Source organism: Stegostoma tigrinum, chromosome 14 (assembly GCF_030684315.1).
Source record: "Stegostoma tigrinum isolate sSteTig4 chromosome 14, sSteTig4.hap1, whole genome shotgun sequence".
NCBI classification, from domain to species: Eukaryota; Metazoa; Chordata; class Chondrichthyes; order Orectolobiformes; family Stegostomatidae; genus Stegostoma; species Stegostoma tigrinum.
The window spans coordinates 18488393-18560481 of NC_081367.1; the positions used below are offsets into that span (position 1 = coordinate 18488393).

At 40.3% G+C, this 72089-nt stretch overlaps 1 protein-coding gene across 1 annotated transcript; it reads right to left on the reverse strand.

The window, feature by feature from the left end:
- Window positions 1-551: 551 nt before the first annotated feature.
- Window positions 552-44391, reverse strand: LOC125457718 (opsin-3-like). Its single transcript, XM_048542293.2, has 4 exons — window positions 43944-44391; window positions 28647-28975; window positions 6117-6347; window positions 552-1151 (listed from the first exon to the last, which is right to left on the reverse strand). The coding sequence occupies exons 1-4, from the start codon at window positions 44389-44391 to the stop codon at window positions 900-902; spliced, it is 1260 nt and encodes a 419-aa protein (XP_048398250.2). The 3' UTR covers window positions 552-899.
- Between the last annotated feature and the right edge of the window lie 27698 nt (window positions 44392-72089).

Sequence of the window (72089 nt, forward strand, 5' to 3'; positions counted from 1 at the left end):
GTGTGCAAGGGGTGCTGATCTCTTGGTGGATTTCCAGTGAGTGGCATGATGCCTAATAAGGTGGGATCAGATGTGAGGGATGCTATGAGATGCAGCAATAGTTAATATGGTGCTTTTGATGAGATTATTGAATGAAATTGTGTCACAATTTCTCGTGGTGAGAATCCCTCTGAAAAACTCCATGTAAGTTTCAGCCCATTGCCACCCAGAACTGCAGAGTTTTAAAGATTGATTACTTATAAATAAGAATGAAAGCCTAAAGCAGATGGAAAATTGCATGACTCCCACACAAAGTGAGTTTGGATTATTTGCCTTTGTTTCGGCTTTTGACATTGTTTTTCGAACTAATGTCATCTGTGTTTTCAACGTACAATATCAAGCCCATGTTCCAATATTAATACAAATCATTATCACAAATGTCAGTCTTTTGTTGTTTTGCCTAACATTTTTTTAACAGACATGTTTTGGAAATATGTGAACGCAGAGCATTTTTCTCACATAGATCTGTAGTTTGACTCTTTTAAAAAAAAGTTATCCAATTTTCCCTTTAGATAATGCCAATTTTATAACTCCATGGTCTCCATTACTTTTTAAAATACCAGCACAATAAATTAAGTTTGGATTGAGCAACTTTTGAAACAAACAAAGTGAATTTACTGTTTAAGCTGGAATCGGAGAGTCAGCCAAGGTTCCGATCCTCAATATCCAGAAGCTTCCTTGGGTCCATAATGTTTCTTTATATATATTTTAATTATCATAGACAGTGTCTATTTCATTTTTATTGTTTTAGAGGCTGTTTATCTGCCACTGTCTGGGATTCCATTAATTTTCAAGGGAAACTTGGTCCTTACAAAACAATGTTAAACACCGTGGAATTGCCTTCAGATGCCTCCATTTGATCAGTCATTATAGCGTACCACTAGAGATACTGGTGGCTTTGAAAATTCACTTAAAGCATTGTTGCCTGTATCTTCTTTCATGCTATATGGGTTTTTATTGACAGATGTGCGCTGAGCAACCGAAGCCCTTCTGAAGCTGGTGTTCTTCTTTTGGATATTGCCACTATTCTTTGTAGTCTTTGACATACTTTTTGTGCTTATACGAATATGTGAATACTGACAGGTCAGCAGTGCTTTGAAACATCTGTAAAACTAGACAGATTCAAATTAATAAACTGAGCATCGAAAGGAACCTTCAGTCGTTAGTAAAATTTATTACTTTAGTCATGAGTGACTAAACTAAATCGTGTGGTCATCATGGCAGTCAAATAGGGAAATACCACTAGTACAAACTAAAAGATTAGTAAATGCATAATTTAAACCTTTAATGTAATGGTAGGACCCTACCATTTACAGAGGGCCAGAGGGATCTGGGTGTGCCTGCCTACAGTTCTTGGAAGACAACTGGATAAGATGATTAAGGTGGAATATATGATGCAAATTACTTGAGGCTGTGAATATAAGAAAATAGAGATTTTGCTGGAGATGTATAAAATGTTAGTTTGGTCTCTGTAGGAGTTGTGTGTGCAGTTCTGATTGCTAAACTACAGGAACGATGTGTTTGCTTTGGAGGGTTTGCAGAAAAGATTCATCAAATATTGCCTAGACTCAGAGTTTCAGCTATAAAGAGACATTAGATAGGCTGGGTTGTTTTGTTCTTCCTGAAAGCAGAGAACACTGAGGGTGGGGGGGTTCTTGAATAAGGTGTAAAAAGTTCAGGAAGGCATAGATAAGGCAGATGGGATGAAACATTTTCTCCACTATGGAGCTTGGAAGTGGCCAGACAAAAACATTCAAACTTAAGATTTTGACGGACTAGAAGATAAATATTTTTGAACAAAGTCTAAGCCCATACTTTTATGGGAGAACTTTATTTTCATTAGCTCGGGGTGGGGGGGGGGGGGGGGGGGTGGGGGGGTGGGGGTGGGGGCAGGGTGCGGTGTAGCATCAATATTTAGGGACCCTTAGGGTCTAGGCCTGAAACATCAGCCTTCCTGCTCCTCTGATGCTGTTTGGCCAATTGTGACATCAATCAGTATGTAATGAAGATTTAGTATCAATAATGTCATCTTGGTGCCCTATACTCTATCTAATTTCTTAATCGAAAATGGTATTAGTGATATTTAAAAGGGCCACCAAATACTTTTAGATGAATTTCCGGTGTTTTTCTATTCATTTTTAAAATGATTCTAAAAGAATTTCATTTTCAGAATTTATTTAAAGTTGTTATCTCTATTAGAATTCACACACATTCTATTCAAACTGTTTGCGCGTTGACAATAACTGTAATAGTGTGCATTGCCCCTCAGCTTGTATATCTCAGAATAAGCAGAGACAACAAACAGAGCCCAAGAAAGTCAGAAGAGGAGAGGGAGAGTGGGATCTACATCCACCTGAGACAAGCAGGAATCAGTTCTCCAACCTGAACCTGTGGGGAATATTGTATCACACGTTGCCACTTCACCAAGGATGTCTTCACTAAAATGTATTACCTGTTCCAGCAACAATTCCAAGCAGAATGAAGATAATATTACCAGTAGCTGTGTAGGTGACCATTGCTCACATCTCAAAGGATTGAGGCATCCCTTCAGATTTTAATAGAATGAGGGAACAGTAATTGATATTCATTTAGGGTAATTTGGTTGTATAAATATGGGAAGCTAATAAGCAATATTATAGTAATCCATGTCGTAATGGGTTTATGGAGTGTGGCTAATGAAAATAAAGCTCTCCCATAAAAGTATGGACTTGGACTTTGTTCAAAAATATTTATCTTCTAGTCCATCAAAATCATAAGTTTGAACGTTTTTGTCTGGCCACTTGCAAGCTACAACAAATGATATTTGTAACATGAGCAGATGCTGCTGGGCCTGCTGTGTTCATCCAGCCTCACATTTCATTATCTTGGATTTTCCAGCATCTGCAGTTCCCATTATCACTGATATTTGTAACATGCTCTAGTTTGCCATCTGCTCTTGGATGAAACAGCTCATTGAAGCTCTGTATTTGAGGAGAGCTGGGTGCATTGCATTTCCTACCAATAGAAAGAAGCATCCAGCTTTCAGAGATTACAGACCTGCCTTATTACAAATTGTGCACAAACTCCTTCAATCTTCTCAAACTATTGAACTCTACAAAACCTAGAGCAACTTTTATTGATATATCAAGAAGGCTTGATGTGGATTTACCATTGACAAAAGGCTAAATTGGACAAGGCAGATAAAGGTAGGCTAGTGGTGTTCTATGGTAAGTGAGTGTATTCCTGACTTTTCAAAATCTGTCTACCATCTACAAGGCATGTGTTAAGAATGTGATGAAATATTCACTACTGCTTGGATGAGTGCAGCTCTGATAAAACTCCAAATTCATGACCGTCTAGGACAAAGCAACCTGCTTGATTGATACCTCACTAACGATTCAATATTCACTGCCTTCACAGTTGACGTGCAGTGGCATTTACAAGATTCTCTGCAAACTATCCACCAAGGCTCCTTAGGCTATACTTTCCGAACCCATGACCTCTAACACCCAGAGGGACAAGAGCAACATTGTAAAGGGAGCCTGTAAATACCCTTCAAAGCCAAAAGCTATCCGAAGTTGCAACTGTATTGCCTTTCTTCTACTGTTGATTGGTTTAAAATCCTACAACTCCTTCCTTTTTAATATAATTGTGTGGATGCTCCTACCCCCAAGTACTTCGATTCAAGAAGGCAGCTCACCATCACCAGCTTGGGGGAATTGGTGATGGATGATAAATATTGGCCGAATCAGCAGTGCCAAAATCCTATGAGCGACTTAAAGAATGACAGTACTATTCTTTAATATTTGGGCATAAGGTGAAAAAGGATCCATTGGTCAATATATAACTACATTAACACAGCTTGCAGAATCCACAAATTTGTGTGACTAAAAGACTATTTAATTCTAGCTGGGTTCGAATAAGAGATCCCACACAGATGGAAAAATCCCATGAGAGGAAAATCTTATTCTCAGGAAAGTGGGGAAGGGTTGATGCTGAAAATTGACATCAAGAGGATCGGAGTATTCATAGCAGAACCCACTAGGCCTTGCATTATGCTAATAGACATGCCAGGCCTAAAAGGTGGAAAGATCAATGGAGAAAGGCCAGGATACAAACATTGTGGAGGACATCATTCAAAGAAATTAAAGGTGTTTGTAGCTCGTATTCTCACTGCAGCAAGCCAAATCATCAGGTTGGTTCAGTCAAGTCAATCGGTGATAAATGATTTATCTAGTCAATAAAAGGTGACAAATAATTAAAAGAGTAGATAGATAGGAGAGAGAGAATTATTTTCTTCTGGTAGGAAAGACAAGGGGTCATAACATATTGGATGATGTCAAGAAATATACCTGCACACACAGTGATCACACAATGATTTGGCTCACTACATCAAACCCCTCGACCCAACCCTAATTTGTTTTCTCCTGTTCCTATGACCAATATATACTCAATATTTATTACATTAGTATAAGTGAGTGAGCACACAGAAATCCATATTTCTGCCTCTGCTTTTCAACTTGCCATATCCCAATGAGCATCACTGCCGGAATCTACCACTCTCTTTGGAGACACTCCTCTATAAGTAAGCCAATAACATTTAAAAAGAAATTATGGGATGTGGATGCCATTGGCTAGGCCAGTATTTATCTTTAGTTGCTGATTGGCCAGAGGGATGTTAAGTCTTAACCATGATGCTGTGGGCTAGAGTCATGTGTAGGCCAGACCAGTTAAGGATAACTGATTTCCTTCCCTAAAGGGCGCTTAGTGAACTGACCTCAAGAATATTTCATTCATATGAAAACAAAATTTAATTTTCTACCATGCAAAAACAATTAATATTTTTACTTTTAATATTATGCAGATTTACCCTAGTGAATAACTTCACTGGTTGTTGTAGTACTGGGCTAAATGACACTGTGTATTAAATTGGCACTGTTGCTCCTTCTTCAAATTGTCAATGATTTACATTTTGAATTAAGCTGTCCTCTTGATTCTCTTGCATACCTAAATGTCTGGAATTATAATGTATTTTAATAGCCCTGAAGCTGTTGAGCATAATGGTAGTGCAGCTTTAAATATAAGGAAATAAATAAAATGATCAAATCTATTCTAAAACATGAATACTTACTGGCACTGGCACAGCATTGGTAATTAAAACCAACTTTGAGAGAGGCAATTTTGTAGCTGGGCTGCAGGGGAACAAACTCCACCAGCAATTGGCTGGCTCCCTGCCTTTGCCCCACTAACAAAAAATCCAAACTATTTAAAAAAAACCTTAACAACTTGCATTATCATGGCACCTTTTAATTAGTAAAACAGTCCAGAGAACTTCAGAAGAGCATTATCTAACAAAATTTGACATCAAGCGACCCAACATGAGGACAATGGATTGATGTTTGGATGAAGAGTTGGGTTTTAAGGTGGATCTTTAAAGGAAAAAAGGTAAATTGAGAGGTGAGGGACTTAGGAAGGGAAAACCAGAGTTTAGGGTCATGGCAACTGTGGAATGACTGCCAATGGTGGAGTGATTGAAATCTGAGAAGTAGAAGAGGCCAGAGTTAAGGAGCAACTTGTCCAACATTTGTAGATCTGAATGATGTGAGAAAGGGAAGTCAAAGTCGTAGATTTAAAAACAAGAATGAGAATGCTAAATAATTAGTTAATATAGCTCAGTAAGTAAAGGGATGATGGGTGGATTGTGGCCTGACTTAAAATACAAGCAACAGAGTTTGGAAGATTTAAGTTTATGCAGGGTGGACAATGGGAAGTGAGCCAGAATGTGTTTTTGGAGTAGTCCAGTCCAGAGGCTTAAAAACACAGTATGGATGTAGTAAAAGGTCAGATTTTTGTCTGCCAATCACAAGTTGAAGCTTACGCTTCCAGTGAACATTGGACATCTGCAGATTCTACACATTCCTATCCCCATTACAAAAACTGAGCATTATGCGTACAGTCTGGGTATAGGTCCATGGTTTGAGGGTCCATGGTTCATTCTGCCATTATGTTAATGAATACAGTTTTGGCAACTGGAATGCATGAAGTTGGTGAAGTTTCCCCTGACCAGAAGGAAGTGATAACCCTTAAAAGCATCTTACCTGTTTGTTCAGGAATACATAGATAATGGGGTTATAGACAGTACTGCTCTTAGCAAGGATTGATGGGATGATGCTGGCAGCTGGAGAGACCAGACCAGGATGTCCAAAAGTAGCCACGAGTGCTACAACTCCATAAGGTAGCCAGCAGAGCAGGAAACAGGCCACCATTGAAGTCACCATGAGCAGAACCTTGTGTTCTCTTGCACGCCCTGTGGAATTGCTTACTCTTACCTATTAAGACAAAATATAGGTGAAAGACAACAAAAGGAAACATAGATTTGGCTTGCATCAGAACTATTTAAAATCATACTGGAGTTTGCCATTGGAGAGAGAATGATTTAATAATCCAACTGGTATAATGTGTAATCAATCCTGCAACAAAGATTTGGAAAAGATCTTTTTTTTCTATTTTAAACTATCAGGCCACATCACTTTTTTTTTGTTGTGGAGGAAGGATTCAAATTGCAGCCAAAATGTTATAGGATTTGAAGATGCAACGTTGACACAACCAAAGATCTCCAACTCCAGATTAGCAAAGAATTAGTAATTTTTGAACACAAGTCATTTGCTTACATGTAGGCGGACTTGAGCAGCTGCCTAAATTCCTGTCATAGCTTCAAAGAAAAATTGCTGGACAACTTTGAAAATGATCTGAATGGTAAAAGACTTCATAGAATCTGCTGCTAAAGGTCTCCAATTTTTTGGATAAGTGGGAATGGACATGAAGAGCAATATCTGGATTAGATATAAACGGCCTGAGAACATAACAGAATGTGCGCTGGGATGGACTGCTAACACACATGTACAGAGACTGACAAGATAACATGCAACCTGCATGACATTTCAGGGGATAGCCACAATTGTGCTTTTAATAGACATGCATTTTACTAGAGGCACCTAATGTTGAACCGTGGCTAGTCATTGGCGGCACGTGACTCAGTGATTAGTACTGCAGCCTCACAACACCAGGTACCCAAGTTCAATTTCAGCCTCAGGTGACTGTCTTTGCACATTCTCCCTGTGTCTGCATGGGTTTCCTCTGGTTGCTCCGGTTTCCTCCCACAGTCCAAAGATGTGCAGGCTAGGTGGATCGGCCATGCTAAATTGCCCGTAGTGTTCAGGGGTGTGTGGGTTATAGGGGGATCGGTCTGGGTGGGATGGTCCAAGGGACAGCGTGGACTTGTTGGGCCAAAGGGCCTGTTTCCACACTGTAGGGAATCTAGTCTAATCTTATTGGGTACGCAGCTGGAACAGAAGTACATAGATATGAAGTCCTCTACTGGTCCAGTTGGGAAGAAGAATTTCTAACCGATTTAGTACAGACCAAATTGATCAATCCTGTACCTTTTTGCTGAGTTAGTTGAGCTCCATGCTTTGTGCTACACATGGCTTTAAATTAAATTTAGCGTATAACATAATAGCATGGTTGGAAGGCAGATAAATGGACAGGAAAAAGTCAAAATAAAATGGGTATTTAAAATGGAAGGCTGTAACTAGTAGACCGCCATAGGAGGCCTTGGACAACGTGACTAAGAATATTATGTCTAAGATTGCTGATGATTTAAAGCTAAGTGACAACGTGAGTGATGAGATATGGCCAGACTGTAGCCTGATCAAAGCAGGTTAATTAGTTGGCCACAAGGTGGCAGATGGCCTATAATGCAGAAAAATTCTTCTTGCTCCAGAACTTCCAATTCCCTGGCCCCCAACACCTCATCTTCACCATGGACGTCCAGTCCCTATACACCTGCATTCCGCATGCAGATGGCCTCAAGGCCCCCCGCTTCTTCCTGTCCCGCAGGCCCAACCAGTCCCCCTCCACCGACACCCTCATCCGCCTAGCCGAACTCGTCCTCACCCTCAACAACTTCTCTTTTGACTCCTCCCACTTCCTACAGACTAAGGGGGTGGCCATGGGCACCCGCATGGGCCCCAGCTATGCCTGCCTCTTTGTAGGTTACGTGGAACAGTCCCTCTTCCGCACCTACACAGGCCCCAAACCCCACCTCTTCCTCCGGTACATTGATGACTGTATCGGCGGAGCTCGAACAGTTCATCCACTTCACCAACACCTTCCACCCCAACCTTCAGTTCACCTGGGCCATCTCCAGCACATCCCTCACCTTCCTGGACCTCTCAGTCTCCATCTCAGGCAACCAGCTTGTAACTGATGTCCATTTCAAGCCCACCGACTCCCACAGCTACCTAGAATACACCTCCTCCCACCCACCCTCCTGCAAAAATTCCATCCCCTATTCCCAATTCCTCAGCTGCATCTGCTCCCACGGTAAGACATTCCACTCCCGCACATCCCAGATGTCCAAGTTCTTCAAGGACCGCAACTTCCCCCCCACAGTGATCGAGAACGCCCTTGACCGCGTCTCCCGCATTTCCTGCAACACATCCCTCACACCCCGCCCCCGCCACAACTGCCCAAAGAGGATCCCCCTCGTTCTCACACACCACCCTACCAACCTCCGGATACAACGCATCATCCTCCGACACTTCCGCCATTTACAATCCGACCCCACCACCCAAGACATTTTTCCATCCCCACCCCTGTCTGCTTTCCGGAGAGACCACTCTATCCATGACTCCCTTGTTCGCTCCACACTGCCCTCCAACCCCACCACACCCGGCACCTTCCCCTGCAACCGCAGGAAATGCTACACTTGCCCCCACACCTCCTCCCTCACCCCTATCCCAGGCCCCAAGATGACTTTCCACATTAAGCAGAGGTTCACCTGCACATCTGCCAATGTGGTATACTGCATCCACTGTACCCGGTGTGGCTTCCTCTACATTGGGGAAACCAAGCGGAGACTTGGAGACCGCTTTGCAGAACACCTCCGCTCAGTTCGCAACAAACAACTGCACCTCCCAGTCGCAAACCATTTCCACTCCCCCTCCCATTCTTTAGATGACATGTCCATTATGGGCCTCCTGCAGTGCCACAATGATGCCACCCGAAGGTTGCAGGAACAGCAACTCATATTCAGCCTGGGAACACTGCAGCTTAATGGTATCAATGTGGACTTCACCAGTTTCAAAATCTCCCCTTCCCCAGCTGCATCCCAAAACCAGCCCAGTTCATCCCCCCCCCCCACTGCACCACACAACCAGCCCAGCTCTTCCCCCCCATCCACCGCATCCCAAAACCAGTCCAACCTGTCTCTGCCTCCCTAACCGGCTCTTCCTCTCACCCATCCCTTCCTCCCACCCCAAGCCGCACCCCTTTCTACGTACTAACCTCATCCCACTTCCTTGACCTGTCCGTCTTCCCTGGACTGACCTATCCCCTCCCTACCTCCCCACCTACACTCTCTCCACCTATCTTCTTTTCTCTCCATCTTCGGTCTGCCTCCCCCTCTCTCCCTATTTATTCCAGAACCCTCACCCCATCCCCCTCTCTGATGAAGGGTCTAGGCCCGAAACATCAGCTTTTGTGCTCCTGAGATGCTGCTTGGCCTGCTGTGTTCATCCAGCCTCACATTCTATTATCTTAAAATTCTTCTTGCGTTCCTTTAAGAAATACTACATTGGTTAAGCTAGCACTCATTGCCAGCCCTGGTTAAGAATTAAAGAGCAGAATATTTTCTAAATATTTGAAAGATAGTTGCTGTACAAGTTTAGCAAGTACTTATGAATAATCAACATTTTTAACCTTTTATCGCAAGAGGGAGGTCTTGTGGTGGAGGAGTAATTTCCCTGTCTCTCTGCCATGAACACCAGGTACAAATCCCACTTCAGGCCTTGATGGTCAACCAAAGTACACGTATGATATGGCCAAATTAGTTGAGTATCAATTTGTAAATCTTCTCCACACGCACCAGTGGTAAGTAATGAGAGATTCCTGGGCAGCCATATGAAGGAAAGTAATTTGATCCACTAGGCTACAACAGGACTGCTTTTAAAAAAGTTACTGGTGTCATAGCAACTCCAAACTCCTTAGGGCCAGTTGACTGGAGGGCTAGTATTGATAACCCTGTGCTACTGGTAAATTTGGCTGTGTTTTTTTGTGAACTATCTCCTTGCCCTAGCTACAGTGAAGGGTATGAAACTGGGGACTGGACCAGCCTCTAGGCAGAGAACTGAAGCAGAGAATAGCAAGGGGAATGGAGTACAAGAATGAGAAATTCTTGTTACAATTGTTCAGGAATTTGGTGAGATCACACCTAAAATACTGTGCGTAATTTTCAACTCCACATTGAAGGAAGGGCGCATTTCCAACAGAAGGGATTGAACAAAAGTTCACTAGATCATTCCTGGGACAAGAAGGCTGTGTTTTGATGAAAGACTGAGAAAATAAGGACTATTTTTCTCTCATTTAAAAGTTTGAGAGGTGATCTCATTGGAACAAAAAATTCTAATAGGCTTGAAACGATGAGCGCTAAGCGCTGGTCTCCTCAGGAAATTTAGAACACATAGGTGCAACCACAGAATAAGGATTATTTAGGACTGAGGAGTATTAACTTCTCTACCTGGGCAGTGAAATTTCTTTGAAGTTCTATGCCTCAGTTTGGAGCATGGATGTTGCACTGTTGAGCATAACTAAAGCTGAGATAAGCAGACATTTGATCTCTCAGAATTGCGGAATGTTGAAAGTAGGTATGATAAAGTGGAGTTGAGTACCGTGTTGAATGGCAAAGCAGAATGGCATCAAATGATGTATTCTTTCACCTATTTCTTGCATTCTTATGTAAAACAAGAACAGAAACTCTTAATATTGTTTATGCTAAATTAAACAACAGCCTTACTTCACCAATCATCTTTGTGAAGTAGTTGAGTAAATAATTTTTAGATCTTGACACTACTGATGATTCAGAATTGCTGCTGGATTTAAAACAGCAGGATTCTTTCAGCTCCTGCCAGCCTGTGAAAGAATAGGCATATCCCAGGTAGTTTCTGATGAAGGGTCTAGGCCCGAAACATCAACTTTTGTGCTCCTAAGATGCTGCTTGTCCTGCTGTGCTCATCCAGCTCCACACTTTGTTATCTTCCAGGTAGTTATTGAGTTATACTGGCCTGCTGTTCAAACAATCATACTCATAACTGTTTCGCTGAATTTGATTCATCAGCACTTCACTTGATAACTTACTGGTTTAAGATGCTATTAACTCAAAATTTTCCACCCAATCTTTACAGTTGTCTGAAGAAATCTATTTTTTCCTTTTTTTAACTTGCCACTAACAAAGATGGCGTGGGTGCTATGGCAATTTGTTGGTTAATTACCTGAGATAAGTCACTTGGCAGCTTGTTGCATGCATTTCTCATAAACATTCTTCTGGCATGCCTTTGAACTAGAATCATTTTTAAAATGCTTTTATGGTTCACGGCTGTCAGGAAATAGGTTTGTATTAACAAGCTTGAAAATGCTGAAAAGATATTCATTGAATTTAAAAAAAACACGAAGTGACTTCCCAGGCCAATATTGAGAGCATCCAGAGTAAGGAAACGGCATTGAAAAAGTGACATGACAATTTTTTTGAAATCCATAAGCCAAAAATAACTAGCATTTATATAACTTAACTGGCACCTACATGCTAAACAAAATGTTTTTTATGTGATGGCACCAGGGAATTCGAAGAGATTCATGAATGTCTTTCAGGGAAGGGAATGAACTGTGTGTGTCTAATCCAGCAATATTTTAATTTTGAAGTTAACATTTCTGTGTCTCTGCCTGTGTGACATCATCCTTTCCAACTGCTGCCCTCAAACACTCTGCAGTCTGTGTTCCACGATTATATATTCTTAGGTACTTCAGATTTGTCTTTGTTCAACCAGTGCCTTCAACTATTTTAGCCCTAAGCAATCCCCTTCATGACTCACTCTCATTTTAAGATGCTACTTAAACTGACCCCTTTTGATCCCTCCACTGATGTGCATTGGTCATTCTCTAGTTAAATATTTGTACAATGAATTTGTTCAATAAACTGCTGTATTAATTTAATGTTATTGCGTTATTCATTTTCACAATCAAAAATGGTGGTTTCACAGTGGTAGCTCACACTTACTATTTGACGTGTAAGGGAGCTCATGCTTTTGGAAGGATTTTGGGAAGCTTCAAAGGTCGGTCTCTACACTAATCTAATGGAATTGAAAAGAAATTGCTGTAGTGGAAAAATTCAACAGACATTGATCTATGTATCATTTACGCTGCCAAGCATGAAATTCAATCTCCACTAAGCAGCTGCCTTTCACAGCATATCAGTTAATTGAATACATGTATCCTAGATCAAGAATATTTAATTCAAATGTATATAACAAAGTAGCTGACATGTTCTGCTGTCTATTTAGATGCACGACAGCATTCAACACCAAGCATTGACTTCTAATTTGCTGAGAGATCATTGTGTCCATTCAATCCTGGCACCAACTTTAAGCAGGATATGAAACGTTTAGGAGAAGGTACAGCACTGAAAGTTTCCAGAGATCAATGCTTACAGCTATATGGATAGACTGGATAGAGTGGAGACCTTCTCAGTGCGCAGGTGGTTAAGAGGAGATTTAAGGATCATGAAATGTTTAGACCCAGCAAATGAAGAGAAACCTTCTATTATCTGAAGGGTTAATACCCAAAGGGTACAAACTTAAGATGATCAACAAAAGAACCTGAGGTGACAGGAGGAAAAATCATTTGAACAAACAATTGGTTAGGATTTGGAATACAGTAGAGGAGATTCCCAAAAGGGAATTGTATAAACATGTGAAAATAATATACTGGGAAATGGGTGGAGTAGGGCAATGGACCAAACTGAATTGTCCTTCTGAAAAGCAAATGCAACGTGATGGATTGAAATGGGAAACTCCTCTGTGCCACACTGACAGTGACATGTCAGTACTGTTGGTCTTGTACTGCATGTTTTACAACTCTCTTTATCAACTTCTCTGCCTCTCCACCCTGTCCTCCGCTTTCAAGACACCTCCCTTTAAAAAAAAATCCACCTCTTTGACAAAGTTTTGGTCAAACCCCCTCATTTGGATTTAGCATCTTTTTTTGATTATGTCTTCAATGAGGCTGTTTGTGTACCGTTTCTGTGGTACATTATGGTAAAAATGATGATGTTATTGTTTTGGTACTGCTTGTATTGCTACTAGTTAACCATGATCATAAACTCACAGGCAATTAAAAATCCAGGAGCCTCTATGATGGGTAAGCAGTGAAAATCACAATCCAGGATTTTATTGATGTGACATCAGTTTTTTAAAAAAAATTCAATTTTTTTTGCACTCCTTTTGAAAAGAACAATAACAATACAGGCAATGAAAAGCTTCAAACTCTTCAATATCTTGCTCCAGTTATAACAATTTCTCCAACATTTTGGAAGGAGTTTTCCTATGTCACAGCTTTTGGTATAAATCCTTTCTTCCCTCATTAATGCGTTTACCCACTTAATTCAACTAGCTATACAAGGGCAACTTACTAGATTTATCATAAATTAACAAACAGTGAGAGTTTTGTGGTTTGAGCGGGTAGTGTGTAGGAAATAAACTTATCTGGTAAAACTTAATTCTTGGTGGGTCTTTAAGCACAAACATTGAAGTCTAAGTATGACTCCAAATATTTAATTTTTATTGCTTTGTTTCCACATGCTTTAACAATTGAAAGTACCATTTGGTGTTCTACTCTTTATCATAGGACATTTACTTAAAGATATTTGTCACTCAGATAAGGTCTTTGGACATCCGCTGTGCAAAGGAAGCAATAATGCTGCACTAAAGTGAAATATGACATGAAAAATTTAGCTGGTACTCAAGAAAAGAATGGGAGATAAGTATTTGATTTGAAAGTGTCTCCTGTAGATATGAATACTTGTCGGTGTGTAGAGTGATTGGATCAGATTAAATTTTGCTCACATTAATGGAATGTTACACAGGCTGTTCAGGCACATTCCAAAATATTATCTTATTAAAGCTTTCTTTTCATCTCCAATTACAACTAAAATTATTCACTGAAAGATGACTCATTCTAAGGATTTTACACACCAACAGCCCCTTTCAGAAGTCAACTTTAAATGTACTGACATATCCCAGCTGATCAATCCAGGATGCATGTTGGTTCACATATGCTCTCAATAAGACAAATGAAGTGAAAGTTATGAGAAATCAAACTTAATAAGAATCAGTCATGTTTTCAACTCATAGAGCAGGGCTGTCTAACCTTTCTTCATGGAGGGCCACACTTCAATTTCTTTCTCATTTTAGGGCACTGATGAGCAAATTTCTGAAGGATAAAGTTTGCCGTAGCAATAGGGATGTATTTTGAGAAGAAAGGAAACAAATCCAAAACCGTTAGTTGATTATTTAAATATGTGATTAATAAAAATGATCTTTCAAAACAGCCAAGCAGCACAGCTAAAAAACATTTTATTTTTTGCCCCTTTTTCAATTAGGCAGTAGATCTACACATTGAAAATAACTAGGTCTCAAATCCTGACATCGGGGAACAGGGCAGGCAAGTTAAGGGATTGGATTTAATTAACGCTGAGTTTGGTTTGCCTCTGTCAGAGCATGGTTTCTGAGCTGGTGGGTGGGGAGGAGGAAGCATGTGGAAAGGGAGGAGGAGGAAGACTGGCTGGATTCATAGGTAACTCAGTCACCCATCCTTCGTGCATCAACCACCCATTTTGAATCACACACCTCTCCTAGGCACTCGCTCCCTTCGTCACTTGTGCGTGCAAACACACACATTCTCCATCCCTCCCTCCCTCCCATTCACTCACTTGGTCACCAACCCAACCAACCATTTACTCGCCTGGCCACCCATCATTCAGTCACTCAGTACTGCCAGCAGTTATTCAGGTATCCACCCTCATCACTCTCAGTCACTTTTACATTCTCTGATCCTGTCACTGTCTCACCCATCAAGTCTTCAAAGCACCCTCCACTCCTCCCTCAACCCCGTCACTCTCACAATCACTTGTTGTGGCACAGGTTTTGCTGATTTATGGCTCTGAGGAGCAGCACAGGTGACTTTGAAGCGAGCGTGTTCCCTGGAAATGCCAATTAGCCAACTGGAGCATCTTGACCAAATGGTTGATCAGGGATGTGACAAGACCAACCAGTGAAAGTGATGGAAAGAGGGTCCCAATCCGAAATGTCAGTTTTCCTGCTCCTCTGATGCTGCCTGGCCTGCTGTGCTTCTCCAGCTCTGCACTGTGTTATTTCAGAGTGATGGAAACCTGTTCACTGCCAAAGCTTTTTGGGGAAAAGCGTATGTTTTTGGGATGTTTTAAAAAAGACTCTGTCCAACCACTGACTCCCATCACCCCACAGAATGTCCTGAATGTCATCCTGACAGTCTGAACCATAATCCGCTCACCTGCCCACTCCAAAAGGCATGACTCTTATTTCCCTTTCTCCGAGATGATGTCTCAATGAAAACCTCACATTGCCTGTCCCACAGAATCTGCTGAAGCCCCAGGCCTCTTGCTGAGATCAGCAAATCACAATGTCCTACAGACTGCTTCTCCAAGCAGTCTGTTTCTTCCCTAATTGTAGGGGGTGGGGTGGGAACCATCCTCTGGGGGAGCAGCTTCTTCTGTTGGCCATAGGTTGAATGATGGCCACGTGGGCCAAACTCGGGCCCGTCAGCAAGTTAGATGGGGCCCCCAAACCCCTTGCAGCCTGTCCTAGAGTGATTAGAACTGAGGTAGCATTATTGCACTAGAACTAAGACAACTATATATACAGGACAGTTCATTTGCCTGTATTTTCTTTAGATTGCAGTTCTATGAACAAAACCAGAAAGGCTGCTGAGATACATTGACATCTCATTTGCAAATCTGCTTCATTGCTGCTTTACCATCAGACAAAGGTGATTTCCTGCATTTCTAAAGTACCAATACATAGATTAGGGGGTAGGTTGTAAACTTGTGCTCTGTATAGCACCTGATTCTGGTTGCTACAAGGCTCTTTGCAATTATAAGTTCTATTTACAATTTATGCTTCTCTAAACTATTCTCTTGTGCACGCTCCCAGGATTTTTTTTGAGTTCTAGTTTCCAAGTGTACTTTTCTCATTGTATCAGAGATAATGGGAACTGCAGATGCTGGAGAATCCAAGATAATAAAGTGTGAAGCTGGATGAACACAGCAGGCCAAGCAGCATCTCAGGAGCACAAAAGCTGACGTTTTGGGCCTTCTATGAAGGGTCTAGGCCCAAAACGTCAGCTTTTGTGCTCCTGAGATGCTGCTTGGCCTGCTGTGTTCATCCAGCTTCACACTTTATTATCTTACTTTCCTCATTGAGTCACTTCATTGCACCTTTATGTTTTGAGTATTCCTCAGCTCCGAAGCCTCAACCTAGAAATTTACCAGACTTCCGCACCTGACTATAAACAATCCATTGTGCTGGAATGCCATTGCATTCAGGCAGATCGAGTAGAGCCTTCTTTTATTCACTCATGAAATTTAGGGAAGGAACAGTGATATATGTTTCAAGTCAGGATTGTGAGCCTCTTGAAGGGAATTTGCAGGCAGTGGCATTCCATTTATCTGCTGCCCTTGTCCTTCTAGATGGAGGTGACGTCTAAGGATTTTGGGTAAATTTCTGCAGTGCATTTTATAGCTTGTACACTGCTGCTACTGAGCATCAGTAGCGATGTCGATGTGTTGTCAATCAAGTGGGCTGCTTTGTCCTGGACGGTGTCACGCTTCCTGAGTTGTTGAAGTTACATTCACTCAGGCAAGTGGGAAGTATTCCATCACACTTTTGACTTGTACCTTATAGATGGTGGGCAGACTTTGGGGAGTCAGGTAGTAAGTCACTTACTGCAGTATTCCTAGCTGCTGACCTGCACTTGTAACCATTATATTTGTGGTGACTCGAGTTGAGTTTCTAGAAAATGGTAACCCCCAGGGTGCTGCTAGTGGGGATTTAGTGATGATAACACCATTAAATGTCAAGGGCCAGTGATTAGATTGTCTCTATATCTCTTTTACGTGATGGCCATTGCATGGCATTTGTATGGCACAAATGTTACTTTGCCTGGATATCGCTGAAGTCTTGTTGCATTTGAACATGGATCGCTACAATATCTGAGGAGTCATGAATTGCACTGAACATTGTGCAATCATCAGCCAACATCCCCACCTCTGATCTTATGATGGATGAAAGGCCATTGATGAAGCAGCTGGAGATGGTTGGGCCAAGGAGACTGCCTTAAGGAGCTCCTGCAGCTATGTTCTAGAGCTGAGATAACCAACATCCAATAACCACAATAATTTTCCTTTATGCCAGATATGTCTCCAACCAATGGAGAGTTTGCCCCCAATAGCCATTGATTCCAGTTTTACGAAGGCTCCTTGATGCCACACTTGGTTAAATGCAGCCGTGATGTCAAGGACTGTCTCATTTCACCCCTAGCATTCAACTCTTTTGCCCATGTTTGAACCAAAGCTGTAATGACGTCAGGAGCTGAATGGCCCTGGCAGAACTCAAACTGGATGTCACTGAGCAGGCTATTTCTGAACAGGTGCTGCTTGTTAGCACTGCTGATGGCACCTTCGGTCACTTTACTGATGTTTGAGAGTAGACTGATGAAACAGTAATTGGACGGTTGAATTTGTCCCGCTTTTTGTGTACAGGACATACCTGGGTAATTTTCCACATTTTCAGATAGATGCCAATGTTGTAACTGTACTGAAGCAGCTTTCATGAAATTGATAGCCCTTCCAAAACAATTGATGTTGTTTACATGATAGGACTCCGTGGGGATAATCTATAAAGCATAGAATGCCATGAACTTGGAACAATAGCAATGCTAATCTTGACTGCCAGTAGATGTTGTTTCAATTCAGGACAGACAAGGCTGGTTGTAAAATCAGAAACAAATAGTCAGGACCTATTAAATACGTGAAAGAGTAACATTTCACAATATAGTCCTCGGGTAGCTCACCTTGCAAATGAATTTCGCTTGATGCTCATTATCCTTGAAAGTTGCCACCCAGGTTGACAGGGCTGTTAAGAAGGCATACAGTGTTTTAGCTTTTATTAATAGAGGGATCGAGTTCCGGAACCGAGAGGTTATGGTGAAGCTGTACAAAACTCTGGTGCGGCCGCACTTGGAGTATTGTGTACAGTTCTGGTCACCGCATTATAAGAAAGATGTGGAAGCTTTGGAAAGGGTGCAGAGGAGATTTACTAGGATGTTGCCTGGTATGGAGAGAAGGTCTTATGAGGAAAGGCTGAGGGACTTGAGGCTGTTTTCATTAGAGAGAAAAAGGTTGAGAGGTGACTTAATTGAGACATATAAAATAATTAGAGGGTTAGATAGGGTGGATAGGGAGAGCCTTTTTCCTAGGATGGTGACGGCGAGCACGAGGGGGCATAGCTTTAAATTGAGGGGTGAAAGATATAGGACAGATGTCAGAGGTAGTTTCTTTACTCAGAGAGTAGTAAGGGAATGGAACGTTTTGCCTGCAATGGTAGTGGATTCGCCAACTATAAGTACATTTAAGTCATCATTGGACAAGCATATGGACGTACATGGAATAGTGTAGGTTAGATGGGCTTGAGATCGGTATGACAGGTCGGCACAACATCGAGGGCCGAAGGGCCTGTACTGTGCTGTAATGTTCTATGTTCTATATCCTGTAACAACGTCACAAAGAAATGTTACATGCAGTGAGATCTAAAATCCTGTAATTTCCTTACAGCAAACATACATTTTAATGTGACATTTTCTGAAAGGTGCACTAGGTGTTGAAAATATACACTTTGTCAGCAGCCACACCATTCAAGAAAAAGCTGCTGTAACTGTCAGGGTCACTACAGCAAGTCTGTACTTGCACTCTTTTCCTGGCTTCAATCTTACTCAGATACAGTTGGTGTTAGACTCATATCTGACTCTCAATAGAATTCTGAGATATAAAAGCCCTTGAGAATGAGTGACACGACTTTCTGAAGATGTCGTGTCTCTTACCAACTCTTACAATTTTTTTTGCATGTCTGCTTGAAGCTCTGTATGAGAAAACAAAAGTAAACACATCCTTTCTCTCTCTCTTGCCAAAGAGAGAAGCGGGTGAAAAAATTGTGCAGTTTTAAAAGTATTGCATGTTGCCATGTGGTGCAGTGCCTCTAGCCGCAAGAGTGATGCTTTGTAGATGCTGGATGTGAGCTCAAAGCTGGGAGAGTGCCACTCTGTCAATATCTAGATGGTGTACAGCCATGCATAGCATGGAATCAGAATTTTTACAGGGCAGAAGGCGACCATCCAGCACATCGTGTCTGTTTAACGATATGTGTAGTCATCGTTACCTAAAATGATCACGACAGGGCACTGTGCAGATCAACACCCAGAATGCTGGAAGTAGTTATGAGGCCTTCTACAGTGCAATCTATAACTGAGCCACCATTACAAACACATTCTCTGGGAACTGGCCTAACAATGCTTCATCACCTTCACTTTCAAGTGAGCCTGCCTAAAAAGTGCTGAGTATACAGGGAAACACCATGTACCAAAATCTGGGTAAGGCATCAGCCATTAGTTGTGAGATGCTGTCCACAGATCTGCACTTGGCACAAGTCTGGTCCATACCTTTCAGTGACATTGTGGAAATCACCCAAGCCTTCCAATTCAGTTGAGGATCAGAAATGGACAGTGTCCACAGGAATTTTGATGTATAAATCTGCAGATAGGGATGGGTTTGTGGGGGTGGAGTGGGGGAAAGTTACATGTCGAGTGCTTGGTGACTTGGTGTGAAGATAACATTCTCTCCCTTCAAAGTCAGCAAAACTAAACTGCTGATCATTGACTTAGGAAAACAAGAATGAGAACACCCCTTATCTACATCAAAAGAACTGAGGTAGAAATGGGTGAAACTTCCTGGGGCTGACGATAATCAACAGTCTGTCCTGGACCACCCATGTTGATGTGATGGCCAAGAAGGCACAGTAAGGCCTCTTCCTCAGCAGGCTGAGGAAATTCAACAAGTCCGTAAGGGCCCTCACCAACTTTTACAGATCACCATGGAAAGCTTACTATCCAGGTGCATCACAGCTTGGTACGGCAACTGATCTGCCCAGGACTGTAAGAAACCACAAAGAGCTGCAAACACAGCCCTGTCCATCAGGCAAGACAACCTTCCATCTATTGATTCCATCTATGCTTTTCACTACCTCAGAAAGGGAGCCAACACCACTAGCCCCCTCCCACCCCGGTTATTATCTCTTCCGATCTCTTTCATTGGGCAGAAGATACAAAAGATTAAACACACATACCAACATGTTCAAGAACAGCTTCTTCCCCACTGTTATTAGACTTCTTAATGGAACTCTCAAATTTCAAATCTAATACTAATCTTGCTTTTTGTGGACCTTCTTGCAGCCATAACTTTGAACAGAGTGAGGAATATAATCACTCCCTGTGGTCTTTGTATGGTATGTTGTGGCTGTACTGCACATGAAACAAAACTTTTCACTGTACTTAGGTGCATGTGGCAAAAATAAATCAAATCAAACTAAATGTACCCTTTACCACAATCCTACTGTTGCCCACTTTTGCATAAAATTACATCAAGCTCAACAAATGGTCAGTGCACAAGTATCAAGTGTTAAAGTTGCTAAAGTTCTACTGGCTCCTTGTGTTGTGAGGGATAGACTTTTCCACATTGCTGACAAACACTCCATTCAGTTGGCACCACATTGTAGCACCTATACCTGGTAGAAAGATTTTTGAGCAGAAGAACACCTTTTGACCAGAAGTTTGTTCAGCATGCACGTAATGTTTTCAAAGCCTTACAAGAAAATAAGTAACCTTTCGAATATCCTGAACAGTCTTTGAAAGCCCTTTTGACAGCATGCCTCATCACTACAACTTTCAAACAAGCACCAAAACACACACTGTGGCTGGTGTTGATAAGAATATTCCCCTGTGCTCAGGGTCTCACCACCTTTGCAAAATGCCTTTAAGATGCTGCACGTAAGTTTATCATCCAGTTCTTTCTGGAAAGTGCCTTTGTAAAATAGATTTGGAAAGAAATGGAGTGGTCTCTCTCTAAGTTCATCTTGAGCTGCTCAGTTTATTTTCCATACAGATCCTCATGCAAACATGCGAACAATTTGAAAGGCTTGGAAAGACACACAACTTCTTCATAAAGTTGTGCCTCTCAGTTTTGAGGGCTCTTAATTTCAATTTTATTGAGAGTCAGACATGAGGTTAACAGCAACTAAGTCTGAGTGCTATGGGAGCCAGGGAAAGAGAGGAAGTATGGGCTTACTGCAATGATCTTGATGGCTGTAGCAGCTTTTTGTTAAGTGGTGTGGCTGCTGTCAATGAGTAAATTTTCATCACCATTTGCATCTCTCACAAAATATCATGATAAAATGTATGTTCACTGTAAGGGAATTACAGGATTTTAGATCTCACTGCCTACAATGTTTCTTTGTGACATCATCACAGGTTATAAGCACAAGCGAAATGCATTTGCAAGATGTGCTACCTGAGGATTATATTGTGAAATGTTAAATCTTTCATGCATTGAATAGGTGCTGACTACTCATTTCCGTTTCAACCAACCTTTTCTGTACTGAATTGAATCAATATCTATTTCCAGTTAAATGTAACATTGTTGTTCAAAGCTCACTTTTGAATTTAAATCAGTCAAAATGGTTTGGGAGGGGAAAACCAGAGACACATAAAATCTTGTAGCTTTGTACATTGGAAGCGATTATGGGATGTGTGGGAAAAGGATGTGTGGAGGATTCCGTAGGAGGATATTGTCACCTTGCACACTTTCAACCACAATGCTGGTCATAGCCTCACTCATGGTCACTCTAATGATTGCGAGCTACTGTATCTCCTGTCACTGCACTGGAAAAGGTTTTGTGGCGAACCACTTAATGCAGTCTCTCACCGTCTGCCATGTCTCTCCTGCATTCACTAACCCTGCTCCCCTCGCATTCTGTTTCCTACACACCTTGCTAACCTGCTCACTGCCTCACTAACCAGCTGGCTCACCACTTCACTCGAGGTGTGGGACAGTATGTGGCTACTGGTGAAGCAGTGAGGGCTGGTTCTGGGTCAATGGTTTTTGCAATTCATTTCAAATTAGCAAACCATTGAAAGTAACAATTATTCTGGGGCATCAGACTGTCACACTAAGTAAACATTAGTATGAATCAGGATAGCATGAAGTTGCCATTTTTTTGACAGTCCTGTGTATCTAAATACTAAAACTCATTGACATCATCATGCTAAAATTGCCATGTGAAGTGGTTTAGATGACATTCATCAATAGGTATTGCAACTGCATGGGCAGTGAGTGTGCCTGCTATACTTGAAGTGGCAGAAAGTGCAGCAATTGCAAGCATCGTTTCCTCTACAAGACTGAGGCTTGCAGCTATGCCTGTCCCCATCAGTTCGTTGCATGACTGCAATTATGTCAACATCGACGTACACTGCCGGCAGCATGTTTCATTAGTACCAATGGTTTCTAAACGAGCAGCTTGACATAAATTATAGAAGAACAGATTTGTAAGTGACTCATTGTTTCAGTTCAGCAGCCTCTGAAAGCATTACATCCGCCTGACCAAATTGCTTGCTCCAGGGTATAAAAATATTTAGATGAAGCCTTTGTCAGACAACTGTTACTGATAAATTCTACTGATAGGTTTGAGTTCACAATTTACAGCTGATCCCACGATGAATAAATATCAAGACAAAGGAAAATTAGCATATACTTAAATTGAAATGAAACATTTAGTGGTACCCCATAGATTTTGTACTAAGGCTTCAACTATTCGCTATATTTATTAATAACTTGGATAACATATTATGCAGCCTTGCATCTGGCTTTGCCCTTGATAGAAAGATCATTGGTATCATAGTGTAAATTAGTTCAAAAATAACAGTCATTCAGAGTGGGCAAATGAGAGATATAGGGTTCAATGCTGCTTAATATGAGATCATCTATTCTGAATATTACTTAATTGTTTAAAATTAGTTAAATGGTGAGCAGTTTTGAAACAGTCGAGTTTCAAAGGAATTTAGGATTCCATTTACACAGATCAACAAAGTGCAGTAGCTGGTTAGAAAAACAAATTTAAGTTGAGAAATACAACAGAAACACATTCAACAAGAGTGATAGAAAAGAAAAGTGATGAGGTTTTGTCACAGCTATACAAAACTTTGATTAGGCCACATCTATAATATTGTGCACAGTTCTATGCACTGTGGTATGGAAATGGTGTATTGATCTTGGAAGGAACTAAATAAGGGGTTCACTAGAATAATACCCCAGGCATGACAGATTTAATTGTGGGGAGATTATATAAATTAAACATGTTTTCCTCGGATTCTAGAAGTTGACATCAAAAGAACTTGATCTTAAAATCCATGCTATCCCATGTGGAGCAGAGATTAGAAAATGCTTCTATTTATAAAATGTGGTAAATATGTAGAAAATCTCTTTCATCAAAAGCAGATGCCAGTCTAATAATAATGATAAATCAATGATTAATAGACTTCTGTTAACCAAAGATATTAAGAAATATTGAGCTAAGGAAATTAGATGGAGTTAGAGGACAGATTAGCATGACCTAACTGAACAGTACAACAGACTTCTGAAGAAGTGTCCCAACCCAAAATGTCAACTTTCCTTCTCCACTGATGCTGCCTGGCCTGCTGAGTTCCTCCAGTTCTACCCTGTGTTATATTAAGTACCACAGACTTGATGTGAGAAATAGTGTGAAGAAGGGTCAATGAATTTGAAATGTTAACTTTGTTTCTCCATCTACAGATGCTGCCAGACCTGCTGAGTTTCTCCAGCACTTTGTTTCTATTTCAAATTACCAGCATCCACATTTCTTTGTTTAAGGCAGAAGGAATTTTGCTCTTTCAAAGAAAATGAAATATAAGTAATAGGGAAGTCTTGCTAATATTATACAAGGCACTAGTCAGACCACTTCTTCAATACAGTGTGCAGTTTTGTTCCATTTATCCCAGGAAATGTGCACTGGCATTGAAGCAATCTAGAGAAGCTTCATTAGATTGATTACATTTATGGAGGGATTTTGCTATTCAGAGAGATTGAGTTTATTCAGTTGGTTGCTCCATGGAGCTCTTAATGTCTCCAAGGCTGCTCACCTTCTTCGGCCATAGATATAGATGGTACATTTTAAAATGGCACCTGTGGCATGGATAACACAAAGTCCTGGTAGCCGTAAACAAATTTGCCACTCCTTCTTTATGTTTGCTTGAGCTATTTGCATAATTAGTGAGCTGAAGATCTATGTTAAAAAAGTCAACGTGGGGTATGGCAGACCACCCACCATGATTGTGAGGCTTTGGTCTCCTAATATATGTCATAATTCTGATGAAAAAGTCAGATTCCATCTGTCATGGGCAGAATGTAATGTCATTGTTAACCCTGTAATTTGGGTGTGCCAATGTCAAGTCACACTACACAGACCATGTTATGGTAATTAGCCATTTTTCATGAAAAATCACTGACATGTCTCTCCATTAGAGAATGACAAGTTGTCATATAGCCAAAGGTGCACCACTATGTGTCAGGTGGGGTAATGTAAGGAGGCAGATCACTGCCATTCTTGGTACAGGAGTTTAAATTGTGCTGTTAGTGTTGTTCTACATTGCATTTTAGCTCAATTGAGCTAACAATCCCCAACACTTGGAGTATAATTACTCCCTTAATATACCTCTGAGAGATATCTTTGGCATTCTAGTTCATTGTGCATGTGCTCTTTAAATGTATGGATCTGACTAAAGATGATTCTGAAATCCTATATACAAGATCATTTTAAAAACCTTCCACTCTATTATTAATGTTTAGTTTGTACTCAATACTCGAAAGGCTCAACACTTTTGAAGTCCATGAATTCTGCTGGATTGACACCACATCCTTATATGTTAATTTCTTTTTCCTGCAGTGTGTGCCATCTACAAGATGCACTGTAGCAATCCTCATAACCACCTTCAACAGCCTCTTCCCAACCTGTGACTGTACCATGCAGTAAAACAAGGGCAGTGTTTGTATGGGAATGCCATTACTTGCAGGTTGCCTGAAGTCTCACGCTACTTGACTTGGAACTATATTACTGTTTCTTCTCTGTCAATCAGCCCTGCTTGTTAAGTGGCTCAAGAAGGCAGCTTACCAACACTTTCTTGAAGGCAATTCAAGATGACCATTACATTTTGATCTTGCAGGCAATGTTCACATGCTTAGGACAAAAAACAAAAGCATTTTGTTGACCCTTGTTACATGCTCTGAGTTATGACTTGAACACTTACCACTTAAATTGTTGACCTAATTTACTCAAGTAATATTACCTTATTTGACAAATGAGCGCATTAAGTAGGAGAAATCACAGGCCAAATGGACCACCTAAAATAATCAAAGGTTGGGAAATGGAGTTTGATACTTTCTGAATTGACAAATAGAATGATATTAGCATGGTAATTAAATAGGTGAAAATACACTGTAAGTTCACAGGTCAAGACAACTGATGTATAAATAAACAGAATGCCAATAGACCATACTGGAAATTGAATGAAATATTTTTTTTCAATTATTCTGACTCAAGACAGGCAAGCAAACAATGATCCTTTAAGTAATAGAACTGAAGTCTCATTGGATATAGTGCAGTATTTAAAAAGTGCTTGATCAGCACAAAATAGAATGCTACAGTAATATTAATTTCTCAATTACAAAGTGATCTAACGTAACACAGATTCCTAGTCTTGATGCTAGCACAATAAATTAAAGAAGCATTAATGAAAATCAACATATGACCACTACTCCAGTCACTGGGATTAAATGAATATCAAAGAGTTTTATGCTTTAAAATTATACCTTGATGTATTGCTGTTCTGATAACGTAAACCCTGATGCTACACTCAGTCAAATGCAGTTTTGATGTCACAGGCTGTCACTGTCACTTTGCCTTTGGATTTTAGCTCTTTTGGACCATAGGCCATTTAGCCCCTCAAGCTTGCTCTGTCATTCAGCGAATCATTGCCGATCTGTGGCCTCACTCCATATACCTGTCTTTGGCCCCTATTCCTTTTGCTTAGCAAAAATATATCTATCTCAGATTTAAAATTAACAACTGGTCCTATATTCACTGCCATTTGTGAAAGAACATTTCAAATGCCTACTATCCTTTTGTATGTCGAAATGTTTCCTGACATCTCTCCTGAGTGGTCTGGTCCTAGTTCTTGGACTATTTTCCCTTTAATTCTGGAATCCCCAAACAGTGGAAATTGTTTTTCTTCATCTACCCTTTTCATGTTAATAACTTGAAGACTTTGATCAAATCACCTCTTGAAATTCTAAGTTCTTGACAAAACAGGCCTAATTTGTATAATCTCTCCTCATATTTTAATGCCGGGATCATTCTTTTAAACTGGTGTTGTACTCCCTTGAATATATACTCCCTGAGATGCAGGGTTCCCAAGCGGAATATCAGTTGCTGTTCCTGCAACCTTCGGGTGGCATCATTGTGGCACTGCAGGAGGCCCATGATGGACATGTCGTCTTAGGAATGGGAGAGGGAGTTAAAATGGTTCGCGACTGGGAGGTGCAGTTGTTTATTGCGAACCAAGCTGAGGTGTTCTGCAAAGCAGGAACCCTGCAGGCCAATGGTATCAATGTGGACTTCACAAGATTCAAAATTTCCCCTTCCCCCACTGCATCCCCAAACCAGCCCAGCTCATCCCCTCCCCCCACTGCACCACAAAACCAGCCTACCTCGTCCCCGCCTCCTTAACCTGTTCTTCCTCTCACCTATCCCCTCCTCCCACCTCAAGCCGCACCTCCATTTCCCACCTACTAACCTCATCCCACCCCCTTGACCTGTCCGTCCTCCCCGGACTGACCTATCCCCTCCCCACCTCCCCACCTATACTCTCCTCTCCACCTATCTTCTCCTCTATCCATCTTCGGTCTGCCTCCCCCTCTCTTCCTGTTTATTTCAGATCCCTCTCCCCAGCCCTCTCTCTGATGAAGGTTCTAGGCCCAAAACATCAGCTTTTGTGCTCCTAAGATGCTGGTTGGCTTGCTGTGTTCATCCAGCTCCACACTTTGTTATCTTGGATTCTCCAGCATCTGCAGTTCCCATTATCTCCTTAAGGAGCATCACTAGTCACATCCTTCCAATTTGAACATAATGATATCAGATAAAACAAATATTTTGAAGTGAAGTGCTCAAGGAAAACTCAAGCCGCAGATGAAGAACGTTAGGTAATCTAAAAGCTTGCAGAGAAATAGTATTAGAAGTGATAATAGAAATTTGTGATCAAATATATAGTAAAGGATAGAGAGGTCAAGAGTCTTGAGGCATTTATTATTTGTTAAAAAGCCTAAAAAGCCTGAAAAGCACTCATTATAGAATGATAAGCTTGATGAGTTATCTCATTTAGAATTATTTTGAAGATCAAAGTAGAAATAATAGCATATTTGAAGCAGAAATTGATGAAGTATAGCCTGGATTTAGAAATGGAGAAGGAACAAGACACAATATTTAACCTAAGGACAATAATTTGATAAGTATAATAAGCAAAGAAAAACACTTACGCATGCTTCTTTTGATTATAGAAAAGCGTTTGATCTTATTTATTGCCAAAACCAAGACAGTAAAAAGATGCCACTATGGCCGGAGCCATTATAAGGATCAAGTAAAAAGGTAAAGTTGCCATGGCCCCAAAGGTTCGTGGAGCTGCTGCCTCATTACAGAGAGATAACTGGTAGTGGTTTAACGTGAGGGTGACCATGCATCAGGTGAGGGGCAAAGTTAAAGGAGCATCCTTCATTGCTAAATCAGTTGTTGCAGGGATTTAACCCATACTGTTACCATTAATCTACATCACAAACCAGCCTACTGAGCTAACCTCACATTTATCCCCATTATATTTTGTCCATTGTGTATTTACTTACTCATATAACCAAATCACACTGAGGCATCTCTGCATCCTGCTCACAGCTGACCTTCCCATCCAACTTTGTGTTGATTGCAGACTTGGAGCTTATCACATTTAGATCCACCATCTGAATCATTTATATATTGTAGATATCTGCAATCTGAGCATTGATGATCCCTGCTCGACACCACCTGCAACTTGGGGAGGAGGAGACCTATTTATTTCTACAATTTGTTTCCTGTGTGCCGACCAATTCCCTATCCATGTCAGTATATTACCTCCAGTCTCGTGTGCATTAAATTTACATGCTAACCTCAATGTGTGACTTTATCATAAGCCTTCTGAAAATCCAACCACTTCCACTGGCTCTCCTTTATCAACGACGCAGTTAAATCCTCTCAAAATTCCAGTAGGTTTGTTTGGCATGATTTCCCTTTCATGAATCTATGCTGACTCCGTCTAATCGTGTCATTTTTTTTTGGGTACTCTGCTAATCAATCCTTTATAATGGACATGAATGTTTCCCTACTACTGATGTAAGGCTGCTGATTTATCATTGTCTACTTTATCTTTACCTTTTTCACATAGTGGGGTTACATTAGGTACCCTGCAATCCATAGAAACTCTTTGAGAGTCATAGTGAGACTTACCTTCCTCACTGTCAACAACATCTTTCCGTAGCAGTAGACAATCACCAGAAAGGGGATGACCAGACAGAAAATGAAGAGACACACAATGTAGGACACATTGGCTGTATCTTTTGAATGCCAGTTCACGGAACATGTGGTTCCTGGTCCCTCAGGGCCATACTGACTCCATCCAAATAGAGGGGGCAATGTCCATATCAGTGAGTAGATCCAAGAAAATGAAATCCATGCAAATGCTTTGCTGTAGTTTGTCTTGTCGGCTTCTGTGGCTCCAGTGATGGTAATATAACGATCATATGAAAGTATAGTCAATGAAATCAATGATACTGTGCCTATGAACAAAAACAAATACATTACTAACATTTCAGAAAAAAAATAGAAATGCTTAAATTATATCATAAGAACAATGTCTTTATTTTTGTCAGAAAAACTAGAGAATGTAGGGAAATCACGTTGAAACTCAGTGAATACTGAGAAACAGGGATAGAGTGGACACGGAGAAGATGTTTCCATGAGTGGGATAGACTCAGGCATCAGGCGCAGCCTCAGTGTAAAGAGATTACTCTTTTGAATTGAGTTGAGGAGAAATTTCTTTAGTCAGGGCGTGGTGAATCCTGGTGCCTGGATTTAAGGTATCTCATCTGGGCTACAGAGGAACTTGGAATGGGAGTGGAATGATCGAGTTGTCGTGGTCCAATAAGTACAAATGAGATGGGTAGAAAGAAAGAAGCTCTGCTGACGGAGCATGTGCAGCTCAGTGCTAAATTAGAAGGCAGAACCCAAAAAGTAATAATCTCCAGATTATTTCCTAAACTACAAACTAATTGACATAGGGTCAACATCATTAGAGAGGAAGAACATGTCTCTTAAAGATTGTAGGAGAAACGGGTTTGAATTCATGGGTCATTGGCACCATACTGGGGAATGAGCTGCTCCAGTGCTCTGGGTACCAGCTAGAACATGCTGGAACTACAGTCCTGACAAAATGCTAACTAGGGCTGTGGATAGGCTTTTAAACTAAAAAGTGAGGAAGTCTGTCCTGTTGCTTGAAAAATTATAAAATCAAAGACAAAAGAAAATATAGTATTATTGGTTAGTAATGGGGCTGATTGTTACCTGAAAATAAGTGGAAGGGGCAGGATGTGTGAGTGTCATAACATATTAAGGGACCACAAAAGTGTAGGGAAACTCAATGGTAGAACAAACTTAAAGGCTTTGTATCTTAAAGCACAGCACATTTGGAATAAGGTAGATGAACTGATGTTGCAAATAGAGGTAAATTGTGGTCCTGAGGACTTTAAATGGGTTAAGGCGAGGTGTGGGGGGAGGTGGAGGAGAAGGGTTCAGCAGAGGTTGTTAAAGTTTCCAATACAAGTAATAGGACTGACATTATGTAAATAGTCAGGAATCTAACTGCAGGCACAGCAAACAAGGGCACAGCTACAAGAAGGGGAGTGTTCAACACAAGGTGAGGGTGTTCTACTTGAATGCACACAGTATATGAAATAAGGAAAGTAAGCTTGTATCGCAATTTGAAACTAGTGGATATGATGTTGTGGGCATCATTGAAATATAACTGCAAATGCAAGAGGGCTGTAAACTAAATATTATAGGATACACAATCCATTGAAAGGACAAGCAGATGACCAGGGTGTGGAGGGAGCAGTGTGAGAGGGTTTGTGGTAGTGCAGGATTCTTTTTGTTAGTAAGAAATGAAACTAAATTGATAGCAAGAAGCAGTACAGAGTCAGAAGGCATAGAATCTGTGTGGGTAGATTTCAGGAACTGCAAAGGAAAAAGATTCTGATGGCAGCTTGTGTACAGGCCTCCTAGCAATAATTAGAATGTAGGGCAACAAATAAATCAGGAAATAGAAAGGCATGCAAGAAAGATGATAATACAGTAATCATGGGGAATTGGAAAAATTAGGTTGGTAGTGGATCCCAGAAAAAGGAATTCATGGAATGTCTATGAAATGATTCTTTTGGGAACAGCTTGTGGTAGAGCCACTAGAGCGCAGGCACTTCTGGATTTAGCGATGTGTAATGAGGCAGACATGATTAGGGAGCTTAATATGAAGGAACCTCTCAAGGACAGTGGCCATTATATTATAAAATTCACCCGGCAGTTTGAGCGGGAGAAGGTAGGATTTGAGGTAATGTAACTAACAAGAGATGATTGAAGGGGAGCCTAGCAGGAAAGATGGTGGAGCAGCAATGTCAGAAGATTCTGGGGTTAATTTAGGAGTCACAGCAGAAATTTATCCCAAGGAGGAAGAAACATACTTGGAGGAGAACAATACAACCATGGTTAACAGCATAAAAAAAAAGAAGAAAATGCATACAAAGTAGTGAAGATTAATGGGAAGCTTTTTAAAAACCAGCAGAGGACAACTACAAAAGCTATAACTGGCGTGTGTGTGTGTGTGTGTGTGTGTGTGTGTGTGTGTGTGTGTGTGTGTGTGTGTGTGTGTGTGGGGGGGAGGGCGGTGGTTTGTGTGGGGGGTAGTGGGGAAGAGGATGAAATATGAGAATAAGCTGGCTGGTAATATGAAAGAAGATTGTACATTTTATATAGCAAGAGAGAGGCAAGAGTGGACATTGGACTGCTGGAAAATAAGGTTGGAGAAATAATAATGGGGAACACAGAAATTCTGGTGATTTACATTTAGCTTCACAATGGAAGACACCAGTGGCATACCATAATTTCAAGAGAGGCAGGATGCAGAAGTAAGTATGGTGACTATCATTATGGAGAAAGTGCTGAGGATGTTGAAAGGTCTGCATGGGAGTAAATCACTCTGACCAGATGAACTAGAACCCCGGGTTCTGAAAGAAATATCTGAGTGGATTGTGAAGGCATCGGTGATAATCTTTCAGGAATCCCTGGAGTCAAGGAGGGTTCCAGAGAACTGGAAATGGTTAATGTAACACCCCCATTTAAGACCCCTTAGTGTGACTTCTGTCGTTGGTAAGATTTTAGTCCATTGTTAAGTATAAGATTCCATTGTACTTTCAAGAGCATGGTAAAATAGGAATGAGTCAGCAGAGCTTCATCAAGGGGAGATCATGCCTAAAAAATCTGTTGGAATTCTTTGAGGAGGTAATGAGCAAGTTAGACAAAGGAGAGTCAGTAGATGTGATCTACTGGGTTTTCCAGAAGTCTTTTGACAAGGTGCCACACAGAAGACTGCTAAATAAGAGCCCATGATGTTTGGGACAAGGTACTGGCATGGATAGAGAATTGGCTGACTGGCAGAAGGTCAAAGGTCCACTTTATCACAGTTCATGTGATAGCTGTCCATGTGTTTGTGCATTCCATACCAGGATCATGAGCCAAGTTTTCTGATGCTCAAATGCAGCTAAAATAGTGGACTGTGGCAGAATGAAGGTATCATGATGGTTGTCAACATATTGGACATTGACCATCGCAATTTTCTGCCTATAGTTACACAACAGCTGGACACTGAGACAACCTTGTGATTATGAAATAGTTTAGAGTGGTAAATGGTGTGCAGAAAGTGATATGTGCTATAAGTGAGATGCAACAATCAACATGGAAACACCCTGCTGTGAATATAGACCCTCAGTGAAATCCTTTAGCATCATTACATCTTACAAAAAGGCTGCTTGGTCTTTCAAGTCCATACTAGCTCTACATAAAGCAACCCAGTTAAATCTATTGCCCTGCTCTATCCGCATATCCCACTAGTTTATTTCTAAGCATGCATCCAATTTCCTTATGAACTTATTGACTGTCCACTTTCATCATCCTTTCAGGCTGCAAGTTCCATGCAATAATGGATAGATATATGTAGGATGTCACAAATATCAATTGCTCTGAGGAACTAGAATCATAAAGCTTTGTGGCCACAGACACCTTTACAGGAATTAATAATTCTAATATTGCCTTGCCCTGATGTTGCAGCTGAGGCTGCACCAAATGCCAGACTCTAGTGAGAATATCTTTACAGAAACTCAAGATCTCTAACCCATATTCCCCTGAAAAGTACAGCAAAACAACACTGGATGCAGTTTCCATTGAAAATCTGTGTGCATGTTATGATTGTCATTTTGGTTCCAAAATAGCAGGCAGTGCCAAAAGAAAAACAGGGATGATGGAGCCACGTTTCATAGTTAGCAGGGTGACTGAAATCACACTCTTTGTAGGCCAGCCTCAACTAAGCATTTTCCACTGCCAGCACTTTCTCTTGACAAAATCTCATCAGAGAATGTAACTGTGGAAAAAATCACTTTGATGCAATTATTTGCTCGTATGTGGATATATTTGTTTGCACCCATTGACTAGAAGGTAATATCAAATAATCCTTGCTGTGCACTTAGTTTTCTATGGATAGATATTGAAAGTATTGAGACTGGGGGCAAATAGGTGGTGCAGTGGGTGAGGAGTTAGGCAATGCTTGTTAAAGCTAGGACAGAAATGTCAGCCGGTAGAAGGCTGGAGAAGTCTAAATTGAAGATGTAGACTGAAGTCCTGAGGGGACTTAAGACTGTTCCAACTGTGGAAATATTTCAATTGCTGTATAATGAGTGCAATTTTTTTTGCACTTTTTCAGAAAATCTGGAGGAATTGTTTTATAGAACCACATTATCTCATGCACTATAACTTGACTATGATTAAACATGCATACAAAATGCTGGAAAAATTTCAATTATGATGCAGTGTCATTTCATCCTTGAAACTGTTTTTTCCCCTTTGGATGCTACAAGGTCTGTAAAGTTTTTTCCAGTATTTTCTGTATTTGTTTCAGATTTCCAGCATTAGCAGTATTTTGCTAATGTGATGAAGTTTTTAGTGGGTGTTAGCTGGTGCAAAGCAAATTCAACATTCACCACTGAACAGTTAAGAAGAAACAGCACTGACAGTATTTTAGTTTTGATTAGATTCCCTACAGTGTGGAAACAGGCCTTTCAGCCCAACAAGTCCACACCGCTCCTTGAAGCATCCCACCCAGACCCATCCCCCTATAACCAACACACTCCTGAACACTACGGGCAATTTAGCATGGCCAATCCACCTAACCTGCACATCTTTGGACTGTGGGAGGAAACCGGAGCACCCGGAGGAAACCCACGCAGACACCACATGTGCAAACTCCACACAGACATTCGCCTGAGACGGGAATCGAACCCAGGTCCCTAGCGCTGTGAGGCTGCAGTGCTAACCACTGAGCCACCGTGCCACTAATGATGGCTAATACTGTCTGTGGACAAATAGTTCTGACACAAATGGTTTTAATTGGAACTGGGTCCACAGTGATTTCATAATTGCCATTTTCTGCTGCATGTTTGGGCTTCCTAACTAACCAGAGTTATGTGATAAAGAGAAAGGGGCAAGTTTCCTGTGGTTAGGAACAACTTTTCTGACAGCATAGGTGGGCAGCTACTGCAAGAGCTGCTTAACAGAGCTGAGATCATTCCATGCTTATAAACAGAACAGGGGCTGGTAGGATGCCCTGAATTCACTTCCTGCCACTCAACACCAGCAGACTGGGATTAGTCTTCTGTGACCACATTCAAACAAACTGGATGTGTACAAGAGTCTGCTTCTGGCTGGTAGCATCTGCCAATCCATGAGGAAAGGCACCGTCACCATCATATTCAAGTAGAATGAGACTTTGGAGGAAATTACAAATTTATGACTGATCTCGCTGTTCAATGTGGGCTACAAACCTCTGGCCAAGTACATTGGGTCAGGTCTGTTTGGGCGTCAATGAATCACCCCAACCAGACCTGTGGTGTACCCAGCAGGAAGCTAAATGAGAGCTTTGCACTATTTACAGATATGATTTCTTATGTGCAGTGGAGAGGGGTGAACATCTGTCTCATCAGCTTGGACCAGAAGAAGGCTTCTGACAGAATACCACCCAATTACACAATGGATGTGCTAGCGATAACTGATTCTAGGCAAGGAATCCAAAATTGGATCTGACTGCCCTACAGAATGAGACCACACTACCAGTTGATTGGAAGCTAAACTTTTTGACTAAAATGGCAGTCAGTCAGTGCTGCCCTCTCTCCCACCCCTTCCATTTTTGTGTAATGCCTGATGCTTTTAGCTGAGTCCATCAGGAAGCATGTGGGCTCGAGAGGGTAATAGTGTCAGGCAGCAGACGCCTGCAGGTCAAAGCCTCCCTATTGTTGGGCAATGCTGCAATTTTCTGCCTGGACCTGCTGTCACTGTGCAAATGCATGAGCATTTGCACCCAGTTCAAACTGGCCTTGAGAGCCACAGTGAGCTGAAACAAAATAAGGCCATGTTCTTTAGGAACTGGGTTGATTGTTACTCCACCACTGAGTCAGATCACTTAAAGCTGCTAGTGATAGGATTCTAAGGGGCCAGGCATGTGTTAAAACTTGGTACAAGTTGAGGCAGGAAGGGGATGTGTGAGTGTGACCCTCCCCATCCACTGCACTTAAGAACCTGGTCATCCGGTGTGAGGTGCTTTTGGTGGTGTTTGTATATGGTCTAGGTCTGGTCCATTCCCTAAGCCTGCAGTGCAGCAGTCATCTGAGCCATTTTACATATTACCTGGTGGTCAAAGATGGATCATATCCATGGGGACAACAGGTACAGAATACTGATTAGAGAGGAAGAAAATGGCCCATATTCTCATGGTCACTTTTGTGTATGGCTGTGTCCAGCTGTGCAATGGTGCTTGGTACACGGACAGCATGTGTCAAAACAGAATGAGGGTCTACATGTATGGATCTGACCACATTGCTGCAGAATGTTCCACATAAATTACAGTACCACTAGTCCCTTGCGGAATGGTATGTAGAAAACGCCTGTCACTAAAATTTCACCAGGCAATGGCCAGCATGGAATCTTCTCAAGACCCTGTGGGAAAAGGAGATGAGCAGGCTGTCCATGTTTTTTTTTGGCAGAATGCACCTTCAGCAGATATTCCAAATAAGCACCCAGATATAGATCAGTTGGCGGTGAGGATGGCATTTCTTGTCAGATTGTTCATGTATACCCTAAATCCAGTGCTATTATACACTGTCCCTGAGACAGCTGAAGTGGTGAAGAGACACTCACTTGTCTTCTTCTGGAAAATGCTTTTACAAAAAAGGGCCGGAGAGAGATGCAGTAATTTTTGTTGAAGTTCATCCTGAGCTCCATGACACGGGATTAGGTGCTGTATGGTCCATTCCCAGGGATTGACACTGAGATGACTACGGACTGTGTATGGAAGAGCATCGGCACAGTGAAAGCCCCTCTTTGTTTTACCTGGAAATTTCAGTCTGACGCGTTGAAACAGCTCCAGGACAGTGTTCTAAGGAGGGCATTAAAGCCGGAACAGTCACCACAAATGCACAGCGAGGAAAGGCCTTTCAGCCACACTGTACTGAGGGACTGTTAACTTCTAGCACACCTAGGGGTATGTGCTTGTAACTAATCCATACAATTGATGCCATTTTTTTTATTGTCTCAACTTTGTAATTGAATCGAAAAAGAAGTTGTCAATTGATAGAAATTATTTAGTGTAATTTCCAATGTGCTGTTTGAAATATTTTGTAATGTACTTTATCCACCATTATCTTTAAGTAAATAAAATACTGAAACTGTTGCCATGCACAGGCAGGAAATCCTTGAAACGATTCTGAGTGGCTTTTATTCACTAACTTGGGGCTTTGCTGAAGGAGTTAACGAGGAAATGGGATCTATCTCGCCAGAAGCAAAAACAGAAGTTGCTGGAAAAACTCAGCAGGTCTGGCAACATCTGTGAAGACAAAATCAGAGTTAACGCTTCGGGTCAAACAGAAGGACGCTCGCTGTCTAGCCAGGGTCTGGTTTGCTGAACTGAGCTTCGCTAACTTATTATTGAAGCAGCTCTGAAAAAAAATGACATCATTGTTTATTATATTCACATAAAACATTGCCGATTTATTCTGTGAATGATATTGAGGTCTTAAATGGATTAAATGCCTGACATTCAGTCCTTCCTTGACTGCTTATAGTACGAATCATATTTATTGGGCGTGAGCACAAAGTGATGAATTGCTCATACACACTTCGGGAGACAGATTGGCCGAGGCACACGGGACCCTGAACACCAACATCGTTTTCGCCAGTTTAGTACGAACTCAGCAGTTTAATTAAACTCAACCTTAACCTCCTGCCAGTGCGTCTTGCTGTCAGTCTGGACAGAGTTAATACTCCTCCCGCCTGCTCTGTTAAATTGGCCTCACTGGTGAAACCGAAGGGCGCTCGCTGTTAATAATTCACAGATCAGTCAGCGACTTGTGGCAAGTGAGAGATAACCTGTGAACTGCGAGACAAAAAAACTGGCCAATGTGCTCCGCTCCACAGATTTTCAGGTCGTCGCTGTATGAGTTTCACATTTTATTGGCAATTAAACTCACCACGGGCAATATGACACGCTGAAGGATTATCATGTTTTGGGTAAGGATTTGAACGTAAACGTCGTTCAGATGTAGGGAATGCTCCCGCTAGGGCCACGGGAATGAAGTTACTGCTGGAAATGATCACCAGAAATACCCATTTCACAATGTGACCATTGGAAATGATCGTCACTCTTGTCCAGAAACTGAGCTAGTAGAAATACAAAATTCCATTCCTTCAATTTGTGAATTATTTTCAGGGATTCCTATATTGTACCTTTTTAGTTTGAATTTTCCTTACATCTAAAATTGGTCTTTTTCAAGATCGCAGCCTCGCTACAGAGTTCAGCTGGAAAAATATTGGGACCACAACTATTCCTGTTACACATTAAAATTCTGGACTAAGGAACTGAGGGCATTGTTACTCATTTTGCAGATGACACAAAGTTAGGTGGGGGGCAGGTAGTGTTGAGGAATTGGGGAGGGTGCAGAACGACTTGGGCAGGCTAGGAGAATGGAAAAAGAAGTGACAAGTGGAAATGTGTGAAACTTTGGGAGGAAGAACAGAGGCATAGACTATTTTCTAAATGGGAGAAAGCTTCAGAAATGTGTAGAACAAAGGAGGTAACAAGGTGTAGAGCTGGATGAACACAGCAGGCCAAGCAGCATCAGAGGAGCAGGAAGGCCAATGCTCTGGGCCTAGACCGTTCTTCAGAAAATGTTTTTTCACCAAGAAACACGACCAATTCCTACTTGTCTCAATACACATGGGCAGTGGGGGACACAAATTCGACTGGGAGAACTCATTGATAACCGCACAAGCCAAACAGAGACGCACCAGGGAATTTCTGGACACCTGGTGTTCCAACCAGAACTCCATCAACAAACACATTTCATTAGACTCTGTATACAAACCACTGAGAAACAAAACTGGAAGTGATACCAATCACCCCAGCAAAACAAAGCACATAAATAACAAGCAGGACAGAACACCTCTTCACCGGAGGCACACTGGTGATGTTGCCTAGCAGGGCGACAAAACCTTTGCAACCAAACCCATCGGCTCAGTGAGCATGTCTACAGCCCCACCTGAGGGTATTCTCAATACCACCCTATTGCCTTTGCAACAAAGTTGAAGCCAAGATTGAAGGAATTATAGAATTGATGGGAAAAGGCACATTTTGTCAAAACTTTTCATCTTGTACCATCAGGATCACAAAAATATCAACTCAAGGAGAAAACCAATATTTGTGAATTTTAAGATCAAAAGTTTCCCCCAATGTGTCTTTTCAGTAGTACTTGACTCCTGTATCACTAATTGACTATTTAATTTCAAGATTATTGTAGTACTTATTCGAAGCACCAGGCCTCTACATCAATCAAGTAAAACATAGAACATAGATTGAGTATTGAGTCATGTTGTCTCAAACAAAAAGACAAAATAATGATAGGCAAAGCCATTAGAAAATTTAGAATGAAGATTGGAAAAGATGGAACAAGTGGATAAATTTGTCTGTTTAGGATAAGTGAAAGCAGGAGATGGCAGATGTGATGCTAAAGTAAGATGAAAGATGGAGATAGTGAGAAGCAAGTTTGCAAAATCAAAAGATGCATTGACAACAAAAGAGCTTAAAGTTGGGACTTGGGGGGAAATGATAAGACATTGCATTCTACCCACTTTCCAGTATCCCTCAGAAACCTGGACAATAGGTAAAGATCAATAGAAGAAAATTGAGGCCTTTTAAATATGACTCATAAGATGTATGCAATAAATTCTAGAAAAATGATCATGGGGGTGCTTGAAATTGGTCGTGCAAAAAGACCACTTAAAAAGTGACATCCAGAAAAGTAAATGTCATGATTGCTGCCATTTGGTCAAACCTATACAGCTATAGAGATCTTTTATGGAGACCAAATAAAAGACAACAGAATGAACAGTCAAGGTAGATGTAGTTCAGTGACTGGCGCCTCAGAACGGTTGCAGATCAGCCATGGTGGACTTGTGAAGTTGTCACAAGACGTGCATGGCATACTATGAAAACAAACCTCCCCTTCCAGGAGTAACTACATGCAGCAGCATGGTTTACTAGAATGCAGTTTCCTTTGGAATTTCACACCAATGGAGACTGAGATTGTCATAATAAATGATCAATTCAGAGCTTGGGGGAAGGCCTGCAGCTCTGTATGTAGTGACCCCCTTCTCTGATCTGAAGCTATTGGTTCAAATTCCACTTCAGGACTTGGTGCCGATGAAATCAATGTTAATGATAAGTAACCTATTAATGCTTCCAATTCATCAAGATACAAAAGAATAATTTTAATCTTAAAGGGTAAGGAAACTAGTCAGTCAATTGTATTCGACAACTCTTCTTCATCACTATTCTGCCAAAGACAGGTCTAATTCACAGTGCCATGATTGTCCTAAGAGTGGAAAATAGTGGCAAATCCTGAACCTACCATAAGAGGAGCAGGGATCAAACCCCATGCTGTTGGCACCAGTCTGATCCACAAGAGCAGTTCAGCCAACTGATCCAACTTGCTGCCCATGGACCCTGAGTTTCTGGAGCAATGGATTTTAATGTTAGTCTTCAATTAATTTTCATCTTGTGGCTTACCAGGAATATCTTCCATTCTTACTTTCAGCCGTTGGAATATGTTGTAAAGATTTACAAGTTGATATTTGTTTGCTTGTTTTATGACTGCACTTTACATGGTCAACAGGTTTGGAGTGGGAATTGAACCAAGATACTTAATAAAAAGCAGGGAAGCTGGAGGGCATTCTCGTTTAATATTTACTAATGAGTTTCAGTCTCATAGTAACTCGGTTTAAGAAGTGGTGGGGATGTTGGAAAATCTTCACAGAACAGCTACAGAACTGGAAAATTTAATGTGATGAAGAAAAGAGTTTGAGCTATAGGGCAAAACAAGCCTTTCTTGTAAGGTTGTCCAATTTGTGTGATGTAGCAGTAGATTATTTTAATAATGTGCAAGGCATTCTAACATTAAAAATTCCTTATTATTAACTTCTTCTAAATTTTACCTCATGAGGAATCTCCATCTTCGCAGGCTATTGGATGCAATGAACAATTAATAATCAATGTATTAATGAGAGTTCAATATTCACCCAATATTTCTGTAACTGTACTGTTAACATCTTCAACCACCAATGTCGAGTAGATTTTTTTCCTAAGTTCTGCACCATCAATGCTACCAATGTTCAAAGAAATTTGAATTTTATGTGACATTGAAAACCAATCTAAGTGTATATGGGCGCTGAAAACACCTCAGCTGTAGTGAAAACAAAAGCTGATCAAAAGAGTTGACAGCGCCTTGCCAAGCTACTTATCTCTGAATAAAAATAGTATGCAAAGAAATGGGCAAAAAGCAGGAGACTGACACAAGTCAAAATGCTCATTTGAAGAGCCAATGCAGGCACAATAGGCCAAATGGCCTTTGCCTGTGCTGTAACAATTCTGTGATTCTTTGCTTCTATCCTGTACAGCTATGACTCTGAAATCTATCTGATTTGAAGTAAAAATGCTGAGATATACCCTCTCTACAATTAAAAGACAAGTTAAACCCAATCCACAAATTAATGTTTTAATTGTTTCTTGCTGATCATTGGTAAAATGATTGGAAGATTGATGAGGCCATTAAATATATTTGTTCATATGTAACCTATTCACAGATACTCAATTTTTGTTCTACAAGAACCATTCTGTTCCAAATCTCATGACAGTCTTGTCCTTATACAAGGACTAACTGGCAGAGAAAAGATTAAAGAAGTCACCCATTGTTAATCCTGCTCAAATTTAACTCTATTGATATTTAAAGATCAGCATCTGAACATGTTCCACAATAAGGAAACAATGCACTGTACCAAATTACTATCCAAGCAATTGGACAGAAAATTACAGACACAATGTCCTGACATGCAACCTTAGGAACACCTCAGGTTCAACTAAGCTCATTTTAAAGTGACCTTTTATGGCCAAGTAATGTATTTTGTATCACATGACCCTGTACTCCTGTTCTTGAAAGAGAGTGAAGTAATTTATCATTTACAATTTCATAGAAGATATGAGAATACTATTTTTAAAGAAAATCTTCATTCACAATACTGCTTTTGAATCTGCATTTCAGAGGTTAGGGCAAGGAATCCTTGGAAACATTGACCTATTTCCTTGGGTTTCCATAAACATGCAGAAAAACTTGGAAACTGCTATTTTTAGTTACAGTACTTGAATGCAGTACTTGAATACAGTTCCTGGCAAATGGTAACGAGCCAATGTTGCCAGATATCAGAATGACATTTAATCATTTGTAAACACTTTAAGGTCTTCTTCAGCCTTGAAAATTTCATTCCTTTTAAAAAGTGCTTATTAGCACATTACTGCACCAAAAGAACAAAGTTTCCTTTTAAAATGCCTTTTCACAAAAATAAACTTTAGACTGTAATTTTAAAAATGTCATGCCTTTTATCTTTATCTACATAAAACTTTTAATTTTATTTCTTTTAATTCAGAATTCATTTTTTCTAAACATTACAGTCTTATTTTTCTGATGACAGGTCTGTCCAAAAGTTAACACTGTTTTTCTCTCAACAGATGCTGTCAGATCTGATATGTTTCTTCAGTATGTTGTTTTTGTTTCAGATTTCCAGCATCTGCAGTTCTTTGAATTTGTTTTACTACTACAATATTATTTTCTACCAACTACAATTTTCCACTGTATTTATTACATTAATTTTTGAAATGTGGAAAAGAGACTGTCTTGGAGTATTTGAGAACTCATATTAGTAATAACAACTAGTATATTTTAGTCTTATTTGGATTCAGTTTGTAATAATATGCAGTAGTGTTGCAGGAAATCAGTCCAGAAAATTCAAATTATGCAGAGATTTGTACACTCACTTTTTGTGCGATACTGTGAATCATTTATCTTACTGAAAGTATTTGTGGTATTCCTGAAGTGCTTTGAAACATTTTGCAATGACAAGACATATAAAATATCCTCATGCTTTAAGAAATTACTTATAAATCTATACAGAATCATTCAAAACTTTGGGATATTTTGTCCAACCCTGTGTAAATCTACAATTCAGTACAGATTTCAGGTCACACTCACATAAAGTGAGAACTCACCAGTAAAAGCAGGAACAAGTGGAATTTTCTTCCCCAGAGAACAGTGGAGAGTGGCTCATTCAATATAGTTAAGGCTGAGTTAAGTGGATTCTTGGCTGACAAGGAAGTCAAAAGGTACAAGGCATATTCAAGAATTTGGGGGTGAGGCCTTAATAGATCAGCTGTGATCTTACCAGATGATGGAGAAGGCTCACAGGCCAAATGGCCAATTGTTCCAAAGTTGTATGTTTGTCTGTAAGTTTAGATATTAAAACTAAGCACATACAATTAGAATCATAGAGCCATACAACATAGAAACTTGTGCATAATATTCCTTTCATCTTCTAATAATTACTCAGTACATTGAATATTGTCAACTGATTACACCTTCTAGCCCACCAATGATATTTCATTGACCTTCAGTCCAACCAGTCCATGCTGACTGTGTTCCCCCAAAAAACTAGTCCTACCTGCCTGCACTTTGGCCCATATCCCTCCGAACCCTTCATATTCAGGAACTTATCCAGATATCTTTTAAATGTTGTACCTACACCCATCACTTTCTCTGGCAGTTAATTGCACACACGAACCATTCTCTGTGTAAAACAAATTGCCCCTTATGTCCTTTCTCCCCTCCCCTTAAAAATATGTCCCCTTGCTTTTGAACTCCCCCACACCAGGGATAAGATCCAAGTCATTCACCTTATCTATGCCCCTCATGATTTCATAAACTCACTAAGGTCACCCCTCAACCTTTTATGCTTCAGCGGAAAAGAGTCCCAGTCTTTCCAATCTATTTTTTATTCTCTAACCCTCCAGTCCCACAACATCCTAGTAAACCTTTTCCGAACCCTCTCCAGTTTAACAATATTTTTCCTAGAAAGTTTACGTGTAATCTGCTGAGAAATGTTATACTGTAACCAGAATCATGTATCTCAGCTTATGAAAGCTTAAGTTCTGACTCAATAAGTAAGCTTGAAATGCCTCATAGATATATTTTGAAATGTTATCAGTGGGCCGGAAGGTGTAATCAGTTTAAACTATTTAATGTCCTGAGTATTTAATAGAGGATGACAGGAATATTATGCAGAATAATATACTTTTGCCTGGATCAGAAATTCAGCGCCAACGTCTTGACAAGCAACTTAGTGGCTTGGAATTTATAATTGGATCAAAAAAGTACCTACCTGAAATTAGCTACAGGTGCAGATTGTGTTGAGACATACCAATTAGAATGCCCTATTTGTAAACTCTGAAAACTGTCAGACTGTCTCCTGCAGGAGGCTTCAGATTGGTTCGCCCCTGTCACGATCAGGCATGGAGATACCAATGTTGATGTTGATCCAGAAGGACCTGGGGTCAATTGCTCTGTTGCCAGGGCCAGGTACCTCAGTGCAGCGCTGGTAGCACTGTCCAAGGTGCTGAGTTTCAGTTGGGACATTAGCTAATTCTCCGCTGACAACAAACCGACCCTGCGGTATAATTTGAAAGACAGCGAGCGAGTTTCCTCAGCATGCTGAGCAGGGATTCACCCCTCACCGAAAAGCTCACATGAGGCAGCTAGCTATCTCGCTACTTTATGTGAATGCCGTACACACAGTTGCTGCCGCCTCCCCTTCTATTGCAAAGCGAGCTGCACTACAAATGCTTGTGGCTCCAAGGAGTTGTGTGGGACGAGTGTAAACAGCCACCGAATGCTCAAGAATTGTTTTACAAAGCAGAAACGTGCACACAGCATCTTTTTCTCCTGTTGTCCCCACCTCCCCCGGACCCTCCCCCGCAAGCTGGAATGATGCGGTCAATCTCACCGAAGACGGTGTTGGCGAATCCGTACCAGATGCAGCCCAGCTCCCCGATGAGCCAGCGCTGCCGGGCGCTAGCGGCGAAGCTGAACGGGGTGCCCAGGGTACACACCAGCAGGTCGCTCACCGAGATGTTGGCGAGCAGGAGGTTAATGGGAGAGTGCAGCACCTTGTAGCGGCAGAAGAGCAGCAGCACCAGCAAGTTGTTGGTGAAGCCCAGCAGCCCGATGCTGCCCAGGCACACGGCGGCGACCAGGTGCCCGCTGGGGCTCAGGGTGAAAGCTGGACCCAGCTCCTGGGGAGAGAGAGCCCCCCTGTGCCCACACAGCCCTGGGCTCCCCTCGCTGCAATTCACACTCAGATTGGGAGAGAGCATCTCGGCCGATACATGCAGCTGCAAAAATCCAAGCAACCTCTCGGCTGTGGAATCGCCAGGCAAATGCAGCTTTGCCATACCGCTCTTTTTTTCAAAGGAGCCTCTCGCCTTGAGCGCAGGTGACGTGCAGACGGAGTGAGAAAGAATCCCTCCCACCGTACGCTCTAGCAGAGCCAGGCATCGGTCTGGTCACTGCACGGACCCCGGCTGTCAGATCAGACAGCGGGCTGCACGTACCATCTCACTAGCAAGCGAACCCTGTCTCCTGACTGAAAGCCAGGGGAAGGCTGCCTGTGCCGACCCTTCTCTCGATACGTTTCACCTTGGTCCCTGGAGGCAGAGCTCACCTTTCACTATACTGTGGAGGCAGGCTTCCGTCAGGGGAACATCACCAGCCACGTCAACTCGACTTCCTTTTATTCAGGGATTCACAAGGGGTAAGACCTGCTGAAGCTGTACGCGTTTACTCCTGTCAACTTCCCCAGAATGACAGTCTGAAAAGAGAAAGTCACAAATACTTAAATTGACCCTTACATAAAGTAAATAACCAGCGGGACGCATCAGGAACACTACACACCCTATCTCGATACCTATATCCTTGATAATTCCCATGATCCTCTTTTATTCTGAGGGTCAGACACCTTAACAAGGATGGCTACCGGGAGACAAGGGCCATCCTCAGCAACCATTTCAGATAACTCCATACTTGGCTAGCTCAGCTGTCGGAGAAGTTCATACAATCCCCACAGTGTGGCCCAACAAGCCCACACTGACACTCAGAGCATCCCGCCCAGGTCCCTATATAATCGAACTAATCTATACATCCTTGAACACGACGGGCAATTTAGCATAGTCATCCAGCTAGCCTGCATGTCTTTGGACTGTAGGAGGAAACCGGAGCACCCGGAGGAAACCCACACAGACACGGGGAGAATGTGTAAACTCCACACAGACAGTCACCCGAGGCTGGAATTGAAAAAACATCCCTGACACTGTGTGGCAGCAGTGCTAACCACTGAGCCACCATGCTACCCTAGTTGTCTAGAAAGCTGGTTTGTAAATGCAGAGTAATGCCAACAATGTGAGTTCAATATCACAGCAGCTGAGTCTACCATGAATGACTCTTCTTCTCAACCTCTTCCCTCACCTGATTCGTGATGTCCCTCAAGTTAAATCCCTACCAGTTATCCCTGACTGAGATAATGAGAGAGCTCTATGTTTCTTTGGGACCATATTGGCATGCTTTGGCTGAGCTTAAGTGCACATACAATGCAGCTCAATCCTTCATGAGTGTTATCATGAGTCAGATGTCATGGCTTGGAAGATGAAATTTAGATGCTTGAATGGATCTGGGGTTCTTCCACTGCACTCTAGACAGAATGCCATGCATATTCCTAGCATGCTGTGCCTCGCACAAACGGAATAGTCAAACAGAGGAAGTAATGGATGCTGAAGAGCAGCAGCAGTTCTCCTCCAAGGATGATGGGGATATTGAGTTGGAGGAACATCATATTGACCATGTTGGAATGTTTCAATGTAGGACTCAATTGATATTAGCTTTCAATAGATTTGAATTGGATGAAGAAAATGGTCATTGATTGTAAATTTATTACTACTACAAAGGCAAAAAGTTTCTATTTAATTCCAACTACAGCATTTTTTGTTTGCTCCTTCTTCACTTCTCATGTTGTATGACAAAAGGTTAATGTTAACAAATGTTTGAAGCCTTCACAGCATCTGCTGCTCCCATATTCAAAAATGACAATATGTTGTGTTCTGAGGGACATTATGAAAAGAGTAGCATTCCTTTAGATAGAGTTCATGCATTGTATGGTGCTAAGGAAAGGTAGCTTTTGTGGCTTGATTCTTGGTTCTACAACTAAAATGATAGTTGATCAGACAGGTAATTATACAAGTGCAAATATATGTACATATGTGATGTTCTATCCACAATGAAATGTCAGCTGTGCCACCTATGTTCCCCTCAGACAGTTTTCTTCTACAATGAGACAATTGAGTGAGATGAAAGTAGCTGGGAAAGTTGTTAATGTTGGTGCAGGAACAGGAATTGGGCCAAGGTGTCCTCAGTGAGTTAGTAGGAAGTGCAGAGGGAGGGAAGGGTTATAGTTTGAAGGATGAAGTGGGTGATAGCTGTTCAGTTAGCCCATGTACATTAGTGGGAGCTGATGCAGAGGCAGAGTTTGCGTGAGTAAGAAATAGCAGAGACGAGATGGAGACACTTCCCTTTGTAAAGCAAAGAAACTCCTTGACCTCCTTCCAGCATTTCTGCATGTACCTCCAAACTGTAGATACTACAATAACCCAAGTGGTCACTTTGGGCCAAGCTGACAGGTTCTGGTGCCATGATTTCTGTTGGCGATCCTGATTGCTGCTAATTGAGTTTCATTGATTTGAAACCACCTCCAGTGGAAAAGCCCAGTTCTTTGGTTTTGTGATACAGGAATATTCCACCTACTGGCTAGAGCTCTGTTCCATGATTTTCCTGGTTTTTCACTTCAAAGTGCATCTTAACTCCCTGTGGCTATCTCATTGGAGATTGCCTAGACCTGGCAGGTTTTTACATTATTTTCTGCTTATGTTTCATGTTTTTGTAGTATTTCGATTATTTCATGCAAGAACTAATTATATTTCAGTATATGACTGCATTCTTTATGATTTCTACATTAAAATGTTACTCTGTCTTTATTCCTTAATTGGAGTTTATACATTTTCTATAGTTACTTCTGAGTTTAGAGCTGTTGCAAAACTAATATAGACAAAATTCATTAAACCTCAAACAATTCTGGAGATCAGTGTGGGATTAAATGGTTTGTTTTGCTTCTGATGTAGGTAGCACAACAACTTGGCACTACCTGCTCATTGATCTGTTTGTTACATGCACTGTAGTCCTTGCTAATGAGTGGCTGCACTCCTCAGCAGGAAGTTCATCATCATGTGATGATAGCAACGCTGAAAGCAGATTCACACCTCAGTGTATGTGTACTGGGTCATTGCAGATCCTGTAACACATTCTATAACATATTTTGTTTCTGAAGGACATGTTTCTGAGGCTGGGGCCAGTAGCAGTACCAAAACACAAGAATATGACAATATCTTCATAACTGATCTTCCTTCTCATGACACATTTCCTTCTCATTCCACAATTTCTTGAAATAAACAAACATAAAGCACATACCCCTAGATTTTCTCTATTCTCCAATGACTACCTTTGAGTCTTTCTCCCTCAGATGTACACATATTACAAATTGACTACATAGAGATGGAAGAGCACAGATACAAGAGCAGGAAGACAGTGATGAGAAAGAAACACCAATAGCATTAATGGAATCCAAAAGGGTGATTGGTTGATTTTTGTATACAGTGTGGTATAGTTTATTTCATAAATTTGATTTGCAATGGTGATTTTGTGATGGTTTTTATTTTGGTGTTGAGGTCAAGTGGATACTATGTGATCATTGGTATAATTGTTCACAACAACTAGTCTATATGATTTTTTTTTCTGTATTGCCCCCTCACTCCTCGGCTGCTCACTGTTATAAAGACTGTGCCTTTTTATCTTTGTGAATTTTAACATTGTGAATTGAAATGAGGGCACAAATGCTTTAAAACCAGTGATTGTAAAGGATTGCTGCATGCTTTAAAAAGTAAGCAAACTGACACTTAACTGTTATATAAATGGCTGTTTGAACATGCAGGAATTGAAGTGATTGCAGGTGAATTACAACTGAGGTGTTCTATGTACAGATGTAGCTGTGTGGTCGTGTTATAACTATAACTGTAGCATTAGCAAGAGGTGGATTGGTCAATGAACTAGTGACCAGTAATCAATGACAAAAGCCTTTTGCCTGCCAATCACTGTGTTTGTTCCCAGTTAATTGAACAGCTTAGGGCTGGGAACAAGACAGAGAGACGTGTCTTGATCTCCACCAGCACAGAAGCTGACTCTTTATTCTTTGTAGTCAAAAATCCATTTTAAAGCTCAAGAAATCACTTTGCCTTTCCTTCAGTATGAGCGTATGCATCCAGAGAAAGGTGACTAAACAGCAATGTACCGACCAGGGCGAGAATGATGGCAACCCATTAATAAAGACTACTGAACTGCCTTCCAGCGTTCTTCTACCATAACCTATTTTTCCTTTTCTGTCTATTTGTCTGCATATGTGTGTAAAAGGGAGTTAATAAAGGTATTAAAATTTTAATTTGTAATGTGAAATGCCAACAGTTTACCGGTAGCTAAATTTGAGTTATTTGTGATAACTAGTAATTCCTAACAAACACAGAAACCTTTTCTGTGCTTTCTGTCAACTTGAGCTTGAAAATCAGGTAAATTGGGGAATTTTATGGATGTGAGTTTGCTCGCTGAGCTGGAAGGTTAGTTTTCAGACGTTTTGTCACCATTCTAGGTAACATCATCAGTGAGCCTCCGATGAAGCTTCATGATGATGTTACCTAGAATGGTGATGAAACGTCTGAAAACTAACCTTCCAGCTCAGTGAGCAAACTCACATCCAGAAACTCAACCTGAGCTACAAATCGTCTCAAAACTCGCTGGGGAATTTTATATAATTATTTTACAATCTTTATTTTCGTGGTGACTCCAGGAATAGTGAGGCTTGATTTCAAGCATTGCCACCCCAGGCAATGATAACTGTATTATCACAATCACTGAAAGTGATTTTTTATTTCAAAAAAAAGGTTATTTTCCAGTACTGATGATAGCACACTAGAGGACAACTTTTCACTGTTTAAAACTTTGGCTGTAACAAACCAACTAAAATCTCCATAAATTAAATACTACTTAACAGGCAATTAGTCCATCAAACTAAAGATCCTTTCACAACGCCTTTTGCTACACTTCTACTGCAGGGCCTCTTCAAAATGTTTTATTTTACAGAAACATTGTATTAGCACCCAATGTTCTGCTCAACTGTACTTTGTTTGGCAACATGATTTTCATTTTATGTAGCTGTCCGTTTATTAATGCGTAGTGAACCAGAGCCCTGAACCATGTAGTCAGTTGATCAACTTAATTGCCCAATAACCAACTTTCATTGCACAATGGATTTAAGACATACTGACTGATGCCAAGGTATGGTACATTGACCCATATGATCCTCTGCATGTGGTTTCACACATTTAGAGTTCCTAATTGCTTTTGATTATGGCAATTTTCAGTTGACAAATGGTATCTGCAGCACATACACCAAGGGGAAACCTGTAGGTCTTGAGAAGCTGTGTTTTCAGTCCACATCTTGCTCTTTGACAAAAGACAATGAAAATGTACCCAGCTGATTTTGAACACAGAGTATTGGTGACTCCTGGTATACAACAACAGAAGGTAAGTTGCAAGACACTGCCTGTTGAAGCCTGTAAGGAGACATACTCATAAATGTTCATAGCCGCAGTCATTTTCACAGCCACTGGCAAGGTGATCAGAGATAATGGGAACTACAGATGCTGGAGAATCCAAGATAACAAACTGTGAAGCTGGATGAAAGCTCTGATGAAGGACCTAGGCCCAAAACATCAGTTTTTGTGCTCCTGAGATGCTGCTTTGCCTGCTGTGTTCATCCAGCTCCACACTTTGTTATCACTGGCAAGGTGACACTGGCCCTCCTCTGAGGTTGTAGCAAGTCATACATTTCAGTTAGCTCATATGATATCCCAAAGTACATTGCATCCAATGAAATATAATCATTATTATAGGGTGTGTGGCAGTTCGTTTGCACACTGCAAGATCCCAGATAATGACCAGATAGCTTCTTATTAGACTTTTCTTTAATTCACTCATGGGACATCAGCATCACTGGCTGACCAGTATTTATTGCCTGTCCCTAGTTGTCCTTAAGAAGGTAATGGTGAGCTGCCTTCTTAAACTGCTGCAGTTCATGAACTGTAGATAGATCCACTATGCCATTAGGGAAGGAATCCCAGGATTTTGATCCAGTAACATTGACAAAATGGTGATAAATGTCCGAGTCAGGGTGGTGAATGGCTTGGAGGCAAACTTGCAGGTGGTAGTGTTCCCATGTGACTCCTGCTCTTTTCCTTCGAGTTGGAATTGGTTGTGGGTTTGAAAGGTGCTGTCTAAGGATCTTTGGTGAATTTCTGCAGTGCATCTTGAAGGAAGTATATACTGCTATGGAGCTCTGAAGTGGAGGGAGTGCATACTTGTGGTTGTGGTGCCAATCAAGTGAGCTACTTTTCCTGGATGGTGTCAAGCTTCCTGAATGTTGTTGGCATTGCACCAATTCAGGCAAGTGGGAAAGTATTCCTATCTTGTAGATAGTAGCCAGATTATGGGGGGGTCAGAAGGTGAGTTATTCACTGCAGTATTCCTAGCCTTTGGCCTGCACTTGAATGTTGTCTTAATGTTGTGAGCCCATTTCAGTTTCTGATCAATTGTAATTGCCAGGATGTTGATGTTGGGGGAATCAGTGATATTAATGGCATTGAATGCCAGGGGGTAACAGTTAGATTGTCTCTTACCAGAGGTGGTCATTGCCTAGCATTTGTGTGGTGTGAATGTTACTTGTCAATTTTCAGCCTTTGCTGAGATATAGAAACAGAAACTGCTGGAGGAACTCAGCAGGTCTGGATGCATCTGTGAAGAGAGAAACAGAATTAACATTTTGCATCCAGTGACCCTTTGTAAGAACTGAAAAGAGCAGGAAAATATTTGATTTATAGTTTATAGTTATCAATTCTGAGTAAGAGTCATATTAAAACATTATCTCTTTCTTTCTCCTTCTGACACTGACATTCGCTGAGTATCTCTAATTATCTCAACTGTATCAGTAATAGAAATGTTCCGGTTAATTATTTAAGAGATTATCATTCCTAACTTCACAAAACTATCAAAGAAATATTGTGTGAAATACTTGTGATTACTGTCCCTGGAATTTCAGGATGTTGGCAGGAATGATACTGAGGCACAATGGGGTTGCACTCATTTTGGCTACTCAGGCATCTGAAAAGTGCAAACATTGCATATCCTGTGTTAGCCTGGCAAACCACTAATGTAAAAATTCACAAAAAAGGAAAGACAATATTAGAAGGATTCAGCAGGTCCTACAGAACCTGCAGAAAGAGAAATAGAATTACCATTTCAGATAAGCAACTTTTCCTTGTGTAATGAAGCTATGGCATTAAGAGGTTATTCTGTCCTGGTTTTTATAAAGAGAGGTTTAAAGGCAGAGGCACTGAGCAGTTTAGCAGAGCCACGACAATAAATATCTTGTGAGGCTTGGATTTTTTTTGAAGTTGGAACAATAAATGTAGCCTGAATGGGTGTGGTCAAGCTCTCACAGAACCAGTTTAGTTCTTTAGTTTTCTCAGAAGCAGCAGTTGTTGCTGGGGTCTCAGCAACGTTGGAAGGTGCAATAATTCTCACCCGGTTGCTACTCTCATTCAGAACTATGTTTTGCTTTAAATCTGATAGTTTGAGCTGCATCTGGAATGCAACATTTCATCTTTAACTTTAAAATAAGAAAATGTCAGGGTCGAGATTATCTTCTGAATTTTGAGGGGGTTTGGTCTGGTTCATAAAATTTGGAATCCCATTTATGTGAATTCTCTTTCAAAGCTATTGCTGTCCGGGCAAGTTGATCTTTTCCATAAAATCTTTCTCATATAGGGGCATGATTATTAATGCTGTTGGAAAATAATTGCTCTTGGCATAGGTTTCTCAGCTTGAATAGCAACAGTCTATGAAATGACAGGCAGTAGGAACTGCCGATGCTGGAGTCTGAGATAAAATGGTGTGGAGCTGGATGAACACAGCAGGCCAGGCAGCATCAGAGGAGCAGGAAAGCTGACATTTTGGGTCTGGACCCTTCTTCATCTAATGCACAAAAGCGTGGTCAAAAGTGAAGAGTTGAAAGAGTAGTTGAGGAGAAATCAAGGTAGAGAAGCACAGAGAAGTAGGGAGGGTGTTTCAAAATTTGGGGCTCAGGAAACTGAAGGAGTGACCACCAGTGGTAAAGCAATTACAACTAGCACTATGTAATAGGCCAGAGTTAGATCAGTGCAAATTGTCTGTTTGTGGGAATGGAGAACGTGATAGAAATGGGAAGGGGGAAAGGGATTCGAAAAATAAAATGAGATTTTTTTAAAATCAGTGTGTCATTTGACCGGAAACCAATTTGAGTCAGTGAGCATAGGTGTGATAGCAGAGAGGGTCTTGCTGCATAATAATAGACAGGCAGCACAATTGTGAATGACCTCAAGTTTACAGAGAATCGAGTAAGATTATGTGGTAAACTTGACTTTAGCTGTCTTATAAAATAGCCAATAACACACAGGCTGTCTATTTTACATAGTTCAAGAAGAAAGTCCAATGAAATATAGGCTAGCTCCTTATGGTGCATTTTGTGCTGGGTGAATTTGGCTTCCGATATCTATTGGATTTGTTACAACAAATTGCCCAGTTTGTTTGAAAAACAGTAGAAGACCAATACCCAAGTAGGCATTTCATCAGATTAATCCATGAGAGTATATCAAAACATGCCTTTACGTACAACAGAAACCAATTCAGTTAATTTTGTAAGAAGATATCACTGCTGCACTTTTTTTAATCCAATACAAAATGCTTGAGTGAATTGTGGTTGCAGTTTTATGATTGCTTTTCAATGTTGATAAATCTATACAATCCATTTTTGCCTGTGAGTTGCTATTGTTGTGTATAATACATTGGCTATCACTTCATTTTTATCTTAAATTCTATTAGAATAAAATTATAACCACCCTTTAGTTACTTCAGCAGCATTCAGAAACCCCTGGTCTATAGCTGCAAACTCCCAAAGGCTTCTATTTCAAAACTTCTAATTTTAATTTTGGCACTTTTTACACTTTTGCAAAGTGCCTGTTTAGCAGTATCTGCCTCTTCAGGCAGACATGCAAGTTATCCAAGCAGATTTTGAAGAAGAATGGGAGAACTGTCCTATTGTTCTGGCCCATATTTTCCATTAGTCTCTATACTTCAAACCAGATTATCTGGTTATTGTTACAATGTTATCTGTGGGAACATATTGTGTGCAGGCTGCCATAACTACATTGTGACTACATTCCCAAAGCTTACTTGACTATATAACAGTTAGAAACATTCTTCAATAACAAGGTGCAGAGCTGGATGCACACAACAGGCCAAGCGCTATCAGAGGAGCAGGAAGGCTGACGTTTCGGTTCTGGATCCTTTTTTTTCTGAGGAAGGGTACAGACCTGAAACGTCAGCTTTCCCGCTCCTCTGCTGTGTTCATCCAACTCTACACCTTGTTATCTCAGATTCTCCAGCATCGGCAGTTCCCACTATCTTAGAAACATTTCTTTTCCTTTTAACAAGGGCGAGAAAACAAGAGCAGAGAAGTAGTGTTAAGGTTATATAAGGGTCTAGTAAAACCACATTTGGAACATTTTAAACAGTTTTGGGCCCCATAGCTAAGGAAAGATGTACTGGTCTTGGAGGGGCCCAGAGGAGGTTTAGAATAATAATCATGGTGATGAAAAGCTTGTCATATGAGGTGCAGTTGAGGATGTCTACTCAATGCAGTTTAAAAGGATGAAGGGGATCTCATGGAAATTTGCAGAATACTGAGAGACCTGGATAGATTGGACATAGAGAATATGTTTCTGCTAGTAGGAGAAACTACAATCCAAAGGCACACTCTCAGAGCGAATGGATGACCCTTTAGAACTGAGACAAGAAGGAGATTCTTCAGCCAGAGGCTGGTTAGTCAGTGGAATTCATTGCCACAGAGGGCTGTGGAGGCCAACTCACTGAGTGTATTTAAGAAAGAGTTAGATAAGGGGATTGGTAAAGGGGTCAGTGGTTACAAGGAGTATGGAGCTGAGAAACATATCAGCTCTAATCAAATGGTGGAGCAGACTTCATGGGCTGACGGGCAAGTTCTACATCTATACTTTACTGTCTTATAATCTTGGTAACATTTTCTTCCAGACAGTTATGAACATTGAACTGTCCATTATAAACTGATTAAGATGCAATGCTAACTTTTCCTCAGAAATTGTAATGATTACTGTAATTTTAAACTGTCATGTAAAACCAGTCACCACTGTTTAAGCAAAGGATAATTGGTATTTCAAAGATGGATGCCCGTATGCAGCCTTCCCAATTATACCATAGGCTATAGGAACAAAGTTTTACTGAGACAGCACAATTGTCCATTGTAATGCCTGAGGAAGAGCCCCTCAGGATCTATGAAAAGTCATGAAGAACATTAATTAAAGTTAGGGTAGAAGGTTAGGAAAACCACCAGTGTTAAATTTGCTGTAAGCAAATTTGCTGTCTGGATGGGAGAGGAGGGATTCAGTACAATCCCTAACTTTGTCATAGTAGGAAAGAAAGCTGATCTCAGCTTTCACTGACCCAGCCTGTCATAAATAGTTCTATATTAGCGACGTTGGAGAACATAATACCCAGAAACAGAATATGCTGTCTATCCACTGGAGCCTGTGCTGTCATTTGGTAGGTCATGAGTGTTCTGCCTCCTAACTCCTCATAGCTGCCTTTGCCTTGTACCCTTGATACTTTAATCTTACAAAAGGAAAACCTTCAATCACAATAATTGTAGATCCTACTGCGTCAGCAGTCACCCCCCCCCCATCATGTTTATGACTCTACATACTGTGAAAGTCAACTCCCACTTTCAAATGCAACATCCTACAGTCATGTATAGATTCAGTTTTTCACTCCACTAATATACATTTCATTTACTGATACCTTGTGCAAGAGACCAAGCCTGTGTTGTAAAGACGCCCACATAACAACAACCAAGGTCATATCCATAGTCACATTAGTGGTTCGCTTTTATACTCAGATATAAGTTGAGCCCTAATTTTGGGCAGACTTTTTGTGTTTTTTTCAGGTTGACTTACAGCCAACTGATAAGGTTAGAATTGATTTAGTATTTCTCCCTTTCAAACACTTAATTATGATCTTACAGCAGGCCCTTGTACTTCTCAGCACCACGTTCTTTGCCCCATTACGAACAGTTGCTATGGTTAATGGATGGTTGCATAAAGCAAGCCTCCAGGGTTCTGATCACAAGGCAAGTGACAATGGGACTGCACGTTTAGCCTTTAATTATTAACACTTTCTTTTCCCTTCATATTGCCATTATTGTTTGTTTTCTTTTGTGATTATATTTTTATTACATTTGTTTTCCTGTTGTTCTTCCATTTTAACCTTTTCGGGTTTTTTTTGCCTCTTTTAAACTTGTTCTTGTACTGTGGGCATCACTGCCAAGATGAATAGTTATTGGTCATCCAAAATTGCTCTGGAGTAGGTGATGACGAGGCACCTTCATGTGACTTAAGAACGACCATGGTGTTAGGAAGTTCCAGGATTTTCAGCCTGCCACTAAGTATATGCAACATATTTGCATACTTGAAGTATACTGGAAATTCTAACAGTCAGTATTTCACTTGAGGTAATATTGCAAAGAAAGATACACTTCTGTTACACCACTGTTGTAGGAGAACCATCCAGTTGTTGCACTTTCCATTTGGTACTTTTTATCCAGATAAATATACAATTCAGGAAAGTAGAGCTTAATAAATAAAAATCCCTCCCTCACCTATCCAATATACCACACTGTAAGTGTTATACTGTGGGAAAATTGTACTCTGATCACGGTATTTCTAGTATTTCATGTAAGACCCTAAATTAGCCACTCTTGTTCCTGAAAAATGCCCAGTCTACTTCAGATCTCCATCAAAAGGTAAGGTTTCTCAAAAGTTTGTGCAACAGGTGAAGCTAGTTGTTTTACTCAGTAGCAACGCAAATGGTGCTTGCCATTAACAGGACGCTACCATCAAGCTCAAAAGACATTCTGCCCTTCATACAAATGAGTAATATAGGATATGAACTTTGGTGCTGGTGTGATGCCATGTATGTAGGCCATATCTCCTGAAGGTGATGAATTGTATTAAAGAACATAATCCTCTGGCTGATCATAACAAGCAAGATATCAATCGGACCGAAGCAGACCACAATTTCAAAACTGTTAACACAGGTTTTCAACATTAGATCTGATTCTGCAACTCAACAACATTTGCTAGGTATTCTTGAGCATGCAAACAATTATGCTAATAGGCAGTTTCAGATTATCAATCAGGCATGTAATATGGTGTACTTAAGTATACTGGAAACTACATATATTAACACACAGACCCTGTTCTTTGAAGATTGAAATAACACGTTCATGCACTGCATCTGTTTTAATTCAACAAGATAGGTGATAGCTATTTAGTGGTTCATTTCTCAGACAATGCCCAGACCAAGTAGAGTCAATCTGCCAGATTTACATATTAAACATGGCAGTTAATTGTCGATCGGTGATATTTATTTTATCCTACAGAGCAGTGCCTCTAGCAATCAGTACTGCCCTCTCATGTAGTATAAATGTTGGTTTTCCTCTTGTGAATTGAACTGATGAAAATCATCAACAAAATATGTCTTTTATCAGCCATACTTGAGTAAGTGTTGTGCTATATCACCCAGCTCATATTCATATACTGTTGACGGATGTGCTCATAGTACCATTACTGTAATATGGCATGTAATTTGAGCATGTAAATGTGTCCACCTTAACTGGAGCCACTCATAGCTTCCCATCCTAATGGAAGCGTGCTACTGTTTGTAAGTAAATACTTAGTACAGACCAAGACACTGAATGCCCATGATTGAAATGTGCATTTTCCAAATGCTATAATAAATGCCTGTTGAATCTTTCAGTACTATATTACCCATATCCAGTTCTCGTGTTATGGAAGATCATCTTCATCAGGTAAAAATACCCTGCTGGCGATTAAAGCTCACATCACATTGGCAGATCACAAACTAGTCTCCAGCCCATTCTGGTGAGAGCAATTGGCAGCTTGGTGGCAAGAGGAAATATGATTTGTGCGAAAGTCAGAGAAGGTTAGGAAGCTCATAAATCATTCTATTTAAGATACTGGATGAACTGAACAATTTAAAGGTGCTTCGTGCTGAAATGGTTAACGCACAAGTATACCAAATTAATTTGGTGACACATTGATAGAGACATTGAGAAAAAGGGTTTTTTTTTCCAGTTCTTTTGTTCATTCATTACAAAAAACTATGAATGGAGGAAAACCATCTGTTTGGCTATGCAATTGGATAGTGCAGAATTTTAGTTCAATTCTCATTGGTGACAGAATTAGGCATTGCATTGAGAGCTTGGATGTGTTGGAGTGCGAATGGAAGAAGAATTTGTGGATAAATGGTTTGACAGGGAAGTTATCTGAGGAAAACTTCAAAAATATACCCAACAAGAGTTTATAACTCCAGCTACAGTAATTCATAACAGATAATTAGCTGTATTTTCACAATTCAATCATTTATCCATTTTAATTTGATGTAAACTAATGAAGGTAATTTAATTTTCAGTGGTGGGTACGTTACAGTCACAGGGCTTCTCTGCTGTTAAATTACATTGATTTCTGTTCAATTTTTCTGACTCATTAGTAATTGCTATGTGGTGTACAAATGGGGAACTTGCAGGGCATGAAATGAAGGTTTTTTAAAAAAATTGATAATTTGAGAGCACCTATACTGTATTTATATAAAGTAGATCTTAAATGTATGAACAAATGACTCTTACATGGGCTACTTTCCAGGGAATTAGCACTGTAGCTGTCAAAAGAATATTACAAAATAAAGTGTACATAGAATGGTAAATGAGAAGAATAAAAAATCTTTCTGTTAAACAATGATCAGTAAGATCTATAGAGAAGGTCCATTGTCAAAGTTTAACCAAATGTTTTACAGATGCAGGGATGTTCCCTGTGGCAGACAATCAGGTCTGGATAATTAGGCAGGGAGATTTAAAAGTTGTGCACAAAGATGTGCAGATTAGGTGGATTGGCCATGCTAAATTGCCCATCGTGTCCAGGAATTTGTAAGTTAGGTGGTTCTGTGTAATGGCAGACTATGTGATTAAAAGGTCTGGTGTGTTAGGGTGGAGCATAGGTTGGAGGCTTCCAAGGTGGAATATGAGGTACTGTTGACCCAAACATCAGCTTTCCTGCCCGTCTAATGCTGCCTGGCCTGCTGTGTTCCTCCAGCTCCACAATGTGTTATCTCAGACTCCAGCATCAGCAGTTCTTACCATCTCCACACAAAGCCATGCTGTCTATGTCTTATCTACCTTAATATTTTTTAAGATGCACAATACCTTTTCCATTTCTATAGCAAGTTAGTTTAGAAATTTGACAATCCCTTCCCTGAGATCATCCTCCATCAGTCCTTCTCTTTGGTGAATACTGACACAAAGTATTCATTTAGGGCCTTGCTTACCTCTTCTGGCTCCACACATATTCCTTCCTTTGTTCCTGAGTGGGCAAACCCTTTCCTTGGCTACCCTCTTACTTTTTAGTTATGTATAAAATGCCTTGGGATTCTCTTTAATCCTGTTGGATAATGACTTTTCATGATGCCTTTTAGTCTCTCCAATTCCTTGTTTAAGTTCTTTCCTACTTTCTTTATATCCTTCAAGGGATACATCAGCTCCCAACCTCATGGACCTTAACTATGCTTCCTTTTCCTGTTTGACCATGGTCATAATACCCCTGGTCATCCAAGATTCATTTAGCTTGCCACACCTATCCTTCATTCTCGTAGGGACGTGCTGCTCCTGGACTCTTATCAGCTGCCGTTCGAAATACTCCCACATGTCTGATGTAGATTTACCCTCAAACAGCCGCCTCCAATCAAAATTCTCTAGTTCCTGCCTAGTATTGTTGTAGTTAACCTTCCTTCAATTTAACACCTTCACCTGAGGTTTACTGTTATCCTTACCTATGAGTATCTTAAAAGTCACAGTATTATGGTCATTACTCCCGAAATGCTCCCAAACTGAAACTTCACTCACCTGGTGAGGCTCATTTCCCAAGACTAGGTCCAGTATAATCCCTTCTCTGGTTGGACTGTTTACATATTGTGTCAAGAACCCTTCCTGAATTGTTCGTATAACCTCAGCCCCATCCAAGCCCCAAGCACATAATGAGTCCCGGTCAATATATAGAAGAAATTAAAATTACCCACCACAACAACCCTGCTGTTCTTACATCTTTCCAAAATATGTCTACATATTCTATTCCTTATCTCCAGCTGGCTGCTGTGAGGCCTGTATTTGACCACTAGCATTGTGACTTCACCTTTCCTGCTCCTGAGATCCTGCACAAGTCTTCTGATGTATCCTCCCTCATTACATCTGTGAGATACTTCTTTACCAGTAATGCAGCTCTCCCACCCCTTTTACATCCCTTTCTATCACACCTGAAACATCTAAATCCTGGGACATTCAGCTGCCAGTTCTATCCCTCTTCCAGCCAAGTTTCCATAATCACAATAATATTGTAGCTCCAAGTATGAATCAAAGCTTTAAGTTAATCTAATATTATACTTCTGTATTGAAAAATTTGCATTTCAGACCACTTCCCTTGCTCTTTTCAACAAATTTCCCTTCCTGTTCTTATTCTTAGTCATGTTTGCCTTGGCTTCTACCTCACCCTCAATTTCTGCATCTACTGCCCTACTCCTCTGGTTCCCATTCTCTTGCTTATACAACAAAGCAGAGGAAGAATTCAACATGTACTGATAACAGCAGGAATTCTGGAAGTTTCTCTCTCTCTCTCTCTGTCTCTTTCACACACACTCACTCACTCTCTCTTTCAATCCCCCCCAAGCTCAGAAATTAGCTGATTACAAGCAGCTTGGAACAACAAGAATGTCTCATTAAGAACTTAAAGACATCCACAGTTTCATCAGTATGAAGAAAACAAAACAGCAGATAAACATTTAGAATCGCAACTTGTCATTTTTGCCAACCGATGGATTCTTAAGATTTGTAACCGCATCTGCCTTTACATTACAGTCCACACTAGACCGCCAAATTTCTTTGCAAACTTATAAGTTTAAGATAGTAGGTAATAAAATTCAACTCTCTTTTACTAAAGAAGCCTTTGAATTGGTTTTCCTTCATTTTTGGTGTGATTAGCCAAGTTTAATAGATACATTAAATTTTGTGATACCCAAATGCAAAAAAAAACAAACACAATGTTTGTTGCAAGATAACAAAGTGTGGAGCTGGATGAACACAGCAGGCCAAGCAGCATCTCAGAGGCACAAAAGCTGACGTTTCGGGCCTGGACCCTTCATCAGAGAGGTACCACAATGTTTGTTGCAACTGACTGACAGGAGATTAAAAGAGGAGAGCTTCAAACCTCCTCCCCCATTGTCACAATAGTATGCCTTACTAAATTTCACTTTAAAATTCATAGTAAGATTATAACAAAAGAGAATATCTAACAATAATCAATTTGTACTTAAATCAGTATTCTTGCACTTCCTTTCTATAGGTACACTTAAGCATGAGAATAGATATCCAATTGCAGATTACAAACATTCAAATCTTTAGTTTTACAAAGCTGATGTATTTCTCCAAATATTAAACATGCTGCTATTACTATATATCTGAAACTAAATTACATTACATTAACATCCATCATAGAATTGCTGATTACAAAGTTTAGTTGAATTCTATTTAGTTGAAACTGTATTAAAAAGAAATAACACTTTGATCCAGTCATTGCAAAACAAAAAGTGGGAAATTAAAATTCAGCTGTGGATTAGCCATGATCTAGTTGAACGATAAAGTAGAAACAAAAACATAAATTGCTGGAAAATCTCAGCAAGTCTGCCAGCATCTATGAAGAGAAGTCAGAGTTAAAGTTTTGTTTGCAGTGTCTCTTCTTCAGAATGCTAAAGTATGTCTGAGGAGATTAGTAACCTATGTCCCCAGTGTTTCTAATGCTGTAGGGCGTTGACCTCGAGACAACATAGCGTTCAGATTCTCAACTTGTTGGGCGGATTACACGCTCGTAATTGATTCAAAGTTACTTTATAATCTCCACATAAGACCTTATGGCACTGGAGGAGTGTCTACAGTAAACTTGTTAGCTTTCGACTGAAGCCATATGTTGGTCATTACCTTTAAATGGTTGGCCAGTTTCATGAAGCACAGAGGATATTTGGTGATCATGTCATTTGGTGTCATAAGCCTCCCTTCCACGTGAAAAAAATGCTTCCAGTTTAACTACAACACTTCTAATTAGGTTTTTGTGACCAAAGCTGATTTTTGACCATTCACTGCAATATTGAATAGTTTTGCTCAGTGTTCCTGGTAGATGATTGGAACTGACCCCACATTGGTCTGCTGCTCTTCAATAACCATTTGTGGTGGCTGTCACTTCCTTCTGTCAATGCTTTCTCCATGTAGCTTTGTTCAAAATGTGAGATAACCCCTCTTCTTGCACTTATAGTGCTCTACCTTTGCAACTGGATACTGTCCAGTTTTCTATTCCATTGAAGGTGATGGAGAACAATATTGAATGGGGTATAAAGCCAATGCTCCAACCACATGATGTATTTCTCACTTGGTGAAGTTATAATTACCAATTTGTTTCTTTAACCACTGTGAATGAGCTTTCCAGTCTCTGCCAAAGATGAAATGCTGTTTGAGACAGATTTCACCATTGTGAGGTCTCCACTGAGCATTAAAAACAATTACACTCTTAGAGGTTGTTATTGCTTTTCAAACATGACTGTTCAGTGCTACAACATATTCTTCATTTCTATTAAAAAAACACATTACAGTTGTTTGCATATTGTTTCATATTTAAAATAGTACTTTTAGAAAATATTTTTCATTGATGATATTTAAATCATGCAAAAGTGTAAGTGCAATCATGCTTTGATTTGAGCTCAGTGAAAGTTAATTTAAGTTTGATACATCATACCTGTCAATTTTATTCTAGGCATGAAGAAAACAATCATTGCATTAGTTTTTGCCTCTCTTGCAACCATATGTCCTTTACAAGCCATCCTGCGTCACCATGAAATGACTGCTCATTCACAAGAAGAGAATCCGCTGGGAAAATTTGGAGCTGGTGAATAAATAGCACACCAACACAATTAGGTGTGCATTGAAGTAACTGTCAAGGCTGCAACAGTAAATATGTAGGCTATTCTGATCCTGGTTGGCATCAAAAGATGAAATACTAGCTTAATTGCACAATTCAAACTGTTATCTTCTCAGATTTGATCAAGAATTCATCGTATATTAGCATAGCTGTGACATTCACAGCCTTATGTGAGTTTGAATGTCTGAATTAACTGGATGATGGTCTTTGCTGCAAGTAATCGAGTCCTATTTTATGACATCATTTCACGACTCATAAAAATTCAGAAATTGAAAAATTCATATTGGTGTTATTGTAACTGTCATTGCGAGATCCACATTTTGTGTTGTCTCTCTCAGGCTAAAGATTGTCATCGAGAGGATGCAGAATATCCTGCACATTGAAGGAAGTGAGCGGACATTATGGTACATGTTAGGGCCTTTGACACAGTTCCTTTTGTCAGATTTTCATGCATTAGGGAGAAAGTTAAAAAGGTGGGATCTGTAAAGTGGCAACCCTGAATTACTTGCAGAATCACATGTCAGCATGAGCAGAAATAGGAAGGTAGGGAGGATCAATATGGCTTGAAGCATGGTGCAGGACTGAGAATTTCAGAGTCTTTGAATATTGTGACCAATTCTGGGGTTAGGTTACACCTACGCAGGATTGGGCCAAATTGAGAGAGCAGCGCAATGATTTAATCTGTAACCATTGTGAATGTTGATCAATTTTGAGAGCTTGTCATTCTAAATTCAAACAGGAACAAGAATGAGTGAGACACTTATGAAGCACTGGCACAGGAGGTGGATTTTTATCTTCGAAGCAGCTAGCAGGAGTCAGGAAATTTCCAAGCATGATATATTTCCCTGACCCCAGCCTCTCAGGAGAAAGATTCCTACAAAGGCAGGATTTTCAAACAGGGAAGGTGGGCATGATGAGGGTGGGGGGAAGTTGCTGGAAACAGATCTGCCATCCCTAGAAAGAGTTCTGAAAGCAACAAAGAAAGAAAACATGATAACAAAGTGTGTAGCTGGATGAACACGGCAGGCCAAGCAGCATCTCAGGAGCACAAAAGCTGACGTTTTGGGCCTGGACCCTTCATCAGAGAGAGATCATCAGCTTTTGTGCTCCTGAGATACTGCTTGGCCTGCTGTGTTCATCCAGCTCCACACTTTGTTATCTTGGATTCACCAGCATCTGCAGTTCCCATTATTTCTGATCAGGAAAGGAAACATTACAGCCAACAGCAATTCTGTCCTCACCTAACACCCAACTACATACTCTACCTAAGTAGCCAATAAAAAATGAGCAGAAAAAAGGTGTGTAGATACATTTTCCCTTACTTAACTCTGATCCAGACACCATCACGGCCATGATTTGTTAAAGTGAAGCCCTGAAAAGCTCTCTTAGGTGGGCATTGAGGATCCTATTGCAGTATCATAAAGAAGAGCACTACCCAGGCCAATATTTAGACCTTATGTTGTGTCATGTTGCTAAATTTCAACAAGTGATTGCACTTTAAAGGTATTTGCTTGATAGGAACGTTCTCTGGGATGTCATTATGTGATTAAAGATGTTAAATAAATGTAAGTTCAAGCTTATCTCCATATGATTGGCTGTGAACTGAGAAGAACGATTTTTAAAGCGGTTTTGTGACACAGTGGTAATATAGTTGCTTCTGCACTAGAACATCTGGGTTCAAGTTCCACCTGCCCCAGAGCTTTACCATCATATGTCTGAACATATACAGCACATTAAAAAAGAGGAGAGCTGCAAAACCCCTCCCCACTGCCATTGTCATAATGGTATGCCTTACTTAATTTCACTTTACAATTCATTGTATGATTATAACAAAAGAGAACATAAAATATTTTGAAATGGAAGTCTTTCTTTCAAACCCATTGTCAGCCAATGATAGCTATGGGTTTGGGAAGTGGGTGAATTGGCTAAATAGAATGAATTGATATCAACAGAGTGAAGATGGGAATTTAGTGAGGGTGATAATTCAATAGAATATCTTATAAACTATAGACTATGCCTGCATCATAGAATCCCCACTGTGTGGAAGCAGACACTTTGGCCCAACAAGTCCACACTGACCCTCAGAACATTCCTCCCAGACCATCCCCCTAATCTACACATCTCTGAACACTATGGAAAATTGGTAAGGCCAATCCACCCAACCTGCACATCTTTGGACTGTTGGAGGAAACCGGAGCACCTGGAGGAAAACCATGCAGACATGGGGAGAATGTGCAAACTCCACACGGACAGTCACCCAATGGTGGAATTGAACCCAGGTCCCTGGTGCTGTGAGGCAACAGTGCTTACAAGTGAGCCACCATACTGCCCCTAATGCAGATCTGGATGAATCTAAAGAGGGTAGCACCAAGAATTTTGTGAGTATGGTTGGCAAGTGATACGCAACAAGTTGACATTTAACCTAGCCTTCTTCCTTTGGAATCCACTTTTTAACTGCAAATCAGTGGGAGTTAATTGTCAATTAACTTTAAATTAAAGAGATTCCCTGATAAAATACTACGTATTGTGGCTGGGATTTGACTGGCCCATTGTTTCTGATGCGTTTTCAAAAGAAATGTGGTAGGCATATGTAGTCTGCCCATGTACAGAGCATTTAAAATTGTGATAATCTTTTCAACTAAGTATGTGGCCGAAAGACTTTAATGAGAGGGAAAAGCTGAAACAGAAGGGGAAAGAGCTGCAAAGTATTTTATATCAAGAGGGAATTATAAGTAAATAAATACCTAAACATTCATAGCAATTATCTAATTTAAGGAGTTTAAATTAGTTATCTATGTTAAGGATGCTGACACTAGAGCATCTGAATTTTTTTCAGTAAAAATTAATTACACAAAAATAATGTTATAGAAAATCGGAGCAAAGGGACATAATTTTTTTTTACAATTCTTGTGCTTTGTAGTAACTCCAGGAGGCTTCAACTTGGATAACCATGTATGTAGAAAGTGCCTCCTGTTACATAAACCCAGGTTCATGGATCCTAGCCTTTGAAGTGATTGGAATTACTGCACTGAGACTGAAATTTCCTGGAGCTCATGTTCCAGAAAGTGAACATTTCCACAGCTACATATAGTTTGGGATAATACTAAGCAGTTGCTTTGAGTTGGGTTGGAGGAAACAGATAGCGAAAGAAAACCCTAAGAGTGTAGCACTCTGACACTGGCTTTTAGGACACTAGTGATGGCGACAACACATTTGCAGAATACAGTCCTGAGCTTGTACATAGCACCATGAGGATATAGCAAAGAGTAAAATAGCATGTGGCCATTGGGGATTCAATAGTCAGAGGTCAGATTGATTCTTTCTCAAAGAAAAATTGAATCCCACATTGTGTGTTGCTTCCATGATGCTGGGGAAAAACACATCTGTGTGAGAACTTTGGATGTTTAGTAAGGGGAAAAGAGCAGCCAGGAATTGTGGACCATTTGTGAGCAATTGATAAATTGATAAACAATTGATAAAGCAAGGAAATAATGTCTTGCAATCAAAACTTTCATTAACTCAGTGGAACATCAAAGAGCAGGAACTCAAAGATTGCTCGCAGTGTCACACCATTCAGTTAAACAGGTTAAAAAGCACTTGGAGAAATGTTGCAAGAGAGATGCCTTCAGATTCCTGGAGCATTGAGACTTCTGGACAGAAGGGATCTGTTCATGATTGACAGCTTGCACCTTAACAGAGTTAGTAAGTTTCCTTCATTGGAAGTTTATGAGAGTTGTGCATGAGGCATTCAACTAATTTGGCACGGGAATAGATGAAATATTAGAGAGAAGAAATAAAGAGCGCACAGGGGTTGGGGAGTGATTTGAACAGTACACAGGAGAGTTCAGGTGGCAGGTAGTTGCAAGATGGTCTCCTATAGACTTGAAATGTTTGTCTGTAAGTTTACACAGCATAGTAAATAGAAGTAGTGAGTTGCAGACATGAGTCACCACATCAGATTACGGTTTTAAATCATTTAAAGATATTTGAAACTATTTTGTTTAATGTGTTTGGTTATGGGATGTAGTCATTGCTGGATGTTATTCTCCGGTCCTAATGTCTCCAAGGGCAGTTTAAAAGTCAGCCACGTTGCTATGAGTCTGGAGCCACACGTAAGCGAGGACAGTAGATTCCTTGCCTAAAGGAAGGGAATTGTATTTGTATAAACATTGACATTGACATGACATTTAAGTAAGTTTCTAATGCAAAATTTTTGACCATTAAATTCAAATTTCACCGTCTATTCATGGTGGGATTTAAATTTCTGTCTCCAGAAAATTAGCTTGACTGCTGAATTGCTAGCCCAATGGCATTATCACGAGACCCTGCCTCTCACTATAGGCTATTTTGCTAAATATCGGTATTCTCTCAATACTACATCATATCAATGAAAAAGAATTATAATTGGATTCAGGGACTATTCTTGCATTATCAACTCTGCGGCACTTTTTAAGAAAAAAATCATTCACATTCATGGGCATCACTGGCCAAGCCAGTATTTATTGCCCATCCCTAATTTGCCTTGGAGGGCAGCTGAGAATCACCCACATTGTTTGAGGTCTGGAGTCACATGTAGGTCAGACCAGGTAAGGATGGCAGATTTCCTTCCCTAAAGGGCATCATAATGATGACCATGAATACATTGTTAATTGTTCAAAAAACCTATCTGGTTCACTGACGTCCTTTAGGGAAGGAAATCTGCCATCCTTACCTAGTCTGACCTACATGTGACTCCAGACCTCCAACAATGGTCATCATTAGACTTTTAATCCTAGATTTTTATTGAATTCAAATTCCACCATCTGGTGTGATGGTATTTGAACCCAGGTCCCTAGAACATTACCTGAGTCTCTGGATTAGTGCACCAGTGATAGCACTGTGTACATAAGTTTGTTAAAGGTTCAAATTTGTTTTATAAAAATGTTTTGTGTATGCAATTTAAGAATATATACTTAACGTGACAGCATGACCCAGGTTAGCAACCTGTGCAACTTGGCAGAACAAGGTGCAATGGAACACTGCCACTTTCAAGATTTTCTTCAAATCAAACATCATCCTGACCTGAAAATACATTCCGGTTCCTCCACTGCCACTTGTCCAAAATCCTCCCTAATATTACTGTGGTAGGACCTTCAGCACTTTGACAGTGGCTCAAGAGCCAGTTCACACCCATCTTCTCAAGAGCAATCGGAGGTGGATTATAAATGCTGACCTTGCTAACAACTCCCACAAGCTGTGAATTTATACAAGGAGACATAACTTTACTGCATCCATTCACACTCCTGAAAGCTTTATCACACATGAAAGCAAAAGCAATATTTGAACTACCAGGATCCTGTGGGAGTTATTGCTGAGATTGACAGCATTAAGAGCAATTTCCAAGATTAATAGCTAAGAGCATCATGCTATTTCTAAACCACTGTATTTGCCAATGGTAATGGTGCAATTGAAAAGAAAGTTCAGAGTTTACTTGCTCTTATATCGTTCGATAAAATCAGTAGACCTCAATCCATTTCTCATAGCAGCAACTTCTGTTTCATAGCAATTAAGCTAATGAACGAGATTTCTTTTTTGTATCAAATCAGCAGTGAACTGTGGAAATTAATCAGAAATTATTGGAAGTTTGAAATATTTGGAAATATTCTTTTAGCCCTTTCAACGGTTAAACCATTTTTCTGCGTAATGGATCTAGATTTGAGTGGTATAATGACTCAGCTCTGCTACCTCACAGTGTCAGAGACCCAGGTTCAATTCCACCCTCAGGTAATTGTCTCTGTGGAGTCTGCATTTTCTTCTCATGCATTTGTGGGTTTCCTCCCACAGTCCAAAGATGTGCAGATCATGTGGCATGGTGATGCTAAATTTCCCAATCGTGTCAGAGATATGACTGGATGGATTAGCCATGGTTGATGCAGGGTTACAGGGTTAGGGTGGGTCTGAGTGGAGTGGTCTTTGATGTAAACTTGATGGGTTGAATTGCCTGCTTCCACAGTGCAGAGATTCTATGAGATTTGAGTCTTTTTATAGCATTCTTTAAAATTAAAGCTTGTATTAAATAAATAACGGAGCAGGGTTTATAGGCATGTGTTCAGTTCAGAGGCATCACTCATCCTCCTGGGTTCGATGAAAGATAACTTGACACTTGTGTGACTCTACAGACTCATTGCTACAGCAAAGTTTCTTGCAGCAAGGGAGGCCTTCTGAAAGAGAAACTCAGCTTTCAAAATGTCAGTCAGGTAGCAATGAATGGAAGCTTCAAGAACACAGTTTCTCTTCTGGATTGCACATCAGGATGCAAAGATTATGTTGAGTCTCTAGAGCAAGTGTTCTTTCTTTTTACTGCTATGTAAATAAAATCTGAATCAATTAAATTAAGCTATGCTGTTTTTACTGACTGCTCTATGTGTATCTCAGCAGTTTAATAATTCAAGTCAAGCTTCACCTCAGCTAATTCAGAATGCTCTGCATGCTCACTTTTTAAAAAGATCAAGTAAAAATCCCTCTAAAAGTCACAGATATCTAGATTAGTCATAAAGGAGATAGATTTGTTGTTGCTGTTTAGGTTTTGTGTTCTTGTAAGGACATCATATGATATCTGTGGTAAGTATCTGTAGGTTGAGGAGATTTGGTTTAGAGTTAATGAGCTGTCAATTGAGCTGCAGATACTGCAATGCACAGACAGGAGAAAGTGCATGGACACTTCGCTCCGGAAGGCAGTCAAAAACCTACGTGGTTAGTGTTGTATTATTTGGTTTCTAGTCAACGGTCAAGGATGGGAGGGTGTGACTGGGTGTCAGACATGATGGACAAAACTCAACCATTGCAGATAAGCACAAATTTCGAGATTATTCCAGCTTGTATGGACAATAGTGAGGGTTGGTGTGTGGATGAGCAGACTGAAGGTGGCACCATGTTATCGGAAGTGTTTCAAACTGGTGAGATAAAAGGAATGTAATGGTATCATGTAGTCAAGGGATAAACACTGATAACTGCACCTGAGGGTGACAATCCAGAAGTCTGTGTTGTCTGCCAGATATCAGTTTGGTATATCTGCTCAGGCCTAGAGAGGAACTTGTAATGGAATGGGGAAGATCCAGTTGGTGTGCTCCACGTAGATACCAATGACGAAGGTAAGACTCGGAGCAATGTTCTGCTTGGGGAATTTGAGACACTGGACACTAAATTTTAAAGCAGAGCCTACAGGGGAATGATTTCTGGCTTATTACCTGAACCATGTGTAAATTGGTGTAGAGTAAATAATATTAGAGTGATGAATACAAAGCTGAAAGACTGGAGTGAGAGAAGTGGGTTTTGGTTTATGGTACACTGCCATCTTGGTAAAAGTAAGGTAAACATATTTGGTAGAAGTGGGGCCTGTACTATTGGGACAGATTACAACTGCCCCATGTTAGGATCAGTGTTCTAGTGAGTAATATTATCATGGAATTGGAAGGGCTTTAAACCAGACAGGGAGAGAGAATGATCATGTAGGTGCAGACTAAGTAAGTTAAAGGAAAATGACTAGCCAATAGAACAAGGTAACTATAAAATTAATGATAATCAGTGTATGTCATAAAAGACAGTGATTGCAAACTTAAGAGTGTGCTGGCAGATAGAGATAGTGTTTACAAAAAAAGTAAAAGAAATTGGAATAAGGATTCTACACTTGAATGTGCATAGCATTTGCAATATAACAGATGACCTGTCAACACTAAAAGAAATTCATACGTGTGACTTGCAAGCCATTACAGTGATGTAGCTATAAGAAAACCAAAGCAGGGACCACAATACCCAAGGTTATGTGACATTCAAGAAGAACAGGAAGGTGAGAAATGATGTCAAAGTAGCTCTGTTAATTGAAAAGCCTTTAGTGTTGTAGTGAGAGGTGGTCTTAAATTTTAATGTTCAAAATGTAGATTTTATTTACTGGAGCTGAGAACTAACAAGGACCAGAATGCATAAGTGTAAGTTCGTTATAGCAAACAGCAGTACTAATGTAAATCAGAATATAAATCAGGAATTTAAAGGGACTTGTAACAAGGGTAATACAGTAGCCATCGAGGATTTCAATCTACACATAGACTGAGTAAATCTAATTGAGTTAAGTTGAGTTGAATTGAATTGAATAGTTTATTGTTGTGTGTATTCAACATTAAAATACAGTGAAAAGTGTGTACCTTCACTGTACGTACATGGCATCATTCACATTAAATTACAATAAGAAAAAAATAACTTAAGAGAGTTCAAAGTTTCTTACCACTGCCACAGTGCAACACAGGGCTTTCCAGCCTTCGTCACGCCTGTGTCAGAATCCCACTCTAGAATGCATGCCAGATCACTTAGTAGAGTAACGCTTCGAGGAACCAACCAGGAAAGGTTTTAAGTCTGGTATTATGCAATGAGAAAAGTCTAATTAGTCATGTTGTTGTAGGAGATGCTTTAGGAAAAAGCGACAAATATGGTAGAATTTTACATTGTTTTAAAGTGGTGTAGTTAAACAGAAACTAGGGCCTTAAAACTAAATAAGAAAAAGCTATGAAGGTATGAGGAGCAAATTGGCTACGATGGATCAGGAAAGTATATTAAAAGATATGATGGTAGACAGCAATAGCTAATATTCAAAGAACTAATGCATAGCTTTCAGCAAAAAAATCCTTTAGTACACGAAGATCCAGCAGCAAAAGTATTCAAAATGAAGCTGACAAAAGAAATAAAGGATTATATTAGGTCAAAAGAAGAGACTCATAAAGTTGCCAAAAAAAGTGGTAAGGCTGAAGATCAGGAGAAACTTAGAGTTCTATAAAGGATGACAAAGAAAAACGCTTAAAGAACATAGTCGATAAGAACAAACAAAGAGAGAAACATAAAAACAGACTGTTAAAGCTTATATATGAAGAAAGAAAATATTAGCAAAAGGATTGTCTATTACAAGCCTTCCATTGATGATTAAGTAAAAATCAGCAATATCACCTTAATTTATTGCATGGTTTCCTCTTAATGGACATCACAGACTTGCAGACCTCAGCATTCTTGCAGAAGCATTCCCATAATATAGGCTAAAGGCCACCCTATATACTTCTGGCAGCAGCACCACTCATTACCATAGGGGACATATGCCCACTGCTACATTTTTCTAAGGCATTCAATTTACCATCTCCAATTATTAACATTGTTGACTATTTACATTTATATTTCTTTCTGTCATTCATCTATTTCAAATTCTTACCTGACTTCCTATATTGACTCCTCAGAATCTCGTCTTTTCCTTGCCCTATGTCGTTAGTCCCAATGTGTACAATGACCTCCTGCTGGCCCCTCTCCTCTTTAAGAATATTCTGCACTTTCTCTGAGACATCCTTGATCCTGGCATGAGAGTTCTATTCTATTCACTCATATCAGAGAAAAATGAATTGTCCATCAATTCTATAGAGTTTAATTTAATTGTGCCTTTAATTCCAGTTTCAAAAATCTGATAACGTCTTCCTTGCATCTCCATGCAAATAAACTCTTTGTGACTTCTCAGTTCCATTTCCAGAATATTTAATACTAAAATATATTTAAATCACGTCACATTTCACCCCCAAAAAAGAATTAAGAGGCATTTTCATTGCTTATCAAAAATTATTTTAACACCAACCTCAAACCAATCATTCCAGGTATCAAATAATAAATCTCATTTAAACTGTCTGCAATGCACTTACGTTTTTCATTAATCAAGGAGACAAAAGGGA

Excerpts from the sequence above, each read along its gene's own strand:
- LOC125457718 (XM_048542293.2), bottom strand. The coding sequence starts at position 44,391 with ATGGCAAAGCTGCATTTGCCTGGCGATTCCACAGCCGAGAGGTTGCTT. Across the intron at positions 28,976-43,943 it reads ATTCGCCAACACCGTCTTCG|GCACAGTATCATTGATTTCA; the intron begins GTGAGATTGACC and ends TTTTGTTCATAG. Across the intron at positions 6,348-28,646 it reads TGTTGTTGACAGTGAGGAAG|GTAAGAGTAAGCAATTCCAC; the intron begins GTAAGTCTCACT and ends TTGTCTTAATAG.